Source organism: Ochlerotatus camptorhynchus, unplaced genomic scaffold, assembly GCF_037179485.1.
Source record: "Ochlerotatus camptorhynchus isolate MF236.1 unplaced genomic scaffold, CSIRO-AGI_Acam_v1.1 ptg000402l, whole genome shotgun sequence".
Classification (NCBI taxonomy): Eukaryota; Metazoa; Arthropoda; class Insecta; order Diptera; family Culicidae; genus Ochlerotatus; species Ochlerotatus camptorhynchus.
Genome location: NW_027040888.1, coordinates 2,733,705 through 2,805,793, shown reverse-complemented (window position 1 = coordinate 2,805,793; position 72,089 = coordinate 2,733,705). Strand labels below are relative to the sequence as shown.

Genomic DNA, 72,089 nt, shown 5'->3' with positions numbered 1-72,089 from the left:
CATTTTCGAAGCTCTAAAGTGGACCCTCCACGATTCGTTTTATTGACAATAATCGTATTGTCAATACCTTCTATATTGACGTCATTGACAACATTTCTATATTTACATCATCATTATGATTGTCAATAGTTCCCCATCGCGTCAATATATTGATGGGGTTTGCTTAAAGCCTGGCTGTACTTTTCTCGCCCTGCTTTGCCCATTTTCTTTCAATGAAAGCAGCATCGGTTTTCGAGTTGAAACGGAGCCTCACATTGGCTTTCAATTACTTCCACCGACACTTTGTCTCCTGGTTTCGTTACTTCTTTAAAATAAACGTCCACTTCACCGAAGCTTGAAAGGAACACGAATGATGTGACGGGAGAATGAGAGAATAGCGATAGACAATTTGTTTGTAGACGTCGACTGAGGTGCTAGAATTATGCAAAGCTGCTCGACTGCAACAGAAAAAAAAAAAGAAAACTAGCAGTCTCTTCGTCGTATCGATTTTGTCGATTGAAGCCGATATTGTGACGCCCTGGGTAGAACTGCACTTCACATCTCAGCATTCAGTGCACAATAGTGATCCAGGAATAGGATTTCCAAATTCTTCGGGAATCAACCACCCGGTAATCGGGAAATAAAAAAAGAGCTTTCTCGGGAAATATGCAAAAATGCTTAAAAATTAGCATCATCAAAGTTGCTTTTGGCGGAAGATTCACGTTCACTCACATTCACTTGATGTTGGCAAATGAGATAAATTAGCTCAAAAATTTCGAAAATACAAAATAGTAAATTACACCATAACAGACTGGCAACTACCTCGAAAAACCTTGAAAACCTGGAATTACCAAAGAATTTCAAAAGACCTTAAAAGCCTGAAATTACAAGGAAATTTTGCCACAACCAGGGAATTTTTATTAAGTAAGTTCATTAGAGTACCAGAATCATGAAAATGTGTCTAGTCCTGTTGCGAAAATCTACATTTCTAAGCTCTTTGTAGCGAATCGTCTTATTTGTGTTGCGACAGCTTAAAGCTATAAATTTTATTATTATTAGTTTGAAGTCATTTTAGTCCAATACAATCTACATACCATCGGTCTCAAGCTTTGTAATTCACAAATACAATATGTTTAATAAATTCAACATTATTTTAGGATTGACCTGTAATTAGTTTTAATTAATATAATCCAATTAGGCATAATAAAGTATTGATTGTAATTTACTTGTACAACTGTGTAACACTTCCTAACACAATGATGACAAATCAATAACATAATGATGATCTCTTATCAATATGACTTTTCGCCACCACAATCCATTATCTCCCACATTATCTTTCATAACGTTGTGATTGTACGAGGGGTCGTCGAATGGAATCACTTGTCGGAACATTCTCCCTTCGTGTCGCTCAAACACTGCTTCGGCGTCACCGTCTTCGCTAATTTCTGCTCCGAATTTAGCATCTCCTCGAATCCCTGCTTCGACTTCCCCATCACCACGAACATCAAGAACTGCAAGTTTCCAAACAGGTCCCCGCAAAACTCCACTAGATGTCTCCACATCTGCCCGGCACACTACTCCACCTTAGCCTCCGACCCCTTCATCTGTGTGTTTGTGTGTTTTTTTTGGGCAAGGAGGAAACCTTTAAAAAGGCCATCGTGCCACCGCTTGACGACTGGCCGCACAGTCTCGGTGACACGATGTGTGGGATTCTTACCGCACTAAAACCTCCTTGGACGCCTTGCCCTTTTTCTCCCGGAACCACTTGTCGTATTACTTTGGAGGGGGCTGTGCATTACGCACCTCACTTTACCTCAGCTAACTGGCGCTTCCACTTCGATGATCGTCTCTTCAATTTGTGAGCCATTTAGCTCCTAGCGTCACGTTCTACTCGGTTATCCCCAGTGGGGATTCAACCTACTCTGACGGAGAGTTCTCCCGGCTTCGGCTTTCAGTTCGCACTTGTGTGAGCACATTACTACTTTCTAGCTGGTCTTCTCGCCATTTTCGCTGCAGCGCTGACATGATTTGCGTTACTGTTCTGCTGACGGCGTTAAAGGTGCCCTCCTCTCGACACATTTCCTCGACGACATTCTTCGCGCTAAGGGTGAGCATCTCCTCTCGCACAACATCAAATCTAGGACATTCGAAGACCACGTGCTCTGGTGATTCTTCCACATTCCCACACTCCGGATAGAAGGGGACATTATGTGTCCGAACCGATGCAGGTACTTCCTGAAGCAGCCATGACCAGACAGGAACTGCGTCAAGTGGAAGTTGACTTCTCCATGCTTCCTGCTCACCCAGGTCGGTATTAGCTGTGTGTCAATCTACCGTTCTCTGCTGCATCCTACTCCTGCTGCCAGTAGGCGTCGACACCGTTCTCACCATTTTTCGTAATCCTCTGGTTTCTCTCGTCATATAGCACTCGTAGTCCTCAGCCAAGGTGATGCCGATTGGCGAAAACTCATACTGCCTGCATCGAAATGGTTCTGTACGCACTCACGACTCGCATGGCCATGAGCCGGAACGTACTGCTCAATTTCCTTTGGTTCTGCTTCGTTTTCAGCGCTTCAATCCAGGCTGGACCTCCGTACCTAAGTATCAATGAGGACACACTAGCCAGAAGACACCTCTTGCTGCTGCTTGAACCAGAATTGTTCGGCATGATTCTGGCTATTGCGTTGATGACCTCCGCCGCCTTCTCGCAAGCATATTCGATGTGGCTGTTAAAGCTTAGCCGGTCGTCGATCATCACTCCCAGATACTTCAGCACGCGCTTCGAAACAATGGTGTGCTCTCCAACGGAGATTTCTGCCCGCTGCACTGCTATGCAGTTACTGACCAACATCACTTCTGTTTTGTGATGGGCTATCTACAGCTTCGCTCCTTGCATCCAGTTACCAATCGTATCTATAGCCTCGGTCGCCAGCATTTCCACTTCTTCCAGCGTCTCACCGGTTACCGCCAAGACAACATCGTCCGCAAAGCCAACGATCTCAACTCCTTTGGGCAGCACGCCATTGTACATTCCGTTCCACAGCGTGGGACCTAGAATGGAGCCTTGTTTAACTCCCGCCGTGATTCTAAGCGATTTCTGCCCGTGTCTGTCACGTAGACCAGGACCCGGTTCTGGAAGTAACTACTTAGAATCCTGCAGAGGTAGTCTGGAACCCTCATTCTATGGAGCGCCTTGGCGATGGCATCCCAGCTGGCGCTATTGAATGCATTCTTCACATCAGTCGTAATCAAGGTGCAGTATCGATTTCCTCTCTGCTTCTGTTTGGAAGCTTTCTCATCTCTCTCGACCACTGTCCGAATTGCATCCACCGTCGTTCTCTCTTTACGGAATCCGAACTGCCTCTCAATGCCGATAATCCGTGTTCACTCTCCGTGCATTTCGTCAGCCTGTTCAGGATGATCCTCTCCAAGAGCTTTCCGACAGTATCCCGCAAGCATATTGGCCTACACGATGCAGCATCCCCCGGCGCTTTTCCGAGCTTCGGCAACAGCACAAGCTTTTGTACCTTCCACCTATCAGGGAACTGACCCTCGTCCAGACATTTCTGCAGCACCATCCTGAACATGTCCGGGAACGTCTGGATCGCCGCCTTCAACGCCACGTTGGGAATTCCATCCGGGCCGGGAACTTTATTCGCCTTCAACCCTTTCGCTGCTGTTATGAGTTCCTCGTTGGATACTTGTTCAACGTTGTCTTCATGTACCTCACCATATGGTGTAGGTGGCCAGGTGGGAAAAGTCGCTCCACGTTAACTTTCAGCTTGTTGGGACACATTTCAACCGGCATCGTTGGACCTCTGATCTTCGCCATCGCGACTCGGTATGCGTTGCCCCAGGGGTTGGCATCGGCGTCGCGGCACAGCTCCTTGAAACTATTTGACATGCTCAGCTTTATCTTTCGTTTCAGTGCAGCTCTGGCCTCTCGGAACACCACCCTGCGCTCCTCTCTGTCTGCTTCCGTTCTTGCTATCTGAACGCGCCTTATGGCTGGAAGACAACTAGCATGGAGGGTGCTAATTTCCTCGTCCCATCATTAAGCTGGACGCCGCCTGTTTGTTGGCTCAAGTTTTCTCGGCATAGTTGTGGCACATGTCCTTGCTAATGATTCGGTCAACTCGAACGCGCTTAGGCCCGGGACGCTGCTGTCTACCCTTAGCGCTTCGATGAAGAGATCTTTATTGAATGCCTTCGTCTTCCACTTCCGCTCGCTTACTTTCGTCCTCCGCATTTCCACCGGTGTCCGTTCGCCGATACTGTACCGGATCGCCTGATGGTCACTATGGGTGTACTCTTCGCACATTCTCCAGTTCATATTTGCCATTAGCGACGTACTGCAGAAAGTGACGTCGATAATGGATTCCCTACCATCTTTACGCAAGGTGCTGATGGTTCCTAAGTTGGCCAGACTGACGTTCAACTTTGCCAGAGCTTCCAGCGCGTTGGTACACCTGCTCTCCCAATCCACTGCCCAGGCTTTGAAATCTCCTGCGATGACGACTGGTCTCCGTCCAATTAACCTTCCGGTGTTCCCATCTAGCATCTGATGGAACTGCTCAATTGTCCATCTCTGGGGTGCGTAGCAACTACATACATAGATTCCATTGATTTTAGCGATCACGAAACCTTCGTATGAGCCCGCCACCACTTGTTGAATGGGGTACCTGCCCATCACTTGTATGGCCGCCATTCTTGCTCTATCCGCCACCCAGGTACCATTATCGAGAGGGACTCGATATGGCTCTGCAATGATAGCAACGTCGCACTTTGTTTCCGTTGTCGACTGCCACAACAGTTGCTGTGCTGTGTTGCAATGATTGAGATTTATTTGGGTTACCTCCATTATTGCTGGCCCACCATCGCCTTCTTGAACTCTGGGCACCTGAAACTTCCCGTCACATGGCCGTTTCCGTCCTCCTTTTTGCAGAGCATGCTTTGTACAGTCTTTTGCAACGTGCCCCTTCTCTCTGCATTTCCTGCACAGATCAGATCTGTCTGGGCCTTTGCAGTTTCTCGCCTGGTGACCGAAGCCCATGCATTTGTAGCATCTCTCCATTTTCTTAGATACCCGAGGAATAGCTTTCAACGGGCACACTGACCACTCCTTGTTCTTCCTGTATTCCTTCTTCTTCTCTTCCTTCTTCCTCGCTTCCTCTTCCTACTTCCTCACTTCATCTTCCTTCAGCTTTTCTTCCTCTCCTTCTGGTTCTCCGCTTTATGAAATCCACCATTTTCTCCCATCTCATTGATGCCTTCCTCGTCGTCCCTGCGTTTTTTGGGCTCCTCTTCATCTCCTGGCGTGTCCCTATCTCTTTTCTTTTCGGTATTTTCGGCTCTTTTTCTCCACTCTTGGAATTCCCGATCTGCCACTGTTATGCCGGATTTGATTCCAGTCACAAGTTACTTGATCTCTTTGTGTACGTTGTTTTTATCCTTTACGAACACATAGAGATCATCGATCTTCCTCCTGACCTCCGTCATTTTGGTTCTCCCAAGTTGTAGTTCTTGAGATTTGCTACTGCTGGATATCGGTGTGAACATCTGGCTTAGCCCAGCGCCTGGCTGCTATCCTTGGGACTTACTGCTGCTGCTGAAACTCGCAGTGGTCCCCAGGTTCGACACTGGTGATCTCTGCAATATCCCGCTCCTTTCGAACACGTTCGCTCCTCCGTTTTCACTATCTGGCGTCTTGCCGTCGTCCTTCATATTTTTTTTTGAAGCATTGTTCTCTGTGAAGCAGTCAATAGAATAGAGTATAAGCTTGTTATAGATACGTAAAAAATGGTAGATCTTAGTTCAAGTAATCAGCTGTTGCCAAAATGAAGTAAGAAATGCTTGCTACACATCTCGTACTTTTAGTTTAAATATTCAATGGTGTTGATTCAAAATTTAAGATTTAACTACTCTTTGCATGTCTATAGTAAACTATGATCGTTCTCTATCAATAACTTCAAAGAAAACCTAATTTCAACAACTGAGTGAAAAGATGTTAACAAATGATGATACGTGTTCGAACGGAAGGTGTTAACGTAGATGCTACGCAACACCTTCCGTTCGAAAACACCAAGGGTGCTGGTCCTTGGTCCCGTTGGTCCTCCACGAACATATTCCAGGTCAGCGTCTTGTAGACAGTCAACTTCGTGCGGCGGCGAATTTTATTCGACCGGAGCGTCCTCCGGAGTCCAAAGTAGGCACGATTCCCTGCCATAATGCGTCTTTGAATTTCTCTGCTGGTATCATTTTCGGCGGTCACCAGTGAGCCCAAATACACGAACTCATCGACCACCTCGATTTCGTCACCGTCAATCTGAACTCGGGGTGAGAAGCTAACATTGTTTTCCCTAGAATCTCTTCCTTTCATGTATTTTGTCAAAAAATAGTATCCGCCTAACTTCAGCCTTCAGTCTGATGTACGCTTCCGCCATCGTTTCAAAGTTCCGTGCCCGTGTTGTGGATGTCATCGACAAAGCCAAGAAGCTGGATGGACTTCCAGAAGATCCTGCCACTCGAGTCTATCCCAGTTTATGATGATGGCGTTTTGAACAGCTCTCCCAGATTGGCATACCATACTCAATAACAGGTAGGATTAGTTGGCTATTGACAGCAAGTTTATTTTTCAGCGTGGAGTTCCTATTGATAACAATTGATACACAACTTATTTGAACCATTCCACCATTGAGCCGTTTAAACATATCTTATTATTTTCAGACGGAACAAGTCTTGATGATTGGGAATGTGGAAATATGATGACCTGGGTCTTCGCTGCGTTGATACGGATCTTCCAGTTATTGAAATATTCGGACAGAATATCCATGTGTCATTTACAAATAGAGACAACGTTCCACCATCTGGGAGAGCCGGAATGTCGGAGGCGAACGAGTTGAAGAGGACGGGCCCAAAGATACTTCCTTGCGGAACGCCCGCACCAATGTTGAAGGCATTAGAAGTGATGCCATTAGGAGAGACTTAGAATGCCCTGTTTGAGAGGTAATTTTGGATGATCGTCACAAGGAAGATTGGAAGATCGTATTGTTGTTATTTGTACACGACGCTTTTTCAACGTCTAACAATGCCATGGCAGATGTTTTAGATACCAACTTGCTCCGCCTGAGAATATTGCTCACTCGAGTCAGTTGGTGAGTAGTCGATCGAACTTGTCGAAAACCAAACTGCTCCTCGATTAAGATGTTATTTTCGTCGGCAGATATTAGAAGACGTAGTAAATTGCTTTTTCAAGAAGCTTTGATAACCCTGAGAGAAGGCTGATAAGTCCGTAGAAAATCAGTGGCAGGTAATCATAGAATCTAGAGCTCATATGTTTGAGCTCAAAATTCAAGATGTTGTTGAAACCTGGGGCCTTCATGTTTTCGGAAGATTTGATATAGACCGACAGTTCGTCAGCTGAAATCTCTGAAACTTCGACACAAATGGAGGTTGGCTGCGTTTACAGCAACAGCAGCCTCATGCGGACTAATCATGTTTTATCCGAGATTATGGGAGCTGACGAAGTGTTGGCCAATCACAGCAGGAGTTATCAGATGAACCACTGAATCATCGGTGGTGTAATGGTAAGTGTGATTGCTGTTGACGTAGATTGGGATTTCTATATGGGCGTATACTTTGTGAAAACCGAAAATGGAACATGTAACGAAATTATGAAAGATTTTGATCGGTAATAACTCAGCTGCCCCTGGTGCAATTTCCATTATTTTATCACCAAACGATCAGGAATATTTCTATTTAAACTGTTTATTTTCATCAAAAAACTATTGGAAAAGTGGTAAAAGTCAAGCATTGTCCAAAAGCGTCGAAATAAGTAACAAATCCACTGTCATCAGAGAGTCGTTAGTAGACTAAAAAAGTCGAAGTGGCATTCGCCTCCGATATTCAGGCATTTGCGAATAGGGAGGATGCAATTGCGTAACATTTTGCACACTCATCACCATATTCAGAACCACACGACCCCAACGAACACACAAAATGCTACCCAGAGTTGTAATCTAGTAACCAAACTTGGCAGATTTTGATCGATTCTCTTCATCGACTTTCTGTTATTTGAGTCGACGGCAAATACATTCATTAGAGTGATGCAAAAATTGAAATTTTCGCTCCACAATACTTAAACGATTCCAAATCGGATCCTGACTAACCTCTCAAAATTTGAACCCATTTGGTGAGAAAATGAGATGGCACAAACCATTTGAAGTATGGTAAAACCAAGATTTTTATTCATGTCTATCTAATAATTCACCATATCGGTCTGCTTTAAAAAAATTTCAACTTTTCTTGTAGGAAATTTTCCCAGCTACAACTTGTTACTCACCGTGTGTGCTCTCTCTCTCTCTAAGACTACAATGCCCCAGGTCCCTGGTCTAAAGCCACGGGGACCAGACGGGGTGGGCTATCCACCAGCCTCTTTTGCGGCGACTAGCTCGAGCTTGAGAGACGGAGCTCTCAAGGTCGGCTCCGGACAAATAGGGGACACTGATCAGCAAATGCAAACACGGTCACCTAATCTTTCACTATTTAACTTTTATTAATTAAAACCTACTTACAAATTCTGAGGGTGTGTGTGTGTGTAAGGGCCGGCCGGCACGTGGATCTCTGCTGCGGGGAATCGGACGGGGCGGCTACGAGTGCGATCGGATGATCGCTGATATTACTGCACGTCGGCGGCGTCGGCTTCACTTGCGCTGGACGCAGGGGACTGCTGGTTGAGTGCAATGAATGGCACGATTGCCACGGACAGTGGTATCAGTGCAGGATGGCACGAGGTTCTGTAGCTGCGAACTCCTCGCGGTACCAGGTTTCCTACCAAGGTTGAACGTCGGCTCGTTGGCACGTATAGCCGGTCGATCGAGCACTACCTGGCCTAGTGCGTTCTCGGGCTGATTTAACAGACCGTGGCCTGACTCCGGCTTTACAGCCGGTTTTGAGGTAAAACTCAATGGGTCCTGAGGGCACGTGGGAAATAGGAAAAGGGTCTGATGAAAGTTATGCTACCGGAGTCCGTTTTATATAGTCCTACCTGATTCTACGGTTTCAATAGATTAGGCAGCTTTGTTTTTTCCACCCGTATTTGACTGTTCACTATTTTTTTACACTTTGTTCTTCAACTTGGTGAACTTGTTCTTTCAAAGGTTGGCGTGGAAAAGAACTAGTGCTATTCTTCGGACCGGTAGCAGACCATATATTTCCCTTTTCCCAAAATGTCCCTTTCCTTCTTGATCCATTAGTCCCATTCCAAATTTCCCTTCTCCTCCATGATCCGGGTGGTGGGTGTTGTTTTCTGTATGTTAAGTGTAGGTGTATAACAGTTGGTATGTTTCTGTATTTAATTCGACCGTTCATACTGGAGTTCATTTAATTCAGTTCCCTAATTCCTATCTGTTTTATGTATATGAATGAGCCATTAGTGCTCTACTATTCATTCACTGTTTAATTTTAGCAACAATATGACTAATAATATCATTAATTCTAAGCAAACATTAGATGAATCATTACTGATTATAAACTATCATGGTTCTCAGACATTAGCGCACCGTAAGGCAGTACACTAGTGGATTGCTGTCTCGTTCGGTTGAGTGCTCGCTCTTTAAAGCACTTCTATCTCTCTGCTCGAGCTTTTTTCATAGGGCAAAGTACCCAAACGGTAACAAACTTTGCTGAACCACACAACCACTTTTTGATTAAATACAAGGATCGAAAGTTATTAATGGTTCAATGCACTGATGTCTTATGATCATGCTCAATCAACTGCTCAGCAGGCAACATTGGTGTTTCTGGGGCGTTGAATAGGACACAAAAATTATGGCTACTATGTCACACTGCAAAATACAGTGTTGCCTACAGAGAAGCTGCTTGATCATGTCATAAGTTTACCAATCGCTTAAATAATTAATAACTATTTCCTGTCTCGCTCGTTTTACATAGAAACGATCTTCAGCAAAGTTGTAGCTGAGAAAATTTTCTATAAGAATGGCTATCGAACTGTTTCGCAGCTCAATATGAAAAAAACACTAGAAGGCAATGAACAAAAAGTTGAGATTTCCCATAGTAATTTACATGTAAACTTCAAATGGCTTGTGCGAAGTCTGTTTCTAACCAAATGAGTTGTAACTTTGGGAGGCTAATCAGGACCCGATTTGAAACCATTTAAGCACTGTGGAGCGAAAAAGTCAAATTTTGCATCAGTCTAACATTCATTGATACGTTTGTTGTTCTGGTTGATAGAAGAGCATAGCAGAAATAGTGCGAAAAAGGTTAGTGAAATCATGGTCATCAAAAGAGGAAATCGATGAAGAGAATTGAATTTCACCCCTCTGCTTCTAAGCCCTTTAATTCAGTCGTCGTCATAGCAATCAAAACTAGCATCACACCGCTTTTGGTTTTTGGGTTACACTTGTTGGTTGCAATTCTGCTGTTCGACATTTTCGAAGGATCACCAAAATACATTAAATTACACTATTTTATAGGGATGCCTAAGAATCCAATGATTCGATTAACTATCAATCGTAAAGATTTTTTCAGCTATTCGATTAAATAATAATCGAATTTTCAATTAACCATTTTGGAAAGCTTGCATTTTCCTCTGTCAATAGCGGATGGATATTAATTCTAAACAAGCCAATCGATTGGAATGTCATCGACGAATCTGCTAAAATGAACACTTTATCAATTTTCAGTAGGTCACTATTGAGAAGTACACAAATGTCCAACTGTTGCAATGGTGATCAAAATGTTCGCCGATTGCCAGCAAAAAGCGCTTTCCCTAACACAGATTTAAAAATCGAATTCACTCTGGTCTCACCAAACGGCGTTTATTCAATCTCCACGAGTGGTGAGTGGTGGTGTCCAGTGGTCATCATCAGCAGCAGCAGCAGTGATTTCGGCGTGTGGCGTTGAAGATTGTTCTCCAGTACATGATGAAAGGCTGCCCACAAACGCAAGCTGCAGCCCACTGAGCTGTCCATTCGCCGAAGAAGGAGCACGAAGTTGCTCCGCTACTGATCGGATTTCAGTTGCTCGTCAGTGCGTAATTTTGTCTTCAGTCACCGAATATTGAGCGTGCCACACGGTACCTATCTTTTTGCATTTTGATGCAAATTTTAAGCCCCTCCTATTAAGAGAATTATACGAAAAAAATCTTGCCGAATTCTCTTAAAAGAAGGGGTTTAAAATCTGCATCAGAAACCATAAACGTAGGTACCGTCCGGTATGCTCAGTTTCTGTGATTGATGTGTTTTCCCTAATACATATTTCATTTCTGCACCGCTATCATCTCCAAGAAAATCGATGACAAATTTCCACAGCATTGTCCTAAACTGGCTTCCAAGCTACCAACCCATCGTTCCTTTTCAAGACTACAAATGACTGAAAAAAATTAACCTAAAGAGTAAGAGCTTGTAACCAAGACATATCGTCCAGGAGTGACTTGTACTACATGGACATCGACAAAACACCTCACAAACAGAACTCTCGAATTGCTTCCGAATTTTCAACCCATCGAACTTTTTCGCTGATAACGAGTTAAGAAATTAATTTAATATTGACTATACTTTTGTTCTGAAATCAAAACTACCTTTCGTAATCCTACGTCAAATCTACGGTCGTGTTTTGGATACCCCATCTTAATTTTTTATTTAATTGTAGCTTGTTTAGCAATATTTCCCATAAAAAAGGTGAACGACAAGTCAATGAATTATTTCTTTAAGTTGTCGTCAACTTTTGTTGGCCTGAATATGCATCAAAAGCGTATAATTTTACCTGCTCCGAATTTCTAATTACTTACTTTCAATGGAACAGCGCCATCTGGGTTATCCGATCGCGTATCGACATCCCTACTTATTTATTCTCGTTTGATTTAGCGCAGTAGAGAAAATAAATAAAGGGACTAATTTATCTGAACAGACATAGAGAAGAATCATGACTTGAAACAGGATCATAAATTCACCGAAAAAAAGTGTTAAACGTCTTTCTGCTAAAGGCCAAGATTGACCAACTTGTTGAGATAAGGAGTTTAACGAGAAAAACTAAAAAGGGGAGGAGCTTAAGCTGGGTGGACACTGATATTCTGCGGCCTGTTCCAACCTGTCGAAGACACCAGTTCAACCCCTGTCCAGCAGCAGACGGGCAGAGACTCTTGCGAGTGCCCAATCATTGAACCGAAGAATATGGGATTGTCCGGTCCAATTTGCTGATCCAGCTGTCTGCAAGTCTTCATCATCTTCCAAAGGTCTTAAGCCTGCACTATCGTCGGCAAGATTTTCCAAAAGAGTTAAATTTTTGAACATGTCCCAACTAAAATTCATATCAACAGGTTCTTTTCAGGGCAATCATAGTCATACTAAAGAGTATAAACAGAGGAACCCGCTCAAATTCCTATTCCTACACAAAACACAAGCTCCTGCTGCAGTTAACAAATAATATTTATTATATAAGACCACGTAGTCCTACGTCACCATTGCGTACAACCCCACAGGGCTGTCCCTTGTAGTTTTCACCCCAATGGGTCTGGGTTCGATCCCAGCCGAGGTCGGTGGGATTTTTCTGAGGCATAGGGAAGTAAAGCCGTTGGTCCCGGCACATGTGTGTGTTGAATGGGTGCGATATCCTACGCAGGTGTGGAAGCTGCCTTCCTGCACATTCGATTTTCATCAATGTTGCAGAACGGATACCGACGTTAAATAAAGAAATGAAGAACATCATGTTGACTAGATTTCACTCAAGTTGAGTGTAAGATGACTTAAGTTTTCAGTTTATTTAATGCACTGAAATCTAATTTCCATTATCATTATTACATACCATAACGTCTTGCACCAAAAACGGAGTTTTATTGTTTTAATGTGCAAAACGTACTGGTTATGATGTTTGAAATGCATCCGGTTGATATTTCACGAGTAAACGACGAATAAAAAGAAGACCGGGCGTACTTCCACTCTTGCCAAATTTGCGAAGGAAGAACCAATGCGGAACTACAAGCAAGACATCCCGAGGGTGTATTTCCACGATGATCTGGGGGGTAAGGACATTCAATAAATTATCAGAGCGTTTAATGTTTTCTTCTCCATTTTACGGCAAAAAAAAATAACATTTTTTTGGTTAGTGATGTCTATATGTCAAGCTAATAAAATCATCCAGAAAATGGGAAGCCGTTTTCACGATTTGGTGATTTTGGAATTCCACCCTTTTCAAATGCGATTTCTTCTTCGCCTAGTTAGATTTGATTAAAAACCAGGCCAGGCCTGATATCGATATTTCAAATTGAACAACCGTGTGTTATAATCGTTATCGGAATTCGACGCTGCGCAGTAGATTAGTTCATCGCAATCACAAGCAGAAGCTCGGTGTTAGTCTTTATCTACATTGCTCAGTTGTAAGGTGAAGAACTTCGAGGTATTTTTGTGGTGCTCAGTTCGGTGAATAAAATTGTACTCAGAAGAATTCAAATTGGAGAAACTAACGAAGTGTAAATTGGGGCGCAACTAAGTGTGAGTATCATAATATGAATATTCGGTTAAAGCTGACCGACAGCCATATAAGTGTCCATTTTCCGTTTATTTCTAAGAAGATTCTTTTTCAGTTCATGTGTAATTATTCTTGTGTTAGAAAATATTCCAAACTAACTCTTTCTTTGAATATTGTGGTGCCCTGAAAAGAGCCGTTTTGATGTTTTATGATCCTCAAGAGGACCGTTTTGGTTATGTGGTTGATTTAAGGGAAATTATTTTTATCGCCCTGAAAAGGACGGTTTTCGTTTGATGCGCATGGTCGTCTGTCGAGCGGCAAGCAAATTACCCGGCTGTTTGCCCTTGGCAAAAGTGTAGCCTTGATTTTAGACGGATCTACACTTTACGATGAACAATGTTTGTATTCTTTGCATACCAGCCAGTGCTATGGTTGTGGGTAGTCGTGGGTAGTCGACGACTGCTTAGCTCCAAACCGAAAAAAAGTTTACAAAATATGTAACATATTGCAATCCAATCCAATAACTAGCGTCACTGATATACATGTTCAGGTGGAAACTGAAAAAGCGGTAAATTTGATGACAAGTTCAGGAAAAATTGAAAACAATGTTCAATTTGAAATGGCTGCGCCCCTAGTTGGCATGTTTAAAATGATTAAAATCGTTCAATTTGAAGTGTCCCTGGTAGACGAGTTCACGGAAAAATGTCTTGCGCTCCTGGTAAACATGATCTAGGAAAAAAAATTTAATAAAATAATAATTTTTAAATGGCTTGCATTCCTGGTAAACATGATCAGAGAATATGAAGAAAACGATGTTAAATGCTAGCGCCCTGGGAGACATGTTCAAGGAAAAAAAATAAACTTGAAATAAATTGCGCCCCTGGTAAACCTTTTCAGGTGAAAATTGATAGAAATCTTAAAACTTGAAGCGGCTAGCGCCCCTGATATAAACGTTCAGGGAAAAATTAAAGTGTGTTGTAAATGGCTTTTCAGTCTCGACAAAATCAATATTCTGTAATTTTATTTTTTGTCCAACGTTTCGGTCCTCCTTCAGGGACTCAATAATAACATTACGGATAATTACGGACTGAAACGTTGGACAAAACAGAAAATAGCAGTATTTTGATTTTATGAAGACTGAAAAGCCAATCACAACACACATCAATTCCCAAAAGAACCGTACCCAACAAAGGAAAAATTAAGAACAAATATTAATAAAAATTGCTACCGCTCCTGGTAGACAAATTCATGGATTTTTTTTAAACATGTTAAATCTGAAATGGCTAGTGCATTTGATAAACATATTAAAAGAAAAAATGATCAAAATCGTAAAATTTTAAGTCGCTAGCGCCCTTGACATACATGTTGAAAAAAAGAAAAATTTTAAATGGCCTGCGCCTCTCATAAATTGTTTCGTAAACAATTAATCAAAAATGGGTTGGTTGGAAATGCTATCTAACATGAAGCTAAAAAATGTGATAATTTGTTAGCTAGAAAAATTTCTAATGAGAATAGGTTGATAGTTTCGCTAGAGTACGGCAGTATAAAAATTGAACAGAAGTTGAAAATGAGCGAAAGGCTATTAATATGACAGTACAGTCAAACGCACACTTCTTTACCTAACGCATATATGAATGGATGAGAAGACTTGAAGTATTTCCTCAAATCTACAGGCATCTGCCGTACTCTAGCGGAACTAACAACCCACCCTTTTCAGACCTTTCTCAAGTTAATATATTATCACACTAAAGTTTCATTTTAGATAGCATTTCCACCCAACTCTGAAAATCGTAAACTTCACGTATGAAGTAACAAAAAAACATTTTGAATGTAATCAAAAATGTTAAATTTAGCACAGGCCACGCCTCTGATCGAGGAGAAAAATAAATATGTTAAAAAGTACCACTGTACTGTTGAAAAGTTCATCCGGTTGAGGTTAACCTCTAACGGTGTAAATCCTTAAGCTGCATGGACACTGATATTCTGCGGCCTGTTTTTGTTTTGTTGTTCGTGTGAAAGTTCAGGGAAAAATACGGGGCTGAAGCCCCCCTAAATATTAACATCATGTGAAAAAAAATCTGACCCAAGCTGGTACCTTTACTGTACAGATAATAGATATATCCATTACATGGGTAATGTTTTTTTTTTCACATTATATTAAAATAATTTATGGACGAGGAATAAGTTGCCTTTAGGACCTAGGCTGTACCTTTATCTTGGTATGAACATGAAATTTATATTTCCAGCAAGTCTGTTCGAGATCATGGGACCATCGAGTCTTTATGAAAGATCAGCCTTGTTTCACTTCAGGCAATTCAGTATAACAATTGACATCAAACTAAAAACAAGAACTATATCTTATCTAAGTATAAAGGGAATTAATCGTTGTAATTGAATATTTTTTCCCTGAAATTATTAATTATTTTGATGGACATTTTGTTCTAAAGTCTCAACATTCAAAATTCTATGTACTTCTGTAGTACTTTACCAGGGCGGTAACTTCAAAATATTCTTCAGAACTTTGTTCTTAATCCTTTGAAGTGCTTTTTTTTCCTGGTAGTGCAAGATCTAGACCATATTGGCATAGTATAAAAAAAAATCTTATTTATATATTAGAAGTTTATTAGATTTGTAGATGGCATTACAATCGATTGGCTTGTTTAGAATTAATATCCATCCGCTATTGACAGAGTTATAAGTGGTCAAAGCCTGACCACTTTTCGTAACGTGGTCGATTTTGGTTTTTTAAATTGCACCCCAAAAGACGCAATTCTACGTCAAAAAAATATCTTTTGAATATTTTTTGAATATTTTTTTCGTCTGTTTGGGACATAAATCAACTGCGACCAGTTATTTCATGCATTGTGATGTACCTCGTGTCCTTAGTTTAGTGTCGTATTACTCCATCATTATTGAGAAATGTTGAAGTATTCGATACTTTTACAGTTACCATTCTTGCCTTTATCGCATGGATCCGACTCTAATTGTAAGGTCCCGCTTTTTATACTCTTCGTAGAATTGGAACACCCTCCAAATGTGCCCCTTTGTCAGTCAAAAATGGATTCCTGATCATGCATCAAAATCCTAGTCTTAGCCACTTCCAACCAGGGAACAGAGAATAATAGATTATTAATCACGTAGATTAAAAGATAACTACCTAACTCAATTTTCCCTTGTTTCAAGATCATCCTCGATGGACAAAGCTGAGTCTTGAAGGCATAAAAAGTAAAAAGGACTAATATGTGTTCCTTTGATTACAAAACAATCCTGTTACCCTAGTTTGAGGTAGTTCGGTCTAGGCTTCCTGGTAGATTTTAATGCCAGTAACGCACCACGAAAAGGTCATCTACCAGACGCTACTGGGCATGAATATTTTTGCCAGACAAACATTATTTTTCTCTACAACTTTGTGTCCGACGTCATTCCGATCAGAAAAGCCATTTTCATGATACAAGTTTTTGAAAAATTTCAAGGACGCCATTGGAGACTTTGCAAAATCTAAATGGCCCGAATTTCAGCAAGAATGTGAATCATTACCCATAACAAAGAATCACTCAAAGTTTCATACAAATTGGAGAAGGTCGAGTCTGATCGATTCGTCGTTTGGCGTGGAACTGCTCCAAGTAAGTTTTGATAAAAAAAAATCAAGCAACGATGTGTAACCACTATGACAGGCCTGTTATCGATATTTCAAATTGAGCTGATAAAACCGATAAACCAATCAACAATCAACTTCTTTATTTACCACCGGAAATCAAACCCCAAAAATAGATTTTTGTCGCCAAATGATTACACTGAAAACGAATTTGACTCAGAGAGTGAATGACTTTTAGTCATTCGTTGGGAGAAATTTATGCGCTGAGTTACCTATGCTTTAAGAAATTTCTCCATACGAATGAGTAAACACTCTCTTACAGAATGCACGAAATTACACCTTTTGCTGCCAGGCAAATCTTTATCATTAGCGAGAAATAAATGAGATTTTGATGAAGGTTTTTTTTTGAGGATCAATTAAAATGAAAGACTATGTGAAAAACAATTTTGTAGCGCGTAAAAGTCTGTCAATGACATGACAAAGCTCAGCCCTGCTCGCCAGTACCAGATTGTGGATTTGATATGTATTATCGTTATCGGAATTCAACGCTGCGGAGCAGATTGGTTCATCACAACCCTTTTATAAGAGCGACGTGACGGTGAAGTCAAGTTAGTCCTTATCAAGAGTGTTTAGCTGTATGGTGAAGAAATCATTGACTTGAGGTATTTTTGTGGTGTTTAATTCGGTGAACAAAATTTTACTCAGAAGAATTCAAATTAGTGCAATTAACGAGGCGTAAATTTGGTCGCAACTAAGAGTGAGTATCATAATAAGAATAGTCGTTTAAAGCTGACTGACAGCCATATAACAGCACGATCCAATCGAGATGACAAAAGATTTTAATTCGATTTGCTCATGCATTGTAACGGCGAGATAAAATATTGAAGATGTATTACCTTAAACAAATGGTGCAATGGTGATTTCTTGAAATACCTATACACCTATATGATATAAACATTAAAAACCTATCACGCTTGTTTCTTTAATCAGCCCCCGTGGTCTTACACAATATTCTTAAAAGATAAAGTGTCCGACATATCAATCACATTTTTTTTACGTTGAGAAGACAGAGACGATAAGACAGTTTTATGCATTTATTTTATAATCTATTTATTTATTTATTTATTTATTTATTTATTTATTTATTTCGTCAACCAACGTAGACTAGTACAACTAATACAGTTTTGTTTTCTTAAATATATATTTATATAAAAAAAAAGTAGTGTCAGCTTTCTTGTCTTTTCTTTTATGAGTTGTTATTTCTTATGGAATAAAAATATTGCTTTAGTTTATGCCGAGACATTGTAAAGTCAATGGTTTCGCAGTGTTTATTGTAAGAGGCCATCATGCGGTTTAATGGCCCATATTTTGCATAATTTGTGCGATGATGTTTTATGGCAAATAAATTTCGATTTCGGAGTTGCCGAGTGGGTGCATGGAAATTTAATTTTGATAAAAGTTCTGTTGAGTCAATTCGCTGCGAAACGATATCATTTACAAATGAAACCATTGCATATTCACGACGCTCTTTTAATGTTTGTATGTTTATAAGCATGCAGCGTGCTTCATATGATGGAAGAGGAAATGAAGTCCAACCTAATTTACTAAGAGCGTATAATAGAAATTGTTTTTGTACTGATTCTAATCTTTCTTCGTGCGTGATTGAAAATGGAGACCATACAATGCTGCAATATTCCAGTATTGACCTCACATAGGCAATATATAGTGTTTTAATTGTGTAAGGGTCCTGAAAGTTATAGCAAAAGCGCTTGATAAAGCCTAGCATGTTATTTGCCCTGTGAATAATTGTATTGTAATGGTCTATGAAAGTTAGCTTAGAGTCTAAGATAATTCCTAAATCCCTAACTCTTTCACATTTGTCTACAGTTTGATTTCCTAATGCAATTGAAATGTTTGAAGTTGTTCTTTTTCTACTAAATGATATTAAGTTACATTTTTTTACATTCAATTACCATACGTAGAATATGTGTATTTCATTCCGGAATATATTGATGTCTTCTTCATTTCTTATTTCCAAAAAGAGCTTCATGTCGTTGGCATAAATAAGCAATTTAAGTTTTTTGAGAATGTAAGATATATCGTTTACGTATAGAATAAAAAGGAGAGGTCCCAAATGAGAGCCTTGGGGGACGCCTGAAGTGACTTGAATTGGGCTCGATTTCTTTCCGTTGAATTTAATTATTTGTTGGCGGTTAGTTAAATATGATTCAAGCCATTTCAGGAGCACTGACTTAATTCCAATTTTTTGCAGTTTAAAGAGTAACATTGGTATGTCAATGCGGTCAAATGCCTTGCTAAAGTCTGTATAGAGAGCTTCTACGTGGTTTCCATTATCCATTGCATTCAATGAATAGTCTATAAATTCAAGTAAGTTGGTCGAGGTCGAACGACCCTTGAAAAAGCCGTGTTGCATGTCAGTAATTCTATTTTTGATTTGGAGAAATAATTTTTCGTTGATAATTGACTCGAAAAGCTTAGGAATGCAAGAGATAATGGCTATACCACGATAATTACGTACGTCAGATTTTCGACCAGATTTAAAGATAGGTACTAGAAATGAGCTTTTCCAAATTTTAGGGAAGGTTCCGGATTCCAGGGACATATTAAAAAGCCAAAACAATGGAGCAGTGAGTTCCATTGCTAGACATTTAATAAATACTGGAGGAATTCCGTCAGGTCCAGGACCTTTTGAGGCATCTAAATTTTTTAAAGCCTGCAAAATGTCCTGCACTTGAAGTTGATTGAGGCCAATGTCCCTTGAAAATTCTGGAAAAATGCAAAATAATCGCGGTCACGATCTTCTTCAGAAAATGTCGTATAAATTTCTTGAAAAAATTTTGCGAATAGATTACAGTTTTTTTTCCGAACTATCACCGACATTTTCGTCTAGATGCATTATTGAAGGAAAATTGTCAGATTTTAATTTCGTTTTTACGTAATTAAAGAAGTTCTTCGGACAGGACTTTATTTCACATTCAGTTTTTGCATTATATTCTTCAAATGCAGTACTGATAGCTAAATTCAGTTGATCGCATAAATAAAGAATATTCGATTGCTGTGTGAAACGCTTCATTTTTCCACAGTGGATTTAATGATTCGGTCACACAGAAATCTTCATAAATATTCGTTAGTAAAAAGTCCAAATAGCAATTTTGTTGGTTTTTGATGTGGTTAATTTGGTTCAGTCCTAAATTAGCAGTTTTGTCAAAAATGAACTGCAATGTTTCATTATCCCCAACGACTGGGAGTAAGATACATTCATTTTCAGAGTCCAGAATGAAGTCAGCATGGCGTTGATTAAAGTCTCCATAGATGTGAACTTTAACCTCAGGAGGAAGGTCAGATAGAATTTGTTCAGTACTTTGGAAGAAGGCTTCATAAGTGCTTTTATGAGCATGGTCTGGTGGAAAATACACTGAGGCGAACACGTGCGTTTCACCGGCTATGTGTGATTTCACCCAAATATGCTCAAATTCTGTAAATTTTGGTGTAAAGATAATTTCTGAGTTAAAATTGGCCGAAAGAGCTATAAGAACTCCACCACCTGACTTCTTCTGTGTTGCATGAAAATTTCTGTCGTCTCTGAATACATTAAAGGCATTTCCAAAGATTTCTTCACTTTTTACGCTTTCGTCCCAGCTTGTTTCAGTTGCCAGAATGACCGAAAAGGATGAGCATAATAAATGTTGATAAATTTCCTTCATTTTAGCTGCGTTTTTCATGCGATTGAAATTTTGACAATAAATCAAAATTTCAGTTGCATTCTGTCTGTGTGAAGAAATTGTTGGAAATACGTCGGTTGATAAAGTATGGTCATTGTTATTATTAGTTACCTCAGTCTCATGCCGAGCATCGTTATATAGAAATAATGAGTCTTCCTCAAGGTGCGTCAGCGGCGTTGAAAATTTACAGGATTGTAAAATTTGAGGGCGGCCTCCCTAGTAGATTGTAGCCGTTGCGTGCGTTCACTGGACAGGAATGTACAGAAATTTCGTGCAGGAGATTTCTGTCTTTTGGTAGTCCTTCAGCTGCTAGCATTAGAATAGCACTGGTTTTGGTGATTCCGCGAATACATGTTGATGATAGCTGGTCATGCAGGAAGGAGAGGTAGGTCCGAACAATGCACAGTGGTCCAGAATGCAGATTTAGGTGGAATGATATGTTTTGAGCCTGAAACTGAAACTTTAGACTAAAAGTCTCTTCTACAAAGTTATTCCTTATAGTTAGGCCCTCATTTTCATGACAATGAATTCTAGGGTGGTTCCTATTATCATTAAAATCAAAAATCTAACTTTTTTGTTTGAATAAATTAAGGTTTACATTCTTCGGCAAAGTTATAGCTGAGCAAATTTCAAGCAACTTTGTTGAAGATAACTTTTTTGTATCTCTTAAATTGGCCGATTTAGAGCTATTTTCTTGAGTTGAGTTAGGGTGGCTCTTGAAAAAACAGTTTTTTTGTTCTAGTTTTCTTATTTCAAATTTCTCAGCAAAGGTGTCTTCAGATAACTTTTAGATCTTAAGAAGGCGCAAGTTTTTGCTGCACAAAGCTTGTCAATATCTTTCGCCGATCAAGAATTATTGATGTTTTTATACTAAAAATATGCACTTTTCAAATGTTAATATGGTTGGGGCAAACAAAAAAAAAAAGTTTTTTTACGGCATTTGAAAGGGCGTATGTTATTCTCAATAATATGACAAAATTGGAGGTATGTTATTTTTAAAACTCGTATAAAATCAATTTGAATTTAGTCATATTTTTTACTATAATTGGGTATATCTTTTTTATTAGAAGAGATACAGGCAACAAATTTGAGTATGAAACATTTGTCTAGAAGAGTTTTAAAATTCTCTAGAAGATAACTTTCATGAGAAATTTCAAATAAAAAAGTTATTAGCAAAAAATGGATTTCATAGGACCACTCTAATGACAAATTTATATAAAATGTGCTAGTACATTTGTTTCAATATTTGGACATTTAGTGTCTTCGAAGAAGTTTTTGTTCTTAAAAATTCCCTTCTTTTGGTGTTTGCAAACGTCAGGGTGGTCCTCAAATTAGGGAATTTTTAAAACTAACTTTTTTGTTTTACAAAATAATAACATGTGTTGTTTAAAAAAGTTGTCGCTAAGTTAATTGGAAGCAATTTTGTCGAAGAAATTTTTTTTCTATCTCTTATCGTTCTCATTTTAGAGTATTTTTTCGGAGTTGACTTAGGGTGTTCCTGGAAAAAATAGTTTTTTAGCAATAACTTTTTTATTTGAAATTTCTCATGAATGTTATCTTCTAGAGAATTTTAAAACTCTTTTAGACGATTTTTTTTTACCGGAATTTGTTGCCTGTATCTCTTTTAATAAAAAAGATATACCCAAATATAGTAAAAATATGAATAAATTCAAATTGATTTTATACGAGTTTAAAAAATAACATACCTTTAATTTTGTCAAAATATTGAGAATTACATACGCCCTTTTAAATGCCGTAAAAAACTTTTTTTTTTGTTTTGTAGTTTGACATCAAACTAAAAACAAGAACTATATCTTATCTAAGCATAAAGGGAATTAATCGTTGCAATTGAATATTTTTTCCCTGAAATTATTAATTATTTTGATGGACATTTTGTTCTAAAGTCTCAACATTCAAAATTCTATGTACTTCTGTAGTACTTTACCAGGGTGGTAACTTCAAAATATTCTTCAGTACTTTGTTCTTAATCCTTTGAAGTGCTTTTTTTCCTGGTAGTGCAAGATCTAGACCATATTGGCATAGTATAAAAAAATCTTATTTATATATTAGAAGTTTATTAGATTTGTAGATGGCATTACAATCGATTGGCTTGTTTAGAATTAATATCCATCCGCTATTGACAGAGTTATAAGTGGTCAAAGCCTGACCACTTTTCGTAACGTGGTCGATTTTGGTTTTTTAAATTGCACCCCAAAAGACGCAATTCTACGTCAAAAAAATATCTTTTGAATATTTTTTGAATTTTTTTTTCCTCTGTTTGGGACATAAATCAACTGCGACCAGTTATTTCATGCATTGTGATGTACCTCGTGTCCTTAGTTTAGTGTCGTATTACTCCATCATTATTGAGAAATGTTGAAGTATTCGATATTTTTTCAGTTATCATTCTTGCCTTTATCGCATGGATCCGACTCTAATTGTAAGGTCCCGTTTTTTATATTCTTCGGAGCATTGGAACACCCTCCAAATGTGCCCCTTTGTCAGTCAAAAATGGATTCCTGACCATGCATCAAAATCCTAGTCTTAGCCACTTCAAACTAGGAAACACAGAATAAAAGATTAGGAATCACGTAGATTAAAAGATAACTACCTAACTCAATTTTCCCTTGTTTCAAGATCATCCTCGATGGACAAAGCTGAGTCTTGAAGGCATAAAAAGTAAAAAGGACTAATATGTGTTCCTTTGATTACAAAACAATCCTGTTACCCTAGTTTGAAGTAGTTCGGACTAGGCTTCCTGGTAGATTTTAATGCCAGTAACGCACCACGAAAAGGTCATCTACCAGACGCTACTGGATATGAATATTTTTGCCAGACAAACATTATTTTTCTCTACAACTTTGTCTACGACGTCATTCCGATCAAAAAAGCCGTTTTCATGATACCATTTTTAGAAAAATTTCAAGGACGTTATTGGAGACTTTGCAAGATCTAAATGGCCCGAATTTTAGCAAGAATGTGAATCATTACCCATAACAAAGAATCACTCAAAGTTTCATACAAATTGGAGAAGGTCGAGTCTAATCGATTCGTCGTTTGGCGTGGAACTGCTCCAAGTAAGTTTTGATAAAAAAAATCAAGCAACGATGTGTAACCACCATGACAGGCCTGTTATCGATATTTCAAATTGAGCTGATAAAACCGATAAACCAATCAACAATCAAATTCTTTATTTACCACCGGAAATCAAACCCCAAAAATAGATTTTTGTCGCCAAATGATTACACTGAAAACGAATTTGACTCAGAGTGTGAATGACTTTTAGTCATTCGTTGGGAGAAATTTATGCGCTATGTGAAAAACAGTTTTGTATCGCGCAAAAATTTGTCAATGACATGAAAAGCTCAGCCCTGCTCGCCAGTACGAGATTGTGGATTTGCTATGTAATATCGTTATCGGAATTCGACATGTAATTTCTAATAGGGTTGCTATACTTTTAGTAACAAAACAATAGTTTTGTTGAAGTTTATTTTAGTTAATCATTCTTTGTATTTTATTTATTAACATATACATCCTTCTGTTGCATATTTGTTTTTGATTTAAGCATTGAATAGGGCGTTTATTTAATTTTTGTTGGTAAGTGCAACTTTCTTTTTCTTCGAAGTTATCTCCTCTGCTTGTTCCTTGCACTGACACTCGCAACGTCGAAAAACAATTCCAACTTTAAACTCATAAAAACTACTCAAACGTCAATTGATACCATGGTTATGCCTGTTTTGTTAGTTCTCCAATAAATAACGCCAAAATATAAATAAATGAATTTTTGAACCTGAAAACTAATCGGTGATTTTTGCGACGTTGAATTTTGTGAGGCAAAACTCATAGTCTCATAAGCTCATGCATGAGTTTTGAGTTTTTGAGTTTTTCCGAACGTTGCACCAGCATGACATAGGAGGTAAAATACCAAAGAATAATACCAAAAAAAATACATGCAAAATACTTTGTAAATAACAAAAATTGGTATTTGGATACCAAAAGAGTATCTGTGTGGTATTGTTTTGGTATTGTATTATCATACTTTGGTATTGGAATAGTATTGTGGGAACTTTTTTTTTGAATTATTTTTTGGATTTTTACCTCTTATGTCAGGCTGTTCTTCTTCTTCCTCGCATTTCAAGCTTATTGCTTATCGCAAATTAGCTTATTGCGTGCTCTCGACTTAGTGTTCTAGATGCACTTCCACAGTTATTAATTGAGAGCTTTCGATGCCTGTGAGTGACATTTAATCATATACATAGAGATGAACTAGCCAACGGCTAGAAATCTCTCTAATAAAGTTTAAAAAAAAAAATAATCAAGTATGAGTGACGTTTAATTATATTTGAGTAAACATTTACTCATTCTACGAGTGACTTACGTTTTTGCGAATTGGAGTGATCGGGATTCAAATATGAGTCATATTCATTTACCGTATAGGCCCTTCGAAAAAACTATCAAGCCGAACAATGCATTAGGTCCACCACCTCTTCCACTTTCTCTTTCGTTAATAACTTGGCTACAAATCCGTTTCTTGCCGAATTTTCCCTATTAGATGCTAGATAATAGCTTCTTTTATCGAACTATGTGTTGGAAATAGCTGGAAGTATCCATACATGTCCATGGGGGTGCAAAGAAAAAATCTACTAAAAGAATCTGTCAATGTTATTTAGGAGCTAATGCATTGTTGGGCGTGCTATCACTTGACTTTACAGTTCGTTATATGTGCGGTTGTGAGATGATGTACTTGGCTCGTGATTTAAACATGATGAAAACACTATCTCTTTCATCCTCATCAGTTTTTATGCGAGAAGTGAAAGTGACGTCAACAATGTGGTTACATATGAATGATAAAGAGTGAAAAAGAAGCGCTATTCCACATGCTGATCCTTTCTAGATCGAGGTTCATCTTCGATAGGACGAAGTTGCATCCTTTTATAGACCAAATTTCTAGACCAACAATTGAAATAGGTGGAACAACCAAACGTAAACAATGGCTTCTTTAAACAAAAAATTCTCGAGAATCAAAACACTCCCACGCAAACTAACAATGCCAGTCGATAAAGGAAGCTTGCTCTATCAGATGGTGTTAGATTGCTTGGATGTGTTGAGCCCCTCGTGAGGCGACAACATCATCGACGAAGAGAAACTATAATCCCTTTCTATTCACGGTAAATAAAACCTTATTCGTGTTCTCTCTTGCAAACAGTAATCAACGTGTTTTTATTCTTTCCGTGATACGAGTTTCCTTTTCCATTGTGGCCATTCCGACAGGTTATGGGCCCAGTCGGTTCCGTTACCGATCAGTTTCGGGAAGTGTAAAAAAAAAAAAAAGCGTGTGCTGTCCAATGACTGTGACTCCCGGCGGCTGTAGGTACTATATGACCATGATTGACGATCATAGTAGGTATACTATGGTGTATTTCCTGAAGGAAAAATCAGAGGTCGAAGACAAGATTCGGGACTATGTCCGATTCACTCAGAACCAGCTAGGTAAGAAGCCCAAGACCATACGCTCGGACAGAGGGGGTGAGTACACCAGCAAAAGTATTCGTAAATGTTATGCGGAAGAGGCAATCAAACCCGAATTCACTGCCGAGTATGCCTCCTCCCCAGCAGAACGGGGTGGCGAAGCGGAAAAATCGTACGCTTAACGAGATGGGTTTGTGTATGTTGTTGGACGTAGAGTTGCCACAGCATTTTTGGGCAGAAGCAGTCAATACGGCCGCTTACATACAAAACAGGCTGCCATCTGCAGCTGTCTAGAAAACTCCATTTTAACTTTGGTTCGGGTGGAAGCCCGATTTGAAAGGTATGAAAGTTTTCGGGTGTGGTGCCTAAGCGTGGATTCCTCCTCAGAAAAGGAATAAGTTCGATATTAAAGCCAATAAACTCACCTTTGTGGGTTACTCTTCCGAACACAAAGCATACAGGCTCCTGGCTGTGCGTACAGGTAGGATAATGGTTAGTCGAGATGTGCGTTTTGTAGAACTCGATCAAGGGACGACGCAAATCAAGAGCGGTCCTACTTGTGAAGACTCCGATGTTTCTGAATATTCTGATGAAGCTGTTCAGGACGTTGAAGAAGAGGTGATCGTGCGTTTGGAAAATCAATCCAAGCAAGAGGATCATTTGGAACTTCCACCGGAGGACGAATGTAACGATCAGGACTTCTATTCAAAATGATGAGTAATTCGGATTCGATGATGCTTTGGGCTTTCTAGGATTTGAGAATGCATCGGTTCAGGAGGAGCTGGAAGATGTTCCGGTGGAATTGCGTAAATCTACCAGGGCAAACATTGGAGTCCCACAAGTGAGGTTCAGAAAATCAATTGGTCTAGCTGCAGCTGTAGCAGGTGAACCAAGAAGCTATGCAGAAGCCATGGCGAGCCCTGAGAGCGACAAGTGGAAAGCAGCAATTGCAGAGGAGATGGCTTCCTTGCACAAAAACGATACATGGGATATAGTTAGGCTACCTGTGGGCCGGAGAGCCATCGGTTCGAAATGGGTGTTCAAGCGCAAAAAAGATGCTACCGGGAACGTGGTACGTTTCAAGGCAAGGCTCGTCGCCCAAGGATGTAATCTGAAGTTCGGGAGTGAGTACGATCAGGTATTTGCGCCGGTGGTGAGGCAAACCACTTTTCGAGCGGTACTGACGCTGGCGAGTAACCGTGGAATGTTGGCAAGACACGTTGACATTAAGACGGCATACCTGTACGGGATAGAGATGAACTAGCCAAAGGCTAAAAATCTCTTTAATAAAGAAAAAAAAAATACCTGTACGGTGAGCTGCAGAGGAGATTTTTATGAGACAGCCTCCCGGGTATGAGAGCGAGGATACAACTGCTGTATGCCTTCTCAAACGGAGCCTATACGGACTGAATCAGGCTGCCCGAGTCTGGAACAGGAAGATAGATTCTGTTTTCAAGGGAGTCGGGTTTCAGCAGTCAAAGGCGGAACCCTGTCTCTATTCTAAGCAGTCCAACGGTCAATACGTATATGTGTTGTTGTACGTAAACGATCTCATCGTTGCTTGTAATACCGAACCGGAGTATCAAGTGCTGGTGAATGTTTTGGAGCAACATTTTAAGATCACCGAGCTGGGAGACCTTACGTGTTTCTTGGGGATTCAAGTGCGTAAGGCAAGTAGCGGCTATGTGCTCAACCAAAAATCGTACATCAAGAAGATTCTTGCCCGGTTTGGAATGAAGAAGGCTAATGCGTCACGGGTACCAATGGCGAGCGCCTATTTACAACAGCAGCAGGAGGAGAGTTCTGAGCTTGTGGAGAAGGATCAATACCAAAGTCTGATTGGTGCTCTGTTGTATATCGCCATAAGCAGTCGTCCAGACATTGCAATATCTACTTCTGTCCTAGGACGTCGTGTAACGAAACCAACGCCGGCTGACTGGGTTCAAGCCAAGAAGGTACTTCGCTATTTGAAGGAGACGGTCGACCATGAGTTGCACCTATGAGCCGATGAAGACCAGAAACTGGAATGCTTTGTTGACGCTGATTGGGCTGGTGAAGTTTCGGATCGGAAGTCCAATACCGGATTCATGTTCAAGTTCGGAGGTGGGTGGTCGATTTTGGTTTTTTTTTTAAATGGCACCCCAAAAGACGCAATCCTACGTCAAAAAAATATTTTTTGAATATTTGTTTCCTCTGTTTGGGGCATAAATCAACTGCGACCAGTTATGTCATCCATTGTGATGTACCTCGTGTCCTTAGTTTAGTGTCGTATTACTCCATCATTATTGAGAAATGTTGAAGTATTCGATATTTTTTCAGTTATCATTCTTGCCTTTATCGCATGGATCCGAGTCTAATTGTAAGGTCCCGTTTTTTATACTCTTCGGAGCATTGGAACACCCTCCAAATGTGCGCCTTTGTCAGTCAAAAATGGATTCCTGACCATGCATCAAAATCCTAGTCTTAGCCACTTCAAACTAGGAAACACAGAATAAAAGATTAGGAATCACGTTGATTAAAAGATAACTACCTAACTCAATTTTCCCTTGTTTCAAGATCATCCTCGATGGACAAAGCTGAGTCTTGAAGGCATAAAAAGTAAAAAGGACTAATATGTGTTCCTTTGATTACAAAACAATTCTGTTACCCTAGTTTGAAGTAGTTCGGACTAGGCTTCCTGGTATATTTTAATGCCAGTAACGCACCACGAAAAGGTCATCTACCAGACGCTACTGGACATGAATATTTTTGCCAGACAAACATTATTTTTCTCTGCAACTTTTTGAAAAATTTCAAGGACGCCATTGGAGACTTTGCAAGATCTAAATGGCCCGAATTTCAGCAAGAATGTGAATCATTACCCATAACAAAGAATCACTCAAAGTTTCATACAAATTGGAGAAGGTCGAGTCTGATCGATTCGTCGTTTGGCGTGGAACTGCTCCAAGTAAGTTTTGATAAAAAAAAATCAAGCAACGATGTGTAACCACCATGACAGGCCTGTTATCGATATTTCAAATTGAGCTGATAAAACCGATAAACCAATCAACAATCAACTTCTTTATTTACCACCGGAAATCAAACCCAAAAAATAGATTTTTGTCGCCAAATGATTACACTGAAAACGAATTTGACTCAGAGAGTGAATGTCTTTTAGTCATTCGTTGGGAGAAATTTATGCGCTGAGTTACCTATGCTTTAAGAAATTTCTCCATACGAATGAGTAAACACTCTCTTACAGAATGCACGAAATTACATCTTTTGCTGCCAGGCAAATCTTTATCATTAGCGAGAAATAAATGAGATTTTGATGAAGGTTTTTTGAGGATCAATTAAAATGAAAGACTATGTGAAAAACAATTTTGTAGCGCGTAAAAGTCTGTCAATGACATGACAAAGCTCAGCCCTGCTCGCCAGTACCAGATTGTGGATTTGATATGTATTATCGTTATCGGAATTCAACGCTACGGAGCAGATTGGTTCATCACAACCCTTTTATAAGAGCGACGTGACGGTGAAGTCAAGTTAGTCCTTATCAAGAGTGTTCAGCTGTATGGTGGAGAAATCATTGCCTTGAAGTATTTTTGTGGTGTTTAATTCGGTGAACAAAGTTGTACTCAGAAGAATTCAAATTAGTGCAACTAACGAGGCGTAAATTTGGTCGCAACTAAGTGTGAGTATCATAATACGAATAGTCGTTTAAAGCTGACTGACAGCCATATAACAGCACGATCCAATCGAGATGACAAAAGATTTTAATTCGATTTGCTCATGCATTGTAACGGCGAGATAAAATATTGAAGATGTATTACGTTAAACAAATGGTGCAATGGTGATTTCTTGAAATACCTATACACCTATATGATATAAACATTAGAAACCTATTACGCGGTCTTACACAATATTCTTAAAAGAGAAAATGTCCAACATATGAATCACACTTTTTTTTTTACGTTAAAAAGACAGAGACGATAAGACAGTTTTATGCATTTATTTTATAATCTCATATGATTAACGAAATATAACGTAGGTATGAAATCGAATAAAATGAGATTATACAGTGAATGTTATCGTACGTGTCCGAAATTCGAAGCTCCTCAAAGATAAGTGCCTTAAGTGTTCAAAATATGAATCAGAACGGTAGTTGTCAGGCGAGAAGATTGAAGGAAACTGTTGACATAGTTATTGACGAAGAAAGTTTATCATGTCATTCTCATATTCTGTCAGGACAAAGCTGCCGCTGTTCGTTTTCCAGTAAATGCATATCGCTTTGCATACGAGACATAACAAGAATGGAACAACTGAAATTGTGATCGAATAAACTTTACAGAGCCAAGTTATCATTTGCGTTTTACATAATTAATGTCTTAAATCTAAAGTTAAAGGATTTGAACCGATTATCGCGGTCTTCTCGAGGTTAGTGGATGACAATTGTATGGATGGGGAGAGGGAAAAAGGAGATGTGGAATATGATTTATGGTTCAAAAATTTTACAAATTTATGATTTTGTCAAGCATTTGCATTCATGTTTCATCAGATGTCACTGTTGTCGTTTGCGGTGACATCTATCGAAAGCTACGTATAATCTGTTTTCCGTTAATAGATCACAGAGGACAGTGCAGTGCAAAATATGTCTGGTACCTTTATATACGCATTTAGATTAATATTTAAGTAGTAAAATTTACGTTTATTTGCTGGTTTTTTTTATGTTTCAACATTCGGTTTAACATTTCAATTGATTAGCCTTTGACTCTTAATCTTTGTTCTAGTTAATTGGTTATTCTAATATGATGATTGCGTGTAGCGCTAATTTACAGGATACCCATTTATGGGATTTGGGAAAATTTGATAATCTTCCTACTAGAGCACAGGAAGCTACCTAACTACTTAAACTAGGTTGCCAAATTACGAATGATCTGGTGGTTTGATCGCAGACAGGCGACTGAACCTTTCCAGCGTGGACGTCTTTCGCTCCTCGCGTGTTTGAAGACCGGCCAGGTGATGAATCTCAGAATTACGAGTTCGCGGTGGGCTGTTAAGGATCATTCTGAGGATCTTGTTTTGGATCCTCTGAAGCTTCAGGTGGTGGCACTTAGCCCAACTCTCCCAGATAGGCATACCATACTCAATAGCCGGCAGAATGATCTGCTTGTGGACAGCAAGCTTGTTTTTGAGGGACAGGGTGGTCTTCCTGTTTATCAGAGGGTAGAGCGACCTGATCAAGATGTTACACTTGGTAGATGTCTTGTCCACATGGGATCGGAATAGTAATTTGCTATCGAGGGTGAGACCAAGGTAGACTACTTCAGTCGACCATTCAATGGGAGTGCTATCAAGATGGATCTTGACGTTAGCAGGCGAAACAAGCCGAGGTGAATTCAAGTGTGGAAACAGCCCCGTAACGTAGGTAGATCACCTTTTCGTGGTACGTTACGGGATGTAAGATCTACCACCGATTCCTAGTTCTAACTTCTTCAAACTAGGATAACAGGATTTTTCAGTAATCAAAGGAACACATCTTAGTCCTTGTTACTTTTTATGCCTTGTTGATAGTGATAAGTCCTCGGGTTGCCTGGACCGAGGATGATCTTGAAACAATGGAAAAAATGAGTTAGTTAGTCTTCATCTATGTGATTCCTAATCTTCTTATCGTTGTTCCCTAGTTTGAAGTGGTTAAGACTAGGGTTCTGATGCATGACTGACAAAGGGGCGCGCCTTTGGAGGGTGTTCCAACTCCGAAGGGTATAAATAGCGGAACCTTTCAGTTAGAATCGATTCCTTGCGATGAAGGCAAGAATGACAACTGTATCAAAACCGAATACTTCATCATTTCTCAATAGTGATGGAGTAATACGACATGCACTAAACTAAGGACACGGGATATACTACAATAGATCAAATTACTGGTCGCAGTGGTGTTATGTCCCGAACAGAGGAAAAAAAAAAGTGTGGAAACAGAATGGTTTGTGTTTTAGCTGCATTGATACATCCCTTGAAATAGTCGGACAGAACATCCAGGCCTGATTGTAGTTTACTCGTCAGAGCGCGGATCACTCAACACTTATAAATGATTGAGGTGTCATCTGCGAACATTGACAGGATACCACCACCCGGCAGGGGAGGAAATGTTGAATAGAATAGGTCCAAGCTATCCCTGAGGAACCCCTGCATCAACGTTGAACGTATCAGAGGGGACATTGTTCAAGTAGACCTGGAAGGATCTGCCCGACAAGTAGTTTTTGATGATCTTCACTAGGTAGATCGGAAAGTTGTATCGATGCAGCTTGTGCACTAGGCCATCATGCCGGACATTGTCGAACGCCTTCTCGACATCCAACAATGCCATGGCAGATGTATTGGAAACGGACTTGTTCCGCTTGATGATGTTAGTAACCCGTGCGAGTTGGTGGATGGTAGAGTGGCCTTTCCTAAACCCGAATTGCTCTTTGAGAAAGATGTTATTATCATTTAAAAACACCAGCAGAAGGCTGAGTATCAACTTTTCGAATAGCTTCGAGATGGAGGACAAGAGGCTGATGGGGCGATAGCTTTTGGCACTGGAAGGATCTTTGCCAGGCTTGTGTATTGGAATCGCTTTGGCTAACTTCCAGCATGCAGGGAAGTAGTCAAGCTCCAAACATTTGTTGAAGATAAGGGTAAGATGGTTGAAGAAATCAATACTTAAGGTTGACTACACCATCCATACCCGCGGCCTTCATGTATTTATTGCTTCTAATAGCAGCTATCACCTCATCAGCCGATAGTCTACTATCATCATGCACTACTACGGGGGTTTCAGCGATTCGACACATTTCCTCCAGTACGGCAGGCTCATGGGGGTTCACCATGGTTTGACCAAGATTATGTGAAATCAGAAAATGTTGGCCAAGAGCATTGGCCTTTTCAACTGGGGTAATGAGGAGGCATGGGTCCGAGTTCTGGTCAACAGAGGAAAGCGGAGGGATCGGTCTCGACTTATTTTTCAACATTTTGGTCATCTTTTAAAATGGTTTTGCACAATCTGGGAAGGAGCGAATCTTGTTGGCAAAATAGTTATTTCTGAGTTCCACCATCCTGGCCTGGATAATTTTGGTTAGCCTATTGACATTGGTCTTCAAGTTGGGCAGCCCAGAACGCTGGAACTGCTTACGAATGGTATTACGGAGCCTGATAAGATCTTTGGTTGGGCTATCAAGGTTCAGAGTATGACTAAGACGCTGGTACGTGTTGCTCCCTGGCACGGGATATCGCCTCTTCGATGGTTTGCAGACACTGATCGAGTTCTTCGAACGACTCCGGTGGGACGTCGTAATCGATTGCTGTGTCCACACAGAGCTGATACTGCTGCCAGTTGAAACAATGGTAATTTCTCCGGGAAACTTGAAACCTATTGGCCGAGGAACCTGCTTCGGCCACCACCGGATAGTGGTCCGAGCTCAGTTCCTGATAGGCGTTAGGTTGAGAGATGTCATCGCCAATGTTGCTGATGAAGATGTCGATGGTGGCATGAGCTACGGATCGACTCAACCGGGTGGGAGTGTCCGGACACAGGATTTTGTAGTGGGCTTCCTGCAGATCGTTGTAAAGGATTGTGCCGTTCTGGTTTCGCCGACTATTGTCCCAGGCTTGATGCTTGGCGTTCAGGTCGCCAGCGATGACGAAATTTTGCCGTCGTCGTATTATGAAGATGTCTCTTCGGAGGTCTGCGGCCAAGCCGTCCCTAATGATGGTTTGTTTAGGGCAGTAGACCGCGATGATGGTGATTGGACCAAGCGATGTGTTCACCTCAACTTCGATAATTTTCAGCTGGAAGCTTGGTAGTAGCCAGCAGCTGATGTTCCGTCTCGCAGCGATGGCCACTCCCCCTTCCCCGGAGCTGGTGCGGTCAAGCCTTACGAGCCGAAAGTCGGGAAGGAAGACGTTCAGCTCGGGCTTTAAGTGAGTCTCGGTGATGAGGACTATGTCGATGTGCCGTTCGTTGTGAAAGTCAACCAACTAGATGTTTTTGCTCTTCAAAGAGCAAGTATTCCAATTTACGATCTAGATGGCTTCACGGTCCATACTTAGTGACAAGGGACAGGGCAGCGTGTAGCTGTTCAGATCGAGTCTTACATGTGCGCATGATGATGATGACCTCGGCCACGAGCGTCACAAGTTCCTCCGAGGTGAACGGAGAATCTTCGACAGGCTCACCTGAGACAGCACCAGCGTATGATAAACCAGGGGCGGTGGATGAACCTGAAATTGGCTGGGCCGCAGCAGAAGCGAGACTGTTGGGAATCATTTGGATACTCTCAGGATTGGCTTGTTGGTTGTTGAGCGGAAGCGGGGCTAGGTTCAGAATATGTCGACGGGGCTGGAGAGCTGGGTACTGGACTTCCGTGAGTACAGGAGGCGAACGATGATTACGGAGGCGACCGAGCTGGTTGTTGATTGTAGTCTTCCGACGGATATTAATGAACTCCACTCGCTTGGGACATCCGCGATTGGAGGCTTGGTGGTTTCCACCGCAGTTGACACACGTTGGCTCGATGTCATCAACTTGCTCACAGGACGCAGTTGAGTGAGTTCCTGCACACTTGCCGCAGTTTGTCTTCATATGGCAGTTTTTGGTGCCATGGCCACAGGAGAGGCAGTTCATACACTGCGTAACATCACGATGACCTGAAACAGGTCCCGGATTTTGGATCCCTTCGTGAAATGCACCAGGAACGCCAGTTCATCTGGTACACGGCCTCAGGTTTGAGCCCAAGCCGCTACAGCTCGGATTTCACCGCAGCCGCCTCGAACGACGGTAATCCACGCAAAACCACCTTCAGTGGCTTGCTAGATGGCAAATCATGCGTGAAGAAGTGCACGTTGTTGTCTTTTAGGAAACATCCTATTTGATTAAGTACTCTACTCTGAAATATGTGAAAGGGAATCTAGTATCATGTAGACAAAACGTCCAATGTAACACCCATTGATTAGGTCATTGAGAAAAATCGTCCAATGTAACATGTCCGATGTACAACTTGACTTGTCGAAACCTCCTATGCGTTTTTTTTTTCTATATTGTAGTATGAAATTCAAAGTAAAATTGTGATTTTAGCGTTTCTACTGAATTTTCAACGTTATTATTCACTGACTACATTAAAAAAATATTGCAAAATGTATTGTTTTTAAACAGTTAAAATAATAATCTGTCGATTTTCTCAAAATGGTGGATATGTTACGTTGGTCTCTTTGAAAAGTGACGCGAGAATTATAAGTGAATGTAATGCACCGGTGCGAAAAGGGAATTTGAGAGAGTAAATTCTCTCTCACGACCTCAATCTCTTAACATGCCATGTATTTTGATGAAACTCGATTTGTGAATTCCCTTTTACATATTACGAAATAGCGTACCTGACACTACAAAATAGTAGTAGTAAAATTCTGTTCATTTCTGTTGATTATGATAGTACATTGATTGATCATTTTAATTGATTAGCCTACCCGGCTCTTCATCTTTATTTAATTTGATATTCTAATTAAATATTAGCGTTTCTCAACTAGTTTACAGAATACCCCTTTGGGGGTGTGTTTTGTTTGAATTGAAAAAAGTGATAACCTACCTAACTACGACTATAACTTAACTTAACGTGCTAGATCACGTATGATCTGATGAATTGATCTCAGGCAGGTGTCTCTGAACCTTTCCAGGATGAATACTCTCCGTTCTTCTAATGTCTGAATTCCAGCCAGGAGGTGGATCTCAGAGTTTCTAGTCCGCGGGGGACTGTTTAGGACCATCCTAAGGATTTTGTTCTGGATCCTTTGGAGTTTAAGGTGATGGGATTTGGCGCAACTCCAACTGCCTTCGGATGGTGTTACGGAGTCTTATAAGGTCTTTGGTAGATCTGTCAAGGTTCAAAGTATTGCTCACCTGTCTGGATACTGGCACGTGTTGTTCCCTGGCCTGGGATATCGCCTCCTCGATGGAATGCAGACACCGTTCCACCTCTTCGGGCGTCTCCGGAAGGACACCGTAGTCGACAGTGGAGTCGACACAGTGTTGGAACTGATCCCAGCTGACGCGATGGTAGTTGCGTCAGGAAGCTTGGAATCGGTTGACGGATGAGCCCACATCGGCCACCACCGGATAGTGGTCCAAATTCAGCTCCTGGTGGGTCACAGGGTGCAAAATGTTGTCTCCCATGTTGTTGACGAAGATGTCGATGGTGGAGTGTACGCCAGACCGGCTCAAGTGGGTGGGAGAGTCCGGCGCTAACATGGTGTAGTGAGCCTCTTGCAGGTCGTCGTTCAGAATTGTGCCGTTTTGGTTGCGTCGACTGTTGCCCAAAGCCTGGTGTTTGGCGTTCAGGTCGCCAGCGATGATGTACTTCTCACGGTGTCGAGTTAGTCTGATGATGTCTCTCCGAGGGTCTGCTACCAACCCGTCCCTGATGGTGACTTGTTTGGGACAGTAGGCCGCAATGATGGTAATAGGGCCGACAGGAGTGGAGACTTCCACACCCACCGCTTCGATCGTCTTCAGCTGGAAACTCGGTAGCACTCGACAGCCAATATTTCTCCTCCGCAGGAGCTGGTCCGGTCTAGCTTTACGAGCCGAAAATCGGGGAGGTGAACAGGTGTGTTTCGGTGATGACAGCGATGTCTATGATATGTTCATTGAGGAAATCAACGAACTCAATGATTTTGCTCTTGAGCGAGCAAGCGATCCAGTTGGCTCTTTTGATGGCTTCACGGTCCATACTTTTGCACGAGGGTTATAACTGCACGAAGCTGTTCAGGTAGTGTCTTGGTGGTGCGTAAGATTATGATCACCTCAGTCACGAGGATCACTAGTTCGTCGCTTGTGAGTAGCTCGGCTGGGCCGCAGCGACAGGCGATGCTGAACTGAACGGTGGCATACGACGAGCCGGAAGTACAGGAAACGAGTCCTTGTTGACATAAGGAGCACAATTATTGCGGTTGCGACCAGGTTGGTTCCTCGTGGAAGCCTGTTGTCGGATCTGGATGAAGGCCACTCGCTTGGGACATCTCCTATCGCTGCCCAGATGGTTGGAATCACAGTTCACGCACTTAGGTTCAGCTTCTTCTTCCTTCTTGCAGGCGGTAGTATTGTGAGCCCCAGCACATTTGCCACAACGAGCCTTCATGTGACAATTTTTCGTACCGTGCCCAAATGCCAGACAATTAGTGCACTGTGTCACGTCATGGTGCCGAGGGCGATACTGCTCCCATTGAATCACGATGTTGAACCGCGCGTGAATCTGCGCAGAGAAGCCACACTGGTGGAGTCCTTATTGAAGTGCAACAGGTACAACTGGTCCCGGAATGCACGGACGCCGTGAAGGATGCTGCCAAGCTGAGTGCCGAACTGGCGAAACACAAACTGCTGCCTCGCTTCAAGCTTTGCAGCATCGGCATCAAAATCATGTGCTTCAGCTTGGAGGAGTACCTAACTTTAGATTGGCCCCGCCTTTGGAAAATGAGCACCAATCATGCTAGGCAGTCCGAATGACCGAAGTAACAATCATGTACCCATCATTTCAAACTGTTCATTGGACTATTTTTGACCTATGATTATCTTAAATAAATGAAAGTAAATTTGGATGGGTGTTTTTATATCACATACACTGATAGAAGAGTAATAGTTTGTATCGCTTAACTCGATTTGATTATATTTGTTACTTAGGACCTTTTGAAATGTGACGCGAGAATTCTCCAATTTCATTGGCTGTTTAGGGAATGAAATAAAGGAGAATACAGGATTTATACTAACGATAGGTTTTCATTTTTTTTTTATTTCAGGGTACCACAGTGCTGTGTGAACCGTTGCAAAAGGAAGTGATCGGACAGACGTTTATCCCGTAACCATTGATTACGGATTACATTCGTGACTTGGCGGAAAGTACCTTCAGGTAAGTGCGTGGGAGCGACAACCTAGTTCGATACATTTTCTTCCCATTTTGGACGACGCAGTTGATTGATGATCTTTTAACCTAATTTGAGTCCCATGAATGTGTGAGTGTGTGCTAAGAGTGTTAATGTGTGAGCCGGTCGAGGATAATCTGCCACGTGTTAAAAAATAACCCATCGAGTGGTGGAAAAAGGAGTCCCGTCATACATTGAGTCGTGTTGGTATTCGAATCTGAGGCATTCCACGAAGGTTCGCAAATCGATCCTGACCGATCATTTCCAATTACGCTGAAACTTTGCACAGTTGTTCCTCTTTAGTAAAGGCGCCATTTTGTGCTCTCAGTTTTTCATATTGAATCACGACTACTTTTTGAAAAGGGACTGTGTAAAAATAGTACTAATGAGTTTAAAAATATATATTGCCGAAACGCTTTGTTCGATTGATTTGGTGTCTTCAATTGTTTAAAAAATATACACTGTAAAAAAAATTCGTTTTTATCCATGAAAAAAATATATTTATTATTAAAAAAATTATTTTCTCAAAAAGTGCATTTTTGAAAGTTTTTGTTTTAAACCTCATTGAAGCTCATAATGTTTGCTACTAAATGGCAAAGTTTAGAAAAAAAGTTATTGTTTTTTGAAAATTTTACGATATTTTCATTTTCATTAAAAACACATGTTTTTTAACCGTGTTTATTTTTCAAGAATCGCATTTTAATTTTGCACAACTTTCCCCAAGACACCAAGCAATCAAGCAAGCCGTTTTTGAAATGTATTAAAATGTTTATTTTATAAGCGCTTTTCTTCACAGGCCCTATTGGAAAAGTAGTCGGGGTTCGCTATTACAATTTGTAATAGCGAATCCCGACAATTTTTTTATTTTCTTATTTCAACTTAAATCCACAAAATACATTTTTCTGTTCTTTTTTACTTTTTTTTTATTCGGAAACCTTATGGACATTTGACACATAATTTATTTTCATTGTAATACACTTACTTTATATTTTTATTTACATCACTTCTTAAATACATCGAATATTTTGGCATCATTATCATTACAGTTTGAGTAACGTTTTTCTTTAATTTTATTTTCTGAAACAGGAATGAAAGAATGAAACTTTTGAGTTCCAGGGGGCGACCCCGGCGTAGTGGTTAATATCCGTACCTCTCATGCCAAAGTCCCGAGTTCAAATCTCACCCCCGGACAAGTCACGAATAACCCAAGAGTGTTAAAGTGACTAAAAAAAAAAAAAAAAAAAAAAAAAAAAAAAAAAAAAAAAAAAAAAAAAAAAAAAAAAACTTTTGAGTTTCTTGAATTATTTTAACATTATTATATTGCTCGTTGAGGTGTGAAGCCATGCTTTCGTATTCCTCTGTTGTGGTAAAACTAAATGATAATTTTGTTAATTCTTCTTCTTTATTTGCCCAATTAAAAAAAGCTCTCTTGCATTTTTTATTGGATGTTCACGTTCTTTGGCCAAACTTGCTCTAGTAGCCATGCATTTTATTGTACTTCCACTAGCGTCACAAGGACTTTTCCCATGTGATGTTGCAAAGAAATGCCATTCGGCTTCAATTCCATACTTTGATTTAAATTTACAAAGGCTAGCAAAAATTTTCCGGTTCTTGTACTGTGACGTGGCTCCATCGGACATAAAATAAATCTTGTTGATATTTTTACTTTGGTTAATGAGTAAAAATCTTATCATTTTAGAAATAAATAAGTTAACAGCCACTGAGTCATGCCTTAACTCTTCAGAAATTATAATAAAACTTAAATGTTTAACTTGCATATTTTCTCTAAAATATATAACAAATGGATGAATGGTAGCTTGTTGGACATTCCAGTGATGAGACTGAACTTCATCCTGTAACACAAAGCTGTAGTTTTCGGAAAAATCGCAAGTAACTAAGAATTCACCTTCTAGCAAATTATTTCGTGTAGTTTAAAAAAAATTAGATTGCTGTGTTTTTATGAAATCATGTGGTATCAAACTTGTCAATTTCAAGCAGAAAAATGAAACAAACTAGTCTGCAGGCTTTACAATAGTTTCTAAATCACATCTATCCGTGGTAACCCCACTCTTCAAATGAAAGCTGATCAATGCATTTTTCCTCTAATTGTCTTGTTTTCACAAAGTAGTCAGTGAACGTTTTTATAACATCATTTAAATGGTTAAGTTTTTTCAAACTGTGTAAAATTAGATTGATGTTTTCATGCGTTGTGCACACGCAAACATTGTGGGTTCCAGAGCAGGTTAAAAGTTTACATTGCTTAGGGCAGAGTTTTGCAAATGAAGAGAATCCAAATTTTACATTGCAGTGAATTTCATTGAATCGTTTATAAGCTTCTCTCAAAGTCATCATTAGTAATCTTTTTTGAATGGCTTGTCGTTTTCCTTCTTTATGCACAGACACATAATCTTTTTGACCAGGCATTATCCGGCTTAAATCATCATCTTCAAAACAAAAATTATGACTGCCAATTTTGTTTCATCACTTAAGGCTGTGCTATATTTTGCGGTTTTTGACGAATGACCTTCCTTTATCAACTTAGCCTTTGTTGCAATATATCTACTAGCATTAAATTGATCCATAACTTTTTGTGTTGACCATGAATAAGCTTACCTTACCTTACCAATCAGGCTAAGGCCTTGTTGTCCTCTGCTGTCCGAAGAAGTCGTCTCCACTCTACTCGATCCATGGCCACAGTTCGCCAGCCTCGTAGTCTGCGAAGGGTCCGCAGGTCACCTTCTTCTTGGTCGATCCACCTTGCCCGCTGCGTGCCTTTTCTTCTTGTTCCTGTTGGGTCGCTTTCTAGAACCATTTTCACTGGGTTGTCGTGCGGCATTCTGACGACGTGCCCAGCCCACCGTAGTCGCCCAATTTTTGCAATGTGGACGATGGATGGTTCTCCCAGCAGCTGGTGCAATTCGTGGTTCTTTGACCTCCTCCACGTTCCGTCATCCATCTGCACTCCACCGTAGATGGTACGCAACACCTTCCGTTCGAAAACACGTGGCCGTAAAGGACCACCGGTCTAATCAGCGTCTTGTAGACAGTCAACTTCGTGCGGCGGCGAATTTTATTCGACCGGAGCGTCCTCCGGAGTCCAAAGTAGGCACGATTCCCTGCCATAATGCGTCTTTGAATTTCTCTGCTGGTATCATTTTCGGCGGTCACCAGTGAGCCCAAATACACGAACTCATCGACCACCTCGATTTCGGCACCGTCAATCTGAACTCGGGGTGGGAGGCTAACATTGTCTTCCCTAGAACCTTTTCCTTTCATGTATTTTGTCTTTGATGCGTTGATGGCAAGTCCAATCCGTCTAGCTTCAGCCTTCAGTCTGATGTACGTTTCCGCCATCATCTCAAAGTTCCTTGCCATAATGTCAATGTCATCGGCGAAGCCAAGAAGCAGGATGGACTTCCTGAATATCGTGCCACTCGTGTCTATCCCAGCTCTTCTGATCACACCTGCTAACGCGATGTTGAACAGCAGACACGAAAGTCCATCACCATGCCGTAACCCCCTTCGAGATTCAAAGGGACTCGAGAGTGTTCCCGATACTCGAACAACGCACATCACTCGATTCATCATCGCCTTGACCAATCGCGTCAGTTTATCCGGAAGTCCGTACTCGTGCATAATCTGCCATAGCTGATCTCGATCGATTGTGTCGTATGCGGATTTGAAATCGATGAACAAATTATGTGTGGGCACGTTGTATTCGCGGCATTTCTGCAGAACCTGCCGAATCGCGAAAATTTGGTCCGTGGTAGCGCGGGCACCCATGAATCCCGTCTGGTATTGCCCCACAAACTCTCTTGCATATGGTGACAGGTGGCGGCATAGCATTTGGGAGAGTACCTTGTAGGCGGTGCTCAGCAGTGTGATCGCGCGGTAGTTGCAGCAATCCAACTTGTCACCCTTCCATCCACTCCTCCGGTAATATCTCCTCCTCCCAAATCTTGGCAATTACCCAGTGCAGCGCTCTAGCCAGTGCTTCACCACCGTATTTTAATAGCTCACTTGGTAGTTGATCTACACCAGTTGCTTTGTTGTTCTTCAGCCGACCGATCTCCTCCTCAACTTCTTGAAGATCAGGGGCCGGTAGCCTGTCGTCTTCTGCGCGTGCTCCAAGGTCTGTTGCCGTGCCACCTACCGTTGAGGTGCTCGTCATAGTACTGCTTCCACCTCTCAATCACCTCACACTCGTTCGTGAGAAGGTTACCGTCCAAGTCCTTGCACATATCGGCTTGCGGCACGTAGCCTTTGCGCGAACTATTTAGCTTCTCGTAGAACTTCCGTGTGTCGTTTACGCGGTACAGATTTTCCATCGCCTCGCGATCTCGATCTTCCTGCTGACGCTTCTTCCTTCGGAAAACCGAGTTTTGTCTGTTCCGCGCTTGTCTGTATCGCTCCACATTCAATCTCGTGCGGTGTTGCAGCATTCTCGCCCGTGCTGCATTCTTCTCCTCTACTAACAGCTTGCATTCGCCGTCAAACCAGTCATTTCTTCGGTCCGAGATTGCAGTACCTAAAGGGCGAACACGAAATTATTGCGACACCGAAAATGTCATGCAAATTTTCTTATAATGTTTAGAATCAAACCAAAATTTTAGGGTAGTTTTATACATATATTTACTTCAAAAATCAAAAGAAAAGTTAATCGATGGAGCCTTGAGTGTAAAATTGAACGCATTTTCGCTTGATGCCCTCCATCAAAGTCTTTACAGTGTCATCCGGTACCAGTTTCTCAGTTTTTTTTTCCATTTTCTTAACATGTCCTTCTCGTCTTTGACTGTCTTCTTGCTCTTCCGAAGTTCCCGCTTCATTATTGCCCAGTACTGCTCCACCGAGCGCAGCTCCGGACAGTTTGGCGGATTCATGTCCTTTGGAACAAAATGGACAGAATTGGCCTCATACCACTCCAGGACACTTTTAGAATAGTGGCATGATGCCAAATCTGGCCAAAATAGCGGAGCTTCGTCGTGCTGCTGCAAGAACGGCAAAAGGCGCTTCTCGAGGCACTCAGATTTGTAGATCTCGCCATTTACTGTGCCCTTTGTCACGAAAGGCTCACTCCTCAGTCCGCAAGAGCAGATGGCCTGCCAAATGAGATATTTGGAGGCGAACTTCGACATTTTCTTCTTCTTAAATTTGTCGTCCACATCGAACTTGCTCTTGCCGGTGAAAAACTCCAACCCCGGAATTTGCTTAAAATCGGCTTTTATTTACGTTTCGTCGTCCATCACACAGCAGCCATATTTTGTCAGCATCTTCTCGTAGAGCTTCCGTGCCCGAGTTTTAGCCGTCGATTGTTGCCGCTCATCGCGGTTTGGGAAGTTCTGTACCTTGTATGTATGTAGTCCAGCTCTCTTCTTTGCATTCTGGACGTAGCTCTGCGACATGCCGATCTTTTTAGCCAAATCACGGCTTGAGACGTTGGGATTTGCTTTAATCATCCGCTTCACCTTTCCCTCCGTCTTTTTGTTCTCCGGTCCCGGTTTTCTTCCAGCTCCTTTGCTGTGGTCCAACGTCAACCGCTCCTGGAACCGCTTCAACACTCTGGAGACGGTTGAATGGTGAATGTTCAACATTTTTCCCATTGTTCTCTCAACTCGCGTTGGTTCACCTCCATTTTCGTTGAATCGAAAAACACGACTTCGAGTTTGACAGCATGTACACAATACACATCAATGAGAAAGTGTGCAAAATTTGGTTGATTTTTACCCAATGGTAAAAAAGTTATGCCCTGTTGAATGTGTCGCAATAATTTCGTGTTCGCCCTTTAGTGCCGCTGCAGCAGTACTACCTATGGCTGAACGGATGTCCCTCCAGCCATCTTCAAGAGAAGCTGCGCCAAGCTGCTCTTCCGTGGGTAGTGCAACTTCCAGCTGCTGCGCGTAGTCCTGGGCAACTCCAGCGTCCCGTAGTTGCTCAATGTTGGGTCGCGGCGTTCGACTTCGACGTGTGTTATGCACCGTCGAGAGTTTTGAGCGCATGCATACTGCAACTAGGTAGTGGTCCGAATCTATGTTCGCACTGTGGTACGTGCGGACGTTGATAATGTCGGAGAAGAATTTCCCGTCGATTAGAACGTGATCGATTTGGTTTTCTGTGTGTTGGTCAGGTGATCTCCAGGTGGTTTTGTGGATATCCTTGCGGGGGAAAAAGGTACTTCGAACTACCATACCCCGGGAGACTGCAAAGTTCACGCATCGTTGGCCGTTGTCGTTCGATGCGGCATGCAGGCTGTTTGACCCGATTGCCGGTCTATACATTGCCTCCCGTCCCAACTGTGCGGTCATGTCGCCGATGACGATTTTGACGTCCCGTTGCGAACAGCCGTCGTACACCTGCTCCAGCTGCGCATAGAACGCTTCTTTCTCGTCGTCGGGTCTCCCTTCGTGTGGGCAGTGCACGTTGATGATGCTGTAGTTGAAGAAACGGCCCTTAATCCTCAACTTGCACATCCTCGCGTTGATCGGCTGCCAACCAATCACGCGTTGGCGCATCTTACCTAGCACTACAAAGCCGGTTCCCAGCTCGTTGGTGATGCCACAGCTCTGGTAGAAAGTAGCCGCTCGATGCCCGCTTTTCCATACCTTTTGTTCCGTCCAGCAAAGTTCCTGCAGTGCTACGACTTCGAAGTTGCGTGGTTGAAGTTCGTCATAGATTAACCTATCGCAAGCGGGGAAGTTGAGCGATTTGCAGTTCCATGTTTCGAGTTTCCAATCGTAGTTCTTATTTCGTCGCGTAGGTCTGTGCCGATTGTTCCGATCCGTATTTCTTTCTTCGGTATTTGCAACTTTGTTTTTTTCCAGGGCGGCTTGTTGGGCCTGCCCCAACCCCCTGTCTCGCCGGGGGACCATCGTGCACAGCTCTGTTTAGAGTCCCACGCTGGCACTAGGACGGTGATCAGCCGCTCCTAACATGGAGAACAGACGCCGTTTTGAGCCGCACCTCCATGGTGAGCAGACGCTCAGGTTTGGTGAAGCATTTCCTCTATCACCGTACTATGGTTACCGCGCCAGTGTTCGCGTCGCACCTCTTCACTTTGCTATTGCCGGACTGGCAACATTGCCCAGGCTACGCCAACCAGCTGTGTCCATGTTTCAGCTGGTAGTCTTTTGTTATCATATGACTCGAGGAGGCGTGAAATAGGAACTTGTGAGGACCAGGGCTAGGTATTCCGCTCCTTCCAGGTTGTCAACTCACCATTTTTATCACTATCAACAAGGCATAAAAAGTAACAAGGACTAAGATATGTTCCTTTGATTACTGTAAAATCCTGTTCCCCTAGTTTGAAGTAGTCAAGACTAGGAATCGGTGGTAGACCTTACATCCCGTAACGTACCACGAAAAGGTGATCTACCCACGTTACGGGGCTATCTCTTATGTTAATTAACTTTCTGAATTCTCTAATTGAAGTTTATTTAATAAATAACTAAAATCTCTAATCAACCTACACAATCATAACTCATGCTTTTAAACTAAAATTTAACGTGTTGCAAGTACTTCTGGCTTTGACATATATTAATTATATCTTTGTTCGTCCCAGGTGACAACTTCAAGTGACTAAAATGCTTCACTTTGAAGTTAGTTTCCAAGCTAATTTTAAATTGTATATTGTATAGGGTAAATGTTCCAACTACGCTCTCACGTTTCCACTATGTGGCACCACAAAAATACATATGGGTATGTCACAATAGAAGCACACCACAGTGGAAATCCCGAGCCATAGTTCAAACACTTATCCCAAATCAAAATGAAGCATTAGTTACAATACCATGTACAAACATGATGTTTAACATTGTTTCCTGAGTAATACTTCAATGAAAACAACAATAAAAGCTTGTCACGCAAATAGAAGGAGTACCGTTGGACACTTTCTGAAATATTTCAATAGTATAATTGCCTTGCAAACCCAAATAAATCTATCTGCGTAAAAATAAATAAAATAAGAGTGATTTGCGGCAAAACCCGCCAGTATCACACCCAACGTCAGTGCCTATACGGAAGCGTACTACGACGCGGCTCTCAATTGAAGGAGTAACAAGTGTGATACTATGACTGCTAGACTAGATCTTTGGTTCTCTCATGCAGTGGTTTATCAGAGAGGGGAAGCTTAGTAATCCCCATTGCCTGCCCATGACGCCATTCTATCGTGGCATGAGCCAGCAACGCCGACCATAAACCTACCGTATCCAACACTCCACTAGCATGAAATTAAGCCCGCCCACCAACAGCAAGGTGCAAAAACTAGCCAAGGGGAGGGACTTACCTTTTTGTAGCATGCTAGAATAATAAATGAATATCTCACTTTTCACTCTTCCTGCTAATTTAAAAGATTTAACGCTCTCAGCGCTTTATATCTATGGACCGAACATTAGGGACGTAATTTTGATGCTTGTTTTCAATTATGGCCCACGAACTTTATTTGATAACTTTGTTTTGGTATTGGTGAAACCATTCGCGTTGATGACGACTCTGCAACTGTTCACTTCTATAGGAAACCCTCATAAACAAATGTCGAATTTCGTAAAACAAAGTGGATAATTTCTTATCTTTTCACTCCACTGGAAAGTCCCAGGCAAAATGTTAATATTTGCGTGAAAGGAGGGGTCGACACGGTACACACGCTATTTCTAAACAACCCAAATTTGAGAAGGATCTACTCATATTTGTCAAAAGTAGGGTACACGAAATTGAGTAAACAAAGTTTAGACTAACAAGATGACGAATAGAAAACATCAACCCGAATCCAACCGATTTTATTCATTTGTCATCTTGCTTCTTGCAGTTTGCTCAATTTGCATCTTGCAGATTGCTCAATTTTCGGTAGCCCTACTTTTGACGGATCTGAGTAGATCCTACTAAAATGTGGGTTGTTTAAAAATAGCGTGCAATCAATCCTCCCGTCAAAACAAACTTTACGGGAAATGAGACTAACTCATATTTGAGTACCGTTCACTCAAACTCGCAAAAATTTACTCGTATAGTTTGAGTGACATTTAATCATATATGAGTGACGTTTAATCATATTTGAGAAAACATTTACTCATTCTATGAGTGACTTACTTTTTTGCGAATTTGAGTGATCGGGATTCAAATATGAGTCATATTCATTTACCGTATAGGCCCTTCGAAAAAACTATCAAGCCGAACAATGCATTAGGTCCTAAGTAACATTGATCGATCCACCTCTTCCACTTTCTCTTTCATTAATAATTTGGCTACAAATCCGTTTCTTGCCGAATTTGCCGTATTAGATGCTAGATAATAGCTTCTTTTATCGAACTATGTGTTGGAAATAGCTGGAAGAATCCATACATGTCCATGGGGGTGCAAAGAAAAAATCTACTTAAAGAATCTGTCAATGGAATGCTAAATAAAACAGCAAAAAAGGGAGTACTTAAGGGGGTTAGATTTTAATAAATTCTTTAGTGGGAATGACACTGATGAAGACTGCACATTGTAGTCGAAATACGTATCTGTCATGGATACCAAAATTAATTAAGTGGAATTAAATGGAAGATAACCTTTTTTGCTGTTTTATTTTTTTTTAATCTGTCAATGTTATTTAGGAGCTAATGCATTGTTGGGCGTGCTATCACTTGACTTTACAGTTCGTTATATGTGCGGTCGTGAGATGATCTACTTGGCTCGTGATTTAAACATGATGAAAACACTATCTCTTTCATCCTCATCAGTTTTTATGCGAGAAGTGAAAGTGACGTCAACAATGTGGTTACATATGAATGATAAAGAGTGAAAAAGAAGCGCTATTCCACATACTAATCCTTTCTAGATTGAGGTTCATCTTCGACAGGACCAGGACCAAAGAGTACTACGAAAAAACTGCATGCAAAATACTTTGTCAGTAACTAAAAGTGATATTTGGATATCAAAAGAATACCTGTGTGGTATTATTTTGGTATTGTTCATGTAAAACTTTCAAAATGGCATCCATTAATTTATTCTAAAAGCTGTAACGCGGAAATGGCATTCCTGATCGAAATGACGTCTGAAACAAAGTTGCAGAAGAAAATAATGTCTTCCTGTTCCCAAAAAATGTTTATATTTTATTTTAAGTAAAAATGTAATGGAAGTGTAACCTCAAAATTTCCTTGCCCGGTTTATAAATAAATAAAATAAAAAAGGTTTTAAGAAAGGCAAGCTTTTTCAATTTTCAAAACTATGGAATCTTTTAGAGTGAAAAAACATGGAACATGAATTTATTTTTAATTTTGGTACGCATTAATGCTTATAAAAAAAATATTTAAAATGCCTTAAACCTTATTTTATAAGTATAAATTATATGAAAAAAGGAATGAATGAATAAAAAAAATTAAAATCAGCAAAATGATTTTGAGACAGGGTAGAGAACTACTTCGGCATAATCGCCCATTTCGGGCCTATCGTGCAGACAACACAAAATAATTCCATGATTTCTGAGTTAACAAGTCAATTATGAGTTTGGTACGATACTGTAGTTAATAAGCTACCAAATGAAGTCAATCAGAAGGCGTGATATGAAGGTTTGCACCCATTATTCCCAAAAACAAAAGAAGCGCTCTGACCGAATCAATTTTTATCTTCATTCGATAGGCCGAAGTGAATTTATTTGCGTTTCAATGGCGTTCAAATGCGTTAGGCCGAGTTTAGAATCCGAAGGCCGAGTTTGGCGTCAAGAAGCAGTATTAGACTTTTGACAATATCTCAACGATTGGTTCCTCTTTATCAAATCTTACGGTGCGTACAGAAAGGCAAATAAATTTGGAAGCCATCAGTAATAATAACATTACGTTTGGTGCTAAACTGCGCTAGATTAAGAAATACTAAGTGCGGGTTGTGCTTAATAGGCCGAAAATGGGGTAGTTAACCCTACTTAGGTTTTAACACTTTTAATGCAAATCGGAGAAGTCATTTGGCGGCTCCATTACAGGACTGTTGTTGAAGTGAAAAGATGTACTGTAGCACCTTTGTCACTTTCGCTAATGCGTCATTTCTCTTCTATTCCCCAGTTGATTCAAAATGCCGAACCTATTACAAGACGGAACATATGAAAGAAAAATCCAATCAGGCTACCACGGCGAAGTATTCCAAAAACAAGTTGCAGTCGCCTTTTTTCTACGGATGCGGAGAGACAGTTTCAATGTCAGATTGGCATATGAAATGTCACAAGCCGACAAGTACGATGACGTAGTGATCATTGACGATGAACGTGAGGTTTTACACTTCATCCAGGTGAAGCACGCCGTTACCAAAGATGGCAAGGTAAATGTTATCGATTTAAATGCACTATTTCCGACCGTGGAAAAAGATCAATACAACGGAGACTTCAGTATTTACAAGTACCTGGAATCCTATTTGAAAGTTGTTGAAAACTTTAAGAAAGACCAATACAAAAAGCAGTTCTATATATTTACTAATAAGGATTTAAACATCTCCGATGTTGATTGGGTGAGGACTGTTGAGGTAGAAGTAGATGAAATCCTACGATTTCCTGGATCCAAGGCCCGACACCTGAAACTGGATCCAACCGAAAAAGCTATTAAGGAGTTGAGCAATTTTATCAACAAAGATTTCGAAAACCTTAAAAAGGCAATCAAAGAGCTTTTCAACAATGGAACCGTCAGTAACATTTTAGAAACCTATAGTACTCCTCTGAAAGACGTTTTAACAATAAAAAAGAAGCAATGCAGTTTTTTAGATAGCTTCAACTCGGAAAGCGAACAATTCAATGTTGCCAAGTTGTTTAAAGTTCTGGAAAAAGATAAGCTTGATATGAAGAAGACAATAACAGTGAATAACTTTTTACTAAGAAACTCAAGGGTGAAACATTTGCCACGTTATTTTAGTGAGGAGGAAATTGTGGCATTCTTCAACGACTTTTCTCTATTGGTGAGTCAACCAAATGATTTGTATCCAATTATTGAAAGCGAGCTGTGGACGTGGTGTAAATCGTGGATCTGTCCAGAAATTCTCAGAAAATTGAGAGAAATCGATCTGATATTTAGAGATCTGATATTAAAATTTGACCAACTCAATAAACCTAAAAAGAATAAAATGAAGGCAATGTTGAAAAAAAGTGATGTACTAAACTGTCTTAGTGAAATTCAGAATGATAACGATAAACTTGAAGGTAAGGAAGCAAAACAATTGCAAAAATATTACATCAATCGCCGTATTATATACAAATATAGTAAACCGACCAATGACGAAAATGTCATTGAAGTTGAGAAAACAGGTATGGAAGAGGCGAAGATGAACCAGCGTCTGGCTGCAAATCTCCTTAATAAAGACAACCAACCAGGTATGGAAAGCAACATTGAAGAACTTTCACGACAGATGAGTGACGCTCAGTTTGTTGAAGAGCTTGGGCAAACATTTGAAGACCATCAGATCATCGTACTTCTGGCAGACCCCGGAATGGGGAAGACTAGCTTGCTTCAGTTTGTAGCCTTTGAAGTGCAGAAGCAAAATGTCGTTCATGTACTGTTAGTGTATTTAAGCGAGTTGGTGATGGAGCTCGAAAAAGTAGAACACATTTCAGAGTTGAAGGTGCTTAATGTCCTCAAAGTGATCCTTTCAGAGCAAAATTGCGATCTCATTGAAAATTCCCCACATGAAAGGGATGACAGAGGCTATTCTATTCTTATAGTCATGGATGGCTTCGACGAGATCCACTCCAAGTACACCGACAAGGTGATTGAGATGCTGGAACAACTCAAGTTGAAAAAGAGCATTCGAATCATCATCAGCGCCAGAAAACACATGCAAGTATTATTAGAGAGTAAATTTAATGTAAGATCTATGTTTTTGGAGCCGTTTAATGTGGAAGATCAAATCAACTATTTCAGAAAGATGTGGCACGAACCAGATCTAGATGAACATTGCTTTGAAAGCTACTCGAATCATATTTTAAACACATTTAAATCAAATATCCCTTCAAATTTAGGCGAAATTTGTGGTGCGCCACTCATGGTAAAAATGCTGGCGGAGGTTTATTTAGAAAAATTTAGAAATTACCATTCATTGAAGAAACAGAATACCAATCAGCTCGTTGATCTGACTAAAGAAAAAATGAATATTGCACAGCTATACAAAGAGTTTATAAGAAGATGTTTTCACAAAAAATTTATGGAAAAATTTAAGCCCAAATTTGATCTGAGCGACGCTGAATTGGATTGGTTGATGGGTGATTTTATTTTGAAGCATCAGTTATTAGCTATGGAGCTGCTAAACATTGAATTACGTAAGGAATTGTTTAAAAATCAATATTATAGAGACATACACGATCAATTTAAAAACCGATGCGAACAGGAATCAGATTCATCACAACTGGTTCATGTAGTCCAGCAGAAGGTTGATTTTTGCCATCGGTCTTACAGTGAATACTTTGTGGCAATATATCTATGCGACAACATTTTTACGTTGTCAGGAGAAATTGTCATACACATTTTGTCCACATATATTGTTGTTCGAAGATTTTCTATGACCAAGATGGAAGGAAACCAGGTATATCTCAAGATCTTGAATAGTCTGTGTAAAATAAGCTGGGAGATTGCACTGTGGGCATGTGAGTGTGACTGTTTGAGTATCATTTCCTCTTTAGAAGGACATTTTAAATCATTCTCAACAAGCAACCTAAAGGATATGATACTGGTTGCTGCGGAACGTGGGTTTGTTGGAATATGCGAATTCTTAATAAACAATAATGCTGACGTGAATGCAGCGGATGAAGATCAAAGGACTACTCTTTATTATGCAGCTCGAAATGGACACGACCAGTTGATCAAACTGTTGATTGGCAAAGGATCCACTGTTAACACTTGTTCAACTACCGGTGTAACTCCACTTCATATCGCAGCATTCAATGGTCATAAAAACGTTGCAGAACTCTTGATATCAAACAATGCTGACGTGAATGCAGTGGATGAAAAACAATGGACTGCTATTCATTTTGCAGCTCAAAATGGACACGATCAGTTGATCCAACTGTTGATTGACAAAGGATCAACTGTTAACACTTGTTCAACTACCGGTGTAACTCCACTTCATACCGCAGCATTAAATGGTCATAAAAACGTTGCAGAACTCTTGATATCAAACAATGCGGACGTGAATGCAGTGGATGAGGATCAATGGACTGCTATTCATTTTGCAGCTCAAAATGGACACGATCAGTTGATCCAACTGTTGATTGACCAAGGATCCACTGTTAACACTTGTTCAACTACCGGTAGAACTCCACTTCATACCGCAGTATTCAATGGTCATAAGAACGTTGCAGAACTCTTGATATCAAACAATGCTGACGTGAATGCAGTGGATGAAAAACAATGGACTGCTATTCATTTTGCAGCTCAAAATGGACACGATCAGTTGATCCAACTGTTGATTGACAAAGGATCAACTGTTAACACTTGTTCAACTACCGGTGTAACTCCACTTCATACCGCAGCATTAAATGGTCATAAAAACGTTGCAGAACTCTTGATATCAAACAATGCTGACGTGAATGCAGTGGATGAAAAACAATGGACTGCTATTCATTTTGCAGCTCAAAATGGACACGATCAGTTGATCCAACTGTTGATTGACAAAGGATCAACTGTTAACACTTGTTCAACTACCGGTGTAACTCCACTTCATACCGCAGCATTAAATGGTCATAAAAACGTTGCAGAACTCTTGATATCAAACAATGCTGACGTGAATGCAGTGGATGAAAAACAATGGACTGCTATTCATTTTGCAGCTCAAAATGGACACGATCAGTTGATCCAACTGTTGATTGACAAAGGATCAACTGTTAACACTTGTTCAACTACCGGTGTAACTCCACTTCATACCGCAGCATTAAATGGTCATAAAAACGTTGCAGAACTCTTGATATCAAACAATGCGGACGTGAATGCAGTGGATGAGGATCAATGGACTGCTATTCATTTTGCAGCTCAAAATGGACACGATCAGTTGATCCAACTGTTGATTGACCAAGGATCCACTGTTAACACTTGTTCAACTACCGGTAGAACTCCACTTCATACCGCAGTATTCAATGGTCATAAGAACGTTGCAGAACTCTTGATATCAAACAATGCTGACGTGAATGCAGTGGATGAAAAACAATGGACTGCTATTCATTTTGCAGCTCAAAATGGACACGATCAGTTGATCCAACTGTTGATTGACAAAGGATCAACTGTTAACACTTGTTCAACTACCGGTGTAACTCCACTTCATACCGCAGCATTAAATGGTCATAAAAACGTTGCAGAGCTCTTGATATCAAACAATGCGGACGTGAATGCAGTGGATGAGGATCAATGGACTGCTATTCATTTTGCAGCTCAAAATGGACACGATCAGTTGATCCAACTGTTGATTGACCAAGGATCCACTGTTAACACTTGTTCAACTACCGGTTATACTGCACTTCATATCGCAGCATCAAATGGTCATAAGAACGTTGCAGAACTCTTGATATCAAACAATTTAGACGTGAATGCAGTGGATGAAAAACAATGGACTGCTATTCATTTTGCAGCTCAAAATGGACACGATCAGTTGATCCAACTGTTGATTGACAAAGGATCAACTGTTAACACTTGTTCAACTACCGGTGTAACTCCACTTCATACCGCAGCATTAAATGGTCATAAAAACGTTGCAGAACTCTTGATATCAAACAATGCTGACGTGAATGCAGTGGATGAAAAACAATGGACTGCTATTCATTTTGCAGCTCAAAATGGACACGATCAGTTGATCCAACTGTTGATTGACAAAGGATCAACTGTTAACACTTGTTCAACTACCGGTGTAACTCCACTTCATACCGCAGCATTAAATGGTCATAAAAACGTTGCAGAACTCTTGATATCAAACAATGCGGACGTGAATGCAGTGGATGAGGATCAATGGACTGCTATTCATTTTGCAGCTCAAAATGGACACGATCAGTTGATCCAACTGTTGATTGACCAAGGATCCACTGTTAACACTTGTTCAACTACCGGTAGAACTCCACTTCATACCGCAGTATTCAATGGTCATAAGAACGTTGCAGAACTCTTGATATCAAACAATGCTGACGTGAATGCAGTGGATGAAAAACAATGGACTGCTATTCATTTTGCAGCTCAAAATGGACACGATCAGTTGATCCAACTGTTGATTGACAAAGGATCAACTGTTAACACTTGTTCAACTACCGGTGTAACTCCACTTCATACCGCAGCATTAAATGGTCATAAGAACGTTGCAGAACTTTTGATATCAAACAATGCTGACGTGAATGCAGTGGATAAAAATCGATGGACTACTATTCATTTTGCAGCTCAAAATGGACACGATCAGTTGATCCAACTGTTGATTGACAAAGGATCCACTGTTAACACTTGTTCAACTACCGGTAGAACTCCACTTCATACCGCAGCATCAAATGGTCATAAGAGGGTTGCAGAACTCTTGATATCAAACAATGCTGACGTGAATGCAGTGGATGAAAAACAATGGACTGCTATTCATTTTGCAGCTCAAAATGGACACGATCAGTTGATCCAACTGTTGATTGACCAAGGATCCACTGTTAACACTTGTTCAACTACCGGTAGAACTCCACTTCATACCGCAGTATTCAATGGTCATAAGAACGTTGCAGAACTCTTGATATCAAACAATGCTGACGTGAATGCAGTGAATGAAAAACAATGGACTGCTATTCATTTTGCAGCTCAAAATGAACACGATCAGTTGATCCAACTGTTGATTGACCAAGGATCCACTGTTAACACTTGTTCTACTACCGGTGTAACTCCACTTCATATCGCAGCATCAAATGGTCATAAGAACGTTGCAGAACTCTTGATATCAAACAATGCTGACGTGAATGCAGTGGATGAGGATCAATGGACTGCTATTCATTTTGCAGCTCAAAATGGACACTATCAGTTGATCCAACTGTTGATTGACAAAGGATCCACTGTTAACACTTGTTCAACTACCGGTAGAACTGCACTTCATAGCGCAGCACGGAATGGTCATAAGAACGTTGCAGAACTCTTGATATCAAACAATGCTGACGTGAATGCAGTGAATGAAAAACAATGGACTGCTATTCATTTTGCAGCTCAAAATGGACACGATCAGTTGATCCAACTGTTGATTGACCAAGGATCCACTGTTAACACTTGTTCAACTACCGGTTATACTCCACTTCATATCGCAGCATCAAATGGTCATAAGAACGTTGCAGAACTCTTGATATCAAACAATGCTGACGTGAATGCAGTGGATAAATATCAACAGACTCCTTTGAAGTTAGCTGCTCAAAATGGACACGATCAGTTAATCCAACTGTTTATTGACAAGGGAGCCACACATTCCGGATCGAACGTTCGACTTTTTTCACTTTATGACAAGGACAGGGCACTGTAAACATACATACTGGCTAATTAAAAAGACCGCAAAACACATATATAGGTTAAGTTATTGCTCCTTATTTGCTGTATATTGTCCTTTAAAAATAAAATACTATATCACTCGGAAGGCTATGCAGGATGGAAATAAAAGCTATCACCAATGCACGCCTCGGTAACATAATAAATCGTGGATAATGGTAACCCTATTCGTTTTCAATCGCGATCAATTGTAACAACCAAAAACAAATAATCACACTTTTGTGCTGCAAATGCCCCTTCCTAAAAAAAAATACAACCCAAAGAGAGAGTCATTATCCTTTGTAAATACAAATGCTCCATTAATTACTCAGAGCTAGCAGCCACATTTTCTACCATTTTAAAAGCGTAAATGCTCCAATATTTCTTAGAAAGGCTCAATCAATTCAGCTAAGTACACTATTTGTATGTGGCTGTTTTTACGGGAAATGCTCCCTAAATCCAGAACAAATGCTCATTTACTATTTTTCAACACGATGGGCTGGTCATCCATAATTAAGGGCGATGAATGGAATCCATCAATTCAATCATATCATATCGTATCATAATCATCAATCGCATCAGACTTTTATCTTTCAATAATTTCACATAACAGTAATTCAAAATCTTTCCCATTCATCTTCGAGGTGCATGCTTAAGGTATATTTATGAGCAATAATTCTACAGAAAAGTGTGTGGGTTTCGTAGCACCTATTGAATTGTTCTTCTTGCTTGCTACTATTTTTCCTGATTTGATCGCTTATTTGATTTAATTTGATGAGTTCAAAATATACTAATCTATTTTTAGTTAAGTTAAAATAGGCTGACATAATAAAATTTGTGTTTCCAATTGAAATAAAAAAAATATATATATGTACAGTTAAAATTGTGTAAATGGCTAAAGAGAACATGCTTTCATACATATGCGGTGAGACTATTGTGAAGATTTTTTGTTTGTTTAAAAACTTTTAAGAAGGGTGTAATTTTATAATAAAAAAATGTTTTTAACTGATCAACGAAAAAATGTTTTGTATTGGTTGTTTCAGCAACATGTGTGCCAATTCTGGCGCTTTTATTTTAACAATATAAAGAAAGAAAAAACATTAACAACTCTTGATTGTATTTTTGATGTAACTTATTAGCACGCCGAAGTTGAGCTGAATTGACGCACCAGCCAACTTGCTGTTATGGTGTGTGGTCTGTGGAACTTCCACATGCCATTACTTGAATACACCTTAATAGGAACGTATAACCATAGCTGGTACGATTGCAATACCTAAGTAAGGAAGGAAAATATGGAGTGAAAATTGGAAACCTGAAATGTAAATTTAGTCATTAGAACAAATGTTCTTCTCACAAGATACTCCTCCCTTTACTGCGCGTCGAGCCAATCTCTTTCACTAGTCATTCTTCTTCATGAAAATGAAGAGACACGTCACATGTCGTAACTTTTATCATCTCATTTAGTGATGAAGAGTCACACGATTTTCTGAAAAGGAGGAATGTCAAATATTTAAGATTTTCTTGTTAAATGCTTGCATGATTTTCTTAACGAAATTTACAGCAAACGTTAAAAAAAAACAAGTCCGGGAGCAGATCTCTTAATTCACGTAACATCTTAAAAATTACCGTACCCTGCGCTGTTGAACTCGTTCAATCTCTAACCAGTGCTTTTGAGACGAGTTTTGGGCTTGTGTTTGCCTCCGGGCGAAGGTGGTAGACTCTTTGCTTCACAGTAGCGACCAATATATGGTGGCACAAGTTTGCTTTGAAGAATTCAATGCATGTGCAGTTCCATTTTAGGTTGCTTTCATCCGTGATTTGAATGCGGAAAACTGTTCCGATTTCTTTCGCGAACTGCTCAATGGACATGAATTTGGGATTGCAGAATCTAGCAATATCTTGTACGGTCAGATCCGTGCGTCCTCTGCCCGGCAAAAATCTCGCCGGATCGCCATATGCCTCTATTGTATCACAAATCTTCTCCTTGAAGGTACCGAGTGGCTCCTTCTTTCGGTGAAGATAGTTGTGTTTTATCGACTTGTTGTTCGTCGACGGTACATCTGGAGAATGCGTGCCTCGTGCCATCCGGAAAAGCTAGAATTACCAACGTTCTTACGGAAGAACACTAGCAATTCCTTATTGTTGCTGTACTTTTCGAAAAATAGCTCGACAGCTTTCACATAATGCTTCTGAGTAGGAGCAACCTGTATTTGCAGATGTTCCGAAGTTTTTTTTTATCCTTATGGGATCAGGATGCCTTTCGGTAACATCAGCTGGTATCAATGGTGGAGATGTGGTTGTCCTTAACTCCTGACTTGGATTCGCGTATCGTTCCCATGCACCACTAGCAGGCCAAGTTTTCCTGAGTTACCTCCGCCTGACGCAACGCTTATTACAGACTTGGTGTGGTCAGTAACACCAGAGACATTCGGATCAGCTGTAGAATCGTCATCATCGTCATTGTCGTCATCTGGTGTCGATTGCTGTATGATAGAATAACACAAAACAGATTAGTCATATGTCATGTCTGCCATGCACACTGCAATCTGGTTGGTAAACCGCTGCTACAGTTTTACCATCCGACAGCTGTACGGATCAGTCTTCCTAATCTCAATTTACCTGCGTACTAGCTTTTAAAATGCGAAATGCACAGGTAGACAGAGGTTGGGGAGACGCCACTGAATGATTATTAAAAAAAAATGAAATGCTACTCACATACAACGGCGTGCAACTTGACTCCTATCTGCACCGTTTAGGTTCAGCTATTCGTGGTTCTGCTCCGAATCGTCAACTATCTCGCCTCCCGGATTGCCACGGGTTCTAGGCCGGCGAACAACGATACTACCACTGCCAGGGCGGGGCAGGTTCTACTGCTCATGATTCTGCTCTGATGTGTTGACTGTGTTGACCATCTTGTCTCCCGTATTGGCAGTCGTACTTTGCCGCAGTACGACAGTATGTTCGGAACAGTTCCTCACCAGTCCTTCCGGATGTGCAGGTGCCCGGGTTAGCGATGATCTACACAGCTGTGAGAAAAGGCATTAAGTTCAGGAAAAATAATGAAAACAAAAAACAAACAGTAAACGAAAAAAAAAACCTTTCTTTTTCTTGAGAAGAAATCGTTGCACGGCTTCCCTACTTCTTTGTTTTTGCTCCTCTGTTGCTGGTATTAGAACAGACTCGAAAAAAAATTGATCACTTTTGAAGACGCGCAACGATACGTGAAATGCCGCTGCCAAAAGGAAAATGGTAGGAGCAAGAGCAAGTGACGCAAACAACAATGGTGAATTTTGCATTGGGCGATACTGCATCGATATCGACGATATCGATAATTCAAACGATCTTCGCTATAACACGCTTGTAACTCCTAAACTTGTCTAAAAATATTCGATTACATATCATTATTGTGGGAAAAAATAATACAAGACAACAGAGGAATTTCCATCACACTCCACTATTCCAAAATAAAAAAATATTATTATATCATTAAAAAAAATGATTAAAATTTAATCAAAAATGATCAAAAAAAAAGAATGAAAAATGATTGGAATTTATTCAAAAGAGATAAATTTAAACTTAATCAACTATGATTAAACTGGGTTTTATATCAGATTAATATTTTTTAACAAGAGATAATTAATTTTTAATCATTCAGCATGATTAAACTGAGGTTATTGTCAAATTTATTAAATTTTAAGTAAAATAAGAATAGCTTAATTTATAAGTGCAGGATTTTGATCTGATCTGTCTCGCGAACGGTTTGCCATACATAATCTACAAAGTCCATAAATCATGTCATGCTTTTAGGAGAGAGAGAGAGAGAGAGAGTGTTTTTAAAACTGTGACGAGTCATACAAAACAAATCAATGGTACATACAAAAAACGAGGGAAATTGTGCCAAATCTGCGAGACGTAAAGCTGGGTTTAGATTAGGCAAGTCAAATGATCAACTCAGTTGAATTCAATTGGCTTGAAAAGTTGAGCCTGGTTCAACTTTTTTTCAATTCAAGTGAGTTGAGCAAGTCAGTTGAATGGCATGGTTTACACGTTCAATTCGCGTTCAAGTCAGTTGAATTCAACTGACTTGATCAATTGACTTGCCCTGTCTAAACCCAGCTTAATTGCTGTAACTTCTTCTGTTTGAATGTATTTCGATCCAGTAGATCAAATCAACTGTAGTCGAGGACAATTTGGAGAACCTAAAACATATGTTGTGGCATATGCATGGCAATAACTTGTGTATGATTCTTTATTTTTTTATGATTTGACAACTAAAAATGTTATGTTCGTATTAGATATGAAAAAAAGCAATCATGAAATTTTCGCCAAAGAATCATTGGTCTGAGTCCAAAGAATTTCCGTGTAAAGCTGGAACCGAATTTTCGACATGTCCAACAAGTATGACTTAGCATATTTTTTTTAAAAAAAATGCTGGCTTGAATTGGTAAAAAACTAAGAAAACCACAGTCCAATGAACAACAAAACATCAACAACATGTTGACACTTTCTATCAACGTTGTTTTCAATTATTTCACTAACCGTAACGGTTCGCGTGTACTCACCCATGATTGTGACGGTCAAGACATCGTCCAGCCGAAAGCAATGGAATCATCCACTTGGCCCATTGGTATTCTGTTTCGCGAGTTCAAAGACCTCAGCTCCTTCAGGGCGGGGTTTTGGATTTCCGTAGAGGACGGCATCCAATTCGGCTACCCACCGGTTTTGGATGGAAAATTCCAGTGGGGTACGCGTGTACATTGTTGTCCGGGCCTATCATCGTAGAACACAGTGGAATCCTCTCCGTGCGTCGTGCGGTGGGGTGACTTCTTGGAAATTCAACAAAAATTTAATATAATAACTAAATCCTACCTTTCAACCCTTTTTGCATCTTCACCTTTCAACCGAACGCTCAAAAAGCATGGATTTTCCGCTTTACTACACGCTAACTTGAAAGTACCCATTAATTGTTGAAAAAGACCCATTTTGAAGAAAAGTGGCTTAACTCATTAAATGAGTAAATTTTTTACCCATTAATGAGTATCTGTTACCCATTAATGAGTAATTGTTAATCATTAATGGGTACCAGATACTCATTAATGGGTAAAATTGTTTAATCATTAATGAGTTAAGCCACTTTTCTTCAAAATGGGTATTTTTTTACTCATTAATGAGTACTTTCAAGTTAGCGTGTAGTCTTGATCAACTTCTCCATCGAACGACTTTTTCTGCACCGATCCCTTAGTCAATATCACCATTTTCACATCAGGGAACACAAAGCACAAGTAAGGTTTTGCGCAGTGCGGTATATTGGCGTTGACAGCAACTCTGTAGCTCTTTACTCCTATGATAAAATCCATAAGCAAACGTCAGACTGTGCGTGAAACATGGTGCACTTCGTGCTATCTTTTCAGTCCACTGAAAATTCCCATAAGAAACTGTCAAGCTTTGCTAGAACAGAGCGGTGCCGTCAACGCCAATAAACCGAACGACCGAAGACTCGAAGAGAAAATTAACAAACGTCAACTCAGAGCTGCCAGGTGGTTTTATAAAAAATCTGTATCCACTCTATTAAAAAATCTGTATTTTCTGTATTGACGATTTTTTTCTTAATTAATCATGTTTTGTTGTTTAACAAATACAGTGCATACAAAATAACCATAAAAAGTGCTTAACCACCTATTCGGGCTATCGTACTAACCATACGGGATATAATTGCGCCATTTGTGATATCGTCCGTACTTATTTATAAGAGGGATAAGAAGCCGTTTGAAAATGTATGGAGATTTTAGTTTCTATTCATTATCTTCCTGATAAGCAGTTTTAAATGCAAAAAAGTGCACGAGTTCATTACTATTTGATGTTTTTAATATAGATGAATACAATTAATTACATCATTTGTGTGGTAGTTACACCGAAAAGTCGAGAGATGTCGCCCCGCCAGTGCTGGTAAAATCATTTTTGCAGTATGGAGAATATCAGAAAATCCGCAATTTCTTACGAAATACATTTTCAATGCGAAACTACCGTGACGGGCGTGACTGCGTTTTCCGTTGGAGGGAGTGAGAGAAGCATAAAAGAAACAGCAACGCCTCGAGCAGATCTGGTTTTTAGCACAACAATTAATTTTGGAGAGAAGGGGGTACGCTGATAAAATCGAGCAAGTTATTTTGTTTTTATAAATTTTGAATTTTTTTTTCTCAAGCATTTTATAAAAATCTGTATAAATCTGTATTGTTATTTAAAAATCTATGATAAATCTGTATTCTGTATCGGGTCTGTATTAAGATTAAAAAATCTGTATAATACAGATAAATCTGTATAAATGGCAGCGCTGGTCAACATGATTACTAACGGCAGGGCTGCGTTGGAAGTTGCAGCGCACGATTAATCAGGAATACTCATTTTAGAAGTATAAAGAAACGCACTTTTGAGAATATCGGTTTTATGGTAAAAATAATGTGCTGCGTATTTCAATGAAATTAACAATTATCATGTTAAATTATTTTTCGTAAAATGCGTTATTTCTAAGAGTGCTTTAGAAACATAATGAAAAGGTTTGACAGAAACGGAATTTAAATATAATTTGATTTTTTTTTTAAATTATAAAATGCAAATAACAGTTACATTGAAATAGTGTTTTGCATTTTGATTCAAATAAGAAGTGATAGTGGAAATGGCTCTAATGTTGGCCTACGGATCTAAGATTGGGCCCATCGCTTAAAATCTACTATTTATCAATTTTATCTAGATGAATGCGTCATTGGGACGGTACTTATGGATATTTTTGGTCGCCATTGAAAATTTAGTCGATTGTTGAATTTATGTATGGGCCCAAATTAGGAGCATGTAGGCCGACATTTCCATTCCCCCTATACTAAATTTATTTATAAAATTACCAAAGCAATGTTATATTTTTGTGGCATGTTACCAATTTATTTTCTCCAAAATGCTTAGCGGAGAAAGAAAGGAGTGCACGTTAGTTTATAATTACTGACGGGGTGATTTGATCCCACTCACTTATGTCCGATGCAAGGTGACTATATATAGGTGTTTTAATGTGTTAAATTCATGATTAAGCCAGCTGTCGCTCTGGTGATCCAGGGGTGTGTTCGCATGCATTGACGGCCCACATCTCCTTTATCGGGCAACACCTTCCCCACACACATGAACTGCTGCTTGTACTGCTTCAGTCCACAGGAGCATATTCACACCCGATTCGTCCAACATTACCCGCGCGCGTTCGAGGATCGTTCTGTTCATACGTTCCACGAAACCGTTTTGTTGGGGATTATACGGCACACTTGGTTCCAAAACGATTCCCATTTCACTGCAGTACGTTTTGAATTCTTCGTTCATATATTCGCCTCCATTATCACAACGCAGTCTGGCGAGTTTCCGTTCGAAATGTGACGTCGCCATCGCAGCATACTTTTTGTATGCTTCCACCACATCACTCTTCGCTTTCAACGTATACACTGCCGTAAAGTGCGTGTAATCGTCAATAAAAGTTACAAAAATCTTCTTTCCGTCCAAAGACTCCGGCTTGAACGGACCACACACGTCCGTATGTACTAACTCCAGCGGACGCGCCGAACGAGGTCTGTCGCACTCTTCGAAAGGCAACTTCGCTTGTTTGCCCATCATACAGTATTCACACACCCTCAAATTACTTGTGCGATGAACACTATCATCAATTCCATCGACCATGCCACTTCGGATCAGTTTCAGCAAACCAGCATTACCAATGTGGCCAAATCTACGATGCCACAGTGATAATTTGCTTTCTGATTCACTCACCATCGCAGACGACACTTTCATCACTTGGACGTTTAGTTCGTACAACCGACCTTTGCGATCCGCGGTACACACAATGTTTCCGTTTCTCGAGATTCGCACACTGTCTTTACCGAATAAGACTTCCATTCCGTGTTCCGCTACTCATTTAACGGAGAAAAAATTGGTATATAGACCAGGAACAAACAAAGCATCGTACACTGTGCAACTCAGCTGTTTTTCGGTCACTTCCGCGCTCATTTTGACGTCACAAGCGAAACGACTAATCAGTGACACACCTGACTTAGCAACATTGATTACGGTTGATACCTCAAGCTTCCGAACGTTCACAAGACAGCCCTTGTTATTCTCCATATGCTCTGAAGCACCACTATCGAGCACCCACCAGAACTCATTATCAACAGTTTGCAGAGCGTCTTGCTCCACACTCACACTGAAAGCAACATCGTCACTTTCTGCTTCAGCACTGTGCGCTCCAGAGTTGTTCTTCTTCTTCTTCGTCTTCTTTCGTTCTTCAGTAGCACGATTCGACCACTTGCTTTCAGGGCAATTCCGCAGGTGTGGCACTTGATGGGGAATTTTCCGCTCCTTCCAGCAAAAGCCGCTCCCGGTTCCAGCTCTTTGCCAGCACTTCCACTATACTGGCGCTTCACGTCCTCACTGAGAAGCCTCGCTTTAACGAACTCTATGGAGCACTGCTCTACCGTCTCCAGTACGGTAATCAAATGTTCGTACGACTTCGGCATGGATTGCAATAAGAAAAACACTACTACTGGCTCATCGAATTTAATTCCTGCCGACTCCAGTTCCCGCACAATCTTCTCGAACAACAGAATGTGTTTCTCCATCGCCATGGACTCACAATACTTCATGCTAGTCAACTGTTTTAGTAAGAAAAACACTCCTGAAACACCTTTCTGCTCGAAAGTGTGTTGAAGCACTGTCCAAATAGCCTTTGGCGACGTCTTTCCACGAACATATTCGAGCTGTGAGTCCGCTATCTTATGAATCAGGATAGATTTACACATGGCGTCTTCTTGCTTCCGCCTCTTCCGTTTTTCTTCTTTTTCCACCTTCACCGCTGCCGTATCAGCTGCATTTTCCGGGTAAAAATTTTTCTCTTCCAGTGGCTTTTCGATACAATGCAGTAAACCCAACTCTTCCAAGTACATATGCTTGCGCACGAAAGCTCCACGTCGAGTAATTTTTCCCGTCGAACAAGTAGACCCGCTGCGTGCGCTCGTCTTCCATTGTCTCCTAAACAAAAGACGGCGTTCCTGACAAAATTTGCCGTTTTCCGCTGCACTTTTCTGCACACTCGCGACCGAAATTCTGTTATTTTGTTTTTCACTTCCACGTTACTTTATGGAAAAATTACCCATGTCTGGGCCCATAACCTGACGAGAATAAAAGTCCAATACGTATGCACACAGCGATACGTACGATATTTAGAATAAAAGAAAGATCAAGAGCAATACAAATCAAGGTTGGAAGCTGACACTTGTTAAAACACTGTTAACCACAACAACTCAAGTTAAGAGTAAATATTACGCTTTTGTCTGGTTCACCACAGTTTTAAGTTCAGTTCATGGTAGCTGTACAAAAAAGTGGCACTTGAGGACCAAACGCAATGTGGGCGAAATAGGAACGGAAACGGCAAATTTGACAGTTGTAACAAATGACATCTAGATGCCTAACCTCGGGTCTAACAGAAGTCGACTTTGCTCTAACTAGTTTTCAATCCAACAAGTCAAGCTGAACATTGCATTTGGCCCTAAGCAACAGTGATCGATTCTCTTCGTCAATTTTATCTCACGTTAATAACTTGAGCACCTAACCGTTTCTTGTTGTGTTCGTCGTATTAGATGCTAGATAAAAGCTTCTTTTATCGATCTGTATAATGAAAATACCTGGGAATGTCTTTACATGGCCGTGAGGATACAAAGATAAAGTCGACGAAGATAATATGTCAATGTTACTTAGCACATAATGCAATGTTCAGCTTGGAGTAGGCTTACTCAGATCGGGCTTTACCGTTGTTGCCTCCGCTGACATTGTGCTTGGGCTATTAAGGTCAAAAAGTAAGTAAATCAAAGGGCTGTTCACTCCACACACTGTGCCAAAAACAGGTTTCGGCACACCTTAGAACGCTAATTGGCGCTTCTTGGCCAATGAACCAATGATTAGAATTTTATATGATCTTTAATGTTTCTGGCAACACTATATAATCCCTGCCCCTGCGCAGTACACAGTAAATTTATTAAATCATTTCTTGTTTACATAATCCAAAGATTGGAAAAGGCGCTCGTGAATTTCCTAAATTTCCGCCAAGCCCCGTTATGGAATCCTTTAATGTCTGTCCGAAACACAGCAGTTCGGGCTCATCGTCCGATTATAGCACCAGCGGAAGTTTCCCGGAGAATAAACCAGTGAAACAGGATTCCACCCCTCCCCCCCCCCCCCCCTGCCTGCTCCTTGCCCCAAAGGAGTCTTCCGTGTCGTTATCACTCACAATTGTTATTTCAAGCAAAGCCCTTTTCTCCCGAAGATGAAAGTAAAGAATTGATAGTTCCGTTGAAGTTCGGCAGTGTGAAAATTGTATATAGAGAGTAGAAAGCGAGCAAGGACAAGGACAAATACAAGGTACGAATCGAGTTGATCACCTCTCTTTACCAAACTCCCCAGTTGGAGACGGATGAGGAAAATTGATACTTGGTCTATTCTTGGTATAAGTTGATTTCCGTCATATTCGAGTAGATTTTGAGGAAAATTTTACTCAGTCTGAGTTCCAGCAGTATACTCAAAACTGGGTGAATGAAACTCAAATGAAGTTTATTCTTTTTGGCCGTGTGCAATCTTTTGTCGATTACCAAGAGAAGATGAGACAATACGGGGGCGAAAACGAACCACTTTTCTGACAAACGCGAACCAGCTCGTGATTGGCCGATTTGAAGTGCGTAAGATAGAGATAAAGATATAGATAAAAGAGTAAGAAGCCTCTTTCTCTTAGGTCGATTACAGGAAAATCCCACACGGTAAGAAAACAGGTACCCAACGGTCAGTTCACTTTTACCTACTTTTGACTAGTTTGATCCTTTTCTCCTTCTATGGGGTCATAAACGGAATAGCAAAACCACCCAACAGGGGTAGTAAAGTGTGCGAAACCAACGGTTGAGTATAATCATATTTACCTACTTTTGAGTACAACTAACTTACTTTTGAGTAGTGGAAATTCCATATGAATTGCACACAAGTAAATGAAAACTACTTTGACCCGCTTTACCTATTTTTGGGTTCCTGCACTATAGTGCCGAGATGAGTGAAAAGAACTTACTTTTGGGTACTTTTTTTCTTACCGTGCAGCTTTGATCGGACTCCGTTGAAGGATTGCGATGAGACAACATTTGGATTGGCTCGTGTTGGATCGTTCCGGGGATAAATCGGGCAAAGTTGAATACCACACCCGATTTGAAGCAATCCCGAAAATCAGCCATCGGAGTCACGACGACGATGAGTCATTCTTGAGATCCTCAAGTATGCGACATCGCTCGTCACTAGCCGTGGATGCTTCCATATCCGTGTCGGCGAATGAGTCAACCAAGTCTGCACGCGAATCTCATGATGGATCAATCGCTGGTGGCGCACGATTTGGACAGAGTGGTCACATTTTTTTGACGTAGGACTACGTCTTTGATTTCTATATGGGGGTACACTTTGTGAAAACCGAAAATGGAACATGTAACAAATTAAGAAAGATTTTGAACGTTAATAACTCAGCTGCCCCTGGTCCAATTTCAATAATTTTATCACCAATCGATCAGAAATATGGCTACGCTTCCGAATGTTGATTTTCAACAAGAAACTATTGACAAACTGGTAAATGTCCAACATTGTCCAAAAGCGTCGAATTAACTAACAAATCCTCCAATTACCTACATGCATATGCTGCTTCCCCAGCACAGTCGTCAGAGAGTAGTAAGTAGACGAAATAAGTCGATTTGGCATTCGCCTCCGATCCTCGGGCGCGTGCGAATAGGGAGGTGTTGGATTTTTGTATGGGACAGCTACTGAGTTTGTTTACAATTTGCTCTAAAACCGCACATTCACACGTAGAGTGTAGGAGTGTTCTTTCTTCGTGTATTTTATCCAAATTTTCCATACAAAATTCAAACTAAAAGCGCCAACCAAATGAGTTTAAACTTTCAGAGAATGGTTTTCTCACCTAAAGGCACAAATCTAGAGGTTGGCCCGTGGAAAATTAGAACTTTTATTTTTGTGGGCCAGTCTACTAACTGAGTAAATGAGAAATTTCAAACTGAATAGAAGTCACTCACTAGTCTTTCCATAAGGGTGACGCTGAACTTGAACAAGAGCGCCCGAATTCAGATTACGAGAAGCGTAAAGCGTAAAATTTTACAAGGAAGTGGGCCCTCAAATTTAGAATACGTGAGCGAATGCAATTTTACCTGGAAAAGAGCGTTAGAAATTGGATTTACTTTAATTTTTCCTACAAGCACGCGCTTGAATTTGGATCAGGATAAGTAAAGTAACATTGTTCTAAAGACGAGCTAAAGCGCGCTGGATTCAAATCTCCAATATTTAACTTTACATATGAGAAAGTCAAGTTTAAAAAATATCCAAATATCCAAAATCCACTCAGAAGTACACATGAAATGTATAAGTCAAATGAATAGTATGTGTGGTGACATATGAATTTTATTTGTTCACATAAGAACTATGTGTTTGACGCATATATTTCATTTGTTTATCACATTGCAAAAATTCATGTGTGGGACACATTAAAATTAGCATTGAATTTTTATGAGTGTATAAATTCCTCTGCTGTTAACAACGGTCAGCGAGGAACAAATTCTTCATTCAAATAGCAGAGGTGCCCTACTTCAAATTTTTCATCTTGATCTGCTCTTCTTGCTGCTGCCAATGTTAACGCTGGAGGTTGGTCCTTCTTCATTAGTCTCCAATCGTGATTGCTTTCAAGCCTTCTATAGTTCCTCTGTAAATTTTGATCTGACCATGATGCAAGAATTCCATGGGATACCAGATCACCATCGGTCGATGGTTGTTCCCTCAATTTTGCAATCAAGTATCAATTTCATAGCGCCTCCTATAAACTGCAGAAACCTTGCTCCGTATACGTTGCGGAACTCGCAGCTATATTTTACGCAGTAGAGCGAATTGCCCTACTACCTTCTGACCATTATTTCATTTTTACGGATAGTCTTAGCTCATTGAAGGCTATTCGTTCAATGAGGCCGATGAAGCACTCCTCGTATTTCCTGCCTGAAATACGATCTAAACTTAGTGCTTTATCCAACTGCTCCTATACTATCACCTTAGCTTGGGTCCCATCTCATTGCTCAATTCCGGCTAATAAGAAAGCGGACTCGTTGGCTAAGGTGGGCGGATTTTTCTCCATTGCTCGTCAGCAAGTCCACATCAGTTGGCAACAAAAATGGAATGATGGTGAATTGGGAAGATGGTTACATTCCATTCTCCCACAGGTGTCGAACAAACCATGGTTCAAAGGGTTGGACATGAGCCGCGACTTTATACGCGTTATATCAAGGCTTATGTCCAATCACTGCTCGTTAGACTCGCACTTCTATCGAATTGGGCTCTCAGGCAGCAATTTATGTGCGTGTGGCAGTGGTTATCACGATATCGAGCATGTTGTTTGGTCATGTACATTACACCGTGTTGCCAGATCTGAGTTATCCACATCCACAGAGATGTCTTGGCGAGCCGAGATCCCATCTATTGCAATTTAATTTATGTGTTTTTAAAACGGATAGATCTGAGGATTTAGTAGTTAGTGTCATCTTGTGTTCTCCCAAGTTGTTAGCTGCCCATCGGTGTACCCCAATGTTTGTCTTTTCCATCAGAGTGTCGCTTAGTTCAAGATCAAGAGCACATTGCTCTACAAACCTTGTGTTCACAATCCCTACCCTGCCATCCATTTGTTACAATTTGACCCCTAACCTCGAGATAGCCGCGAGTTTTAATTAATTTTGTAATCTAAACGATGAATATCGGCTCCGCAAAGCTACAGCAAATGAGCCTGGAAAATTAAACGCATTATTTATAAAAAAAAAGAGCCACTGTTAACATTTGATCAATTTCCGGTAGAACTCCGCTGACGTGAATGCAGAGGATGAAAAACAATCGACTCCTTTGAATTTAGCTGATCAAAATGGACACGATCAATTGTTTAACGACGGTCCCACTGATATTTATTTTCATTTAATTATTTTTATTGTTATTATTATAACTAATATTTTTATTTGCCCTTGTACCATTCATGACTTGTCCGGGGGTGAGATTTGAGCTCGTGACTTTGGCGTAAGAGGTACGGATGCTAACCAATCCGCCAGGTTCGCCTCATTAAACATAAGTTCAATTACCGGTAGAACTCCGTTTCATAGCTCAGCATGTTATGGTCATAAAAATGTTGCAGAGCTCTTGATAGGTAATAATGCTGTTGTGAACGTGGTCTATGAAGACTTCAGTTGGCAACTTGAATTGGACATGCTCGGGCTATCGAACTATTGATTAACAAGAAGGGACCAAACACCAGCTCTCGGGATATTGAAGGTAGAACCAGGGCTCTACATTTTCGAAGCTCTAAAGTGGACCCTCCACGATTCCTTTTATTGACAATAATCGTATTGTCAATACCTTCTATATTGACGTTATTGACAACATTTCTATATTTACATCATCATTATGATTGTCAATAGTTCCCCATCGCGTCAATATATTGATGGGGTTTGCTTAAAGCCTGGCTGTACTTTTCTCGCCCTGCTTTGCCCATTTTCTTTCAATGAAAGCAGCATCGTTTTTCGAGTTGAAACGGAGCCTCACATTGGCTTTCAATTACTTCCACCGACACTTTGTCTCCTGCTTTCGTTACTTCTTTAAAATAAACGTCCGCTTCACCGAAGCTTGAAAGGAACACGAATTATGCGACGGGAGAACGAGAGAATAGCGATAGACAATTTGTTTGAAGACGTCGACTGAGGTGCTAGAATTATGCAAAGCTGCTCGACTGCAACAGAAAAAAAAGAAAACTAGCAGTCTCTTCGTCGTATCGATTTTGTCGATTGAAGTCGATATTGTGACGCCATGGGTAGAACTGCTCTTTACATCTCAGCATTCAGTGCACAATAGTGATGCAGGAATAGGATTTCCAAATTCTCCGGGAATCAACCACCCGGTAATCGGGAAATAAAAAAAAGGGCTTTCTCGGGAAATATGCAAAAATGCTCAAAAACTAGCATCATCAAAGTTGCTTTTGGCGGAAGATTTACGTTCACTCACATTCACTTGATGTTGGCAAATGAGATAAATTAGCTCAAAAATTTCGAAAATATAAAATAGTAAATTACACCATAACAGACTGGCAACTACCTCGAAAAACCTTGAAAACCTGGAATTAGCAAGGAATTTCTAAAGACCTTAAAAGCCTGAAATTATAAGGAAATTTTGCCACAACCAGGGAATTTTTATTAAGTAAGTTCATTAGAGTACCAGAATCATGAAAATGTGTCTAGTCCTGTTGCGAAAATCTACATTTCTAAGCTCATTTTAGTTCAATACAATCTACATACCATCGGTCTCAAGCTTTGTAATTCACAAATACAATATGTTTAATAAATTCAACATTATTTTAGGATTAACCTGTAATTAGTTTTAATTAATATAATCTAATTAGGCCTAATAAAGTATTGATTGTAATTTACTTGTACAACTGTGTAACACTTCCTAACACAATGATGACAAATCAATAACATAATGATGATCTCTTATCAATATGACTTTTCGCCACCACAATCCATTATCTCCCACATTATCTTTCATAACGTTGTGATTGTACGAGGAGCCGTCGAACGGAATCACTTGTCGGAACATTCTCCCTTCGTGTCGCTCAAACACTGCTTCGACGTCACCGTCTTCGCTAATTTCTGCTCCGAATTTAGCATCTCCTCGAATCTCTGCTTCGACTTCCGCATCACCACGAACATCAAGAACTGCAAGTTTCCAAACAGGTCCCCGCAAAACTCCACTAGATGTCTCCACATCTGCCCGGCACACTACTCCACCTTAGCCTCGGACTCCTTCGTCTGATATCAAAACTAGCGCATTTTCCTTAATTGGTGCGACGTATTGAAACCATTTAGTACGCCAAGCGATCATCGGCAAGTATTCAACGAACCAACGACACCAAAACTCATCCAACCTCTAACTTCCTACAAAGGTATGTATCTGTGAATCGCCCGAAACCGAGGAATCACCCAGCACGCTCCTCTAAGTCCAAATAGGTATTATCTCTGGCGCTGCCAGTGCACACTGGGCTAGGAATGCAATCTAGCGGATCAAAATTAATAACTCCGAACGAAACATTTTCGCGGCTTGCTGTCTCGAACAAAGTTTCTCTTCATAATAAGGACCATCTATTTACATAAACAAATACTTCAAGACTCTATCGCAAAGATGGCGCCACAATTTAACTTCTTTCTCTGGCTTTTTGGAGACTTTATGTCTCCGGCAAAGTTGTTTATCTTGATAAAATTAACAACTATTTTGAAGACGTAAAATTTTCACAGCCTACTGGTTCCAAGTTTTAGGAAGTTA

The 72,089-nt window shown here is 40.4% G+C and overlaps 2 protein-coding genes across 2 annotated transcripts; both read left to right on the top strand.

Moving 5' to 3' along the window:
• The first annotated feature begins 13,324 nt into the window (after positions 1 to 13,324).
• LOC135710777 (uncharacterized) lies at positions 13,325 to 52,102 on the top strand. Its single transcript, XM_065233439.1, has 4 exons — positions 13,325 to 13,490; positions 38,074 to 38,183; positions 49,218 to 52,020; positions 52,067 to 52,102. The coding sequence occupies exons 3-4, from the start codon at positions 49,228 to 49,230 to the stop codon at positions 52,100 to 52,102; spliced, it is 2,829 nt and encodes a 942-aa protein (XP_065089511.1). The 5' UTR covers positions 13,325 to 13,490; positions 38,074 to 38,183; positions 49,218 to 49,227.
• Positions 52,103 to 53,359: 1,257 nt separating this feature from the next.
• On the top strand, positions 53,360 to 59,174 carry LOC135710776 (serine/threonine-protein phosphatase 6 regulatory ankyrin repeat subunit B-like). The gene is made up of 2 exons (XM_065233438.1): positions 53,360 to 53,372; positions 53,453 to 59,174. The coding sequence occupies exons 1-2, from the start codon at positions 53,360 to 53,362 to the stop codon at positions 55,639 to 55,641; spliced, it is 2,202 nt and encodes a 733-aa protein (XP_065089510.1). The 3' UTR covers positions 55,642 to 59,174.
• The last annotated feature ends 12,915 nt before the right edge of the window (positions 59,175 to 72,089 follow it).

What these genes read in the sequence shown, in the direction of transcription:
- LOC135710777 (XM_065233439.1), top strand. Translation starts at nt 49,228, where the DNA reads ATGCCGAACCTATTACAAGACGGAACATATGAAAGAAAAATCCAATCA. An exon ending in TGATTGGCAAAGGATCCACT is followed by an intron (nt 52,021 to 52,066) that starts GTTAACACTTGT and finishes TTCATATCGCAG; the next exon opens with CATTCAATGGTCATAAAAAC.